We start from the raw sequence: 72,089 nt of genomic DNA, 5'->3' as shown, positions 1-72,089 counted from the left end.
TCTATTATTATTATTGTATAGTTGTCTTTGCTGTTTATCAATGAGTACTACTACTAATGATAATATTTATTCAATGCTTCCAGTGTCCTATAAATGTACAAATGCCTTACATCTATTATGTTGTTTAATGTTCCCAACAAATCTATGAGGTACTGAGTATTGTTAGCCACAGTTTACAGATAAGGAAACTACAACGTAAAGAAACGATATGACTTGTTCATGGCCACATAATTCAGATGTGGTACAGCCTCTGATTCACGGACTCCATGTTCTGTTCACTTGCCCCTTTTGTGCTGCCACAATGAATACAAAAATAAATGAAATATATATGCTGACCTCAAGAAAAGAAAATTCCAATTGTAGAGAGAAAACTACACATGCATAAAATACTGAATTGTGATATGAGAAAATATAAGAGCTGCCATTAAGCCACTGCCAGGTGAATAGAGCAGAGTCAATAAAAATTCAAAGGTGGGCACGATTCCACAAACTGGAGAGGCCCAAGAATCTTGATGGCTTTGGAGATTTTGAATTGGTTATACATGGGTATAAAAGGGTGGAGAATCCTGCAGGCCCTGGGAGGAAGAGGGCATGGCATGGGAATGTCTATGAAGAGCATTAAGAGAGTGAGTCAGCCAGTTTGGCTGGTGAAAGTGGGAAAGGATTGAGGGACACAGGTCAGTTTGCAAAAGGTGTCTCATGTCAGGGCATTTGCCTTCAGCCAATGGGAAAACCAAATGGACACAAAAGGAGGCTTTCTGATGTCACTGAATGGGCAAGGGTTTCGGAGCCAAAAAGGCATAGACCCAATCCCATACTCTAGGTGTGACCTCAGGCAAATGACTTACTCTCATGACAATTTTGTTTCTATAAAATAGAAATTAAAATTAAAATATTTACCTTGCAGGGTATTTTGTGGATTAGAGATCATTTGCATGCAGTACATAACACTATGCTCGGCACATAGTAATTTGTCATTAAACAGCAGCTCTCTCACTCATTTTATTAACACAGTTGTCACATTGATTTCATTGTTTAAAATACTTTTGACCTTCTCACTGATAATTTCCCTCAGGCAGAGACTATGTATTCATTGCAAAAGAAAATCTGATTTGTTATTTTTTTAAATGTGAATTTACTTTTTCCTACTATAAATGTACCAAAAAATCATTCATAATCCAAGCACCCTAACATTAGCATTTGATAGGTTTTCTTTCATTTGCTTTGCAGTGGGTATTACACATTGTTTTATTAGCCATGATCATAGTATTTCAATCATCAGTACTCATCAATACATACTTCATATATATCATACATACAAATCAATGCATATTTCTTGTCATTAATTTTTATAGATCTATTTATTTTGTTAGATATTACAAAGACTGATAATGTATTTTACCAGATTCAATTCCAATGGGTTTTAATTATTAAAAAATCAAATTTAACTCAGGAGTTAGAGATTTTTCATATGAATGCAAAATAACCCACACATTTAAAAAAATTCCTATAAAGCACAAGTCACTGTTCTCTTCCTCAAAGGGAGTTTCTAGACTAATAAGCCTGCCTTCACTCTCACAGAGGTTCCTACAGAAGATAAAATAAAGTTACAAATAAGGTTAAAAATAGTATAAAATGATGTCCTAAGGGACCTGAATACAATTTCAACATGTTTCCAAAGCTGTTATTGCACCATTTTGCACATTATTGAATATCTTGTAGAGCATCCCAAAGTTATCTTAACTGAGGGGGTCATGCTCAATTGAGTGTATAAATCCAAGCAGATATGCTAGAAACCTGTTACTTTATTTTATAGTCATTCTCCCTCCATCTGGAGTGAGAAAATATATGCACTTTCCCTCACATCCACTTTGCCTGTCATTTCTGGCCACTCCGTGAACATTTTGTAACCTGTGAGAGAAAGAAGGCTTTGAAAAACAGGACCAAGTTCTTTTTTTTAGGGATATACAATGTTGACAGAAATATACTCCAGAGGAATTTAATGCAGCTTTTTTTGGTTCTGGGCACAGCTCCTTTAGTGCATCAGTAAATGAAAAATGAGCACGGGAAGCTCCTGACAGTAGGAGAGGACCGCAGAGAGCCCTCGCCTCCAAACCAATGACTGGATTCTACTGTACAAACAGAGAAATGTCTGTGAACTCCTCACCTTTGAAAGGTAAACACTGAGAAGGAAATACTCCTCCCACGTGCTTTGAAGCATTCACCTTGCAAAAGGAAAAAGGACTTCTTTAAAGAGTTCTTCATGCAGAGAAAAGAGGAAGTTCTTTGAAGTCCGGGCTAATTTTGGGTCACCATGAAACCAGCCATCCTTCTATCTACAAGTTCCCCTGACCCTTTGGACCGAAACAATAGAAACACAACCAGGTTATTTCATCAGTGTGAACCAAAACTAAAAATAAAAATCTCCAGGAAACATACAAAAACCATAATCCCCAAGAGGCAGCTCTCTTTCACCCTTCTCTCTTCACTTCTCATTCCTTAGCTAAAAGGTAAGCCATCCATTGGGAACAGAGCAATAAATAGATTTGTATGATAGGAAAGGTATACCTATGCCATGTACAGTGGCTCACCCCTGTAATCCCAGCACTTTGGGAGGCCAAGATGGAGGGTCACTTGAGCCCAGGAGTTTGAGATCAATCTGGGCAATATAACGAGAACCTGTCTCTGGAAAAACTAGAAAAGACAAAAATAGGCCAGGTGCGGTGGCTCACGCCTGTAATCCCAGCACTTTGGGAGGCTGAGGCAGACGAATCACGAAGTCAGGAGTTTGAGACCAGCCTGACCAACATGGTGAAACCCTATCGCTACTAAAAATACGAAAATTAGCTGGGTGTGGTGACACGTGCCTGTAATCCCAGCTACTTGGGAGGCTGAGGCGGGAGAATCACTTAAACCCAGGAGGTGGAGGTTGCGGTGAGCTGAGATCGTGCCACTGCACTCCAGCCTGGGCAACAGAGCGAGACTCCATCTCAAAAAAAAAAAGAAAAAAGATATATCTTCATCAATGCAAGAGATCCAGATAATGTAACATCTCTTTGTTTTTGATTAATTTAGTACTCACAGCCAGGATCCAAGCGTTAAGTAGCCCTCTGATTTAACTTCAAATAATAAATTAAATAGCTATATTGAAGGCTCTTTGGAAAGAGCTCCAGGGAGACAACTGTGAATTTCTCAGAAGAATGGGCCACTTGGAATGTCCTGTTGATTCCTCGATTTCTCTGATTGGTGCACCAGACCCCAGCCCAATGGCTTCTGAGCTAATTCAATCCCTGCTGTTATATCTCCTGCAGAGATGTTGAGCTACAATACTGTTACAGTTTTTCTGCGCAGTTGCAGCAAGGAGGAAAGGACCTTAGGCCATCTCTATGACCAATGAATAGGTGTTGAATAGGTGTAGATTATTTGCACCAGGAACTTTGAAATCGAAGTTTTGGAGGAATATAAAAGCTAAACATTTTTATTTTGTGACATCTAGTTATGCAATTGCCGCGCTTGCTAGAAAGGATACGTTTATTGTGACAAATAGGGTATTGGTGTGGCTCCCTCCCCTGCTTTTCTACGTCTATGGCAAAACCAGTTGGTCAGGCTGGCATGGAGCTACTGAGGACAAGGTCATGGAACTGTTTGCCATGTGGGCCCCCAGCTGTGACTCCCGCGGAATGACTGGCAATACCCAACATACCCCGTAAGTCATGGCTAGGAAGCTCTCAATGCACATAAATCTGGGCAAATATAATTGAAAACTGGCATGATTTTTTATCAGTTTGTAGAGACTTAGGCTATAAAGTCCATGATAAGTGAATATCTCTGTCTAAAAAAAATACCAAATACTATATATAAATAATTAATTAGATACATCATAGGTTGCCTCATGCTTGAGAACTTGAGAGAAAAATTCTCAAAACTTTCTTCAATGTTTAGCATGGTTTCAAATTATGTGGTTCATCTTCCCTATATTCTAAATCTAGGAAAAACACTCTGAATATACACAATATAGTTATAGGACAAATAAAAGTACACACTTTAGGTAGCAGATAGGGAGAGTGTATACAGATCATTCCATCTCAAGATGCGGTTCAGATTGTAGAAGGATTCAAGTAGAGTTAAACAAATTCAACAAACATTTTGTTCTTGACTAAATGCCAGACATTTATCTCTGCCTTTGTGGAAATTACAGGGGAGGAGTTCAGATGAAAATATACATATCAAGTCACAAAGGCTGCCAAAAGGTAAGTACGGAGTATTCCGTGGGTGTTTTCTGAGCCTTTAAGGATAACAGAAAGGGATTTGATTATAAGGCAATTGCTCAGAACACTTCCCCTTTGAGGAATGCCAGCTAACCACAGCAATGACTTAGTCCTGTATGACATTCTCATTTGTCTGTCTTAATCTCTTACATCTAATTTTATTTTTGCTGTTGTGAATTTGGAATCTTGATTTCATATATTTATTTAACATTTTATATCATTTTCACTCCATAACATCTATTGGGGATAGGTATTTTTACCCAGATTTTACAACTTAGGAATCTGGTTTCATAATTTTCTCTCAGTAAAGTAACTAACAATGAGTAGAACCAAAACTTGAGCCTGGTTAGTCAGAATCTAAGTCCCGTCAATTCTCCTGTATATCATACCAGTCACTGTATAGGCATTCCCAAAATGACAAATAGATCATATTCACATATTTTGTTTTGAAATCTGAATTTAATCCCTACAGAAGTCACTTTTAAATGACGGTTGAGTTCCTGAATAGTTTAGGAAGGGTGATTTAACCCATAATGTAAAGGAATTACTGTAGACTTTTTAGACAGAACTCTGGAATAGAGGAACAAGAGATTTGTGATGACAGCCCTTCAAACAACCAGAGGCATTTGCCTTTTTACAAAAGGTGATTAGCGTGCAGAATGAAGCTCTAATTGTTGAAATTGCACACTGTATTTCAGAAGGAAGTAGAAAGAAACAGCCAGTGTAGGGAGAAGATCCTTTAGGGTGAGAAGTCAGGCTTACCTAGAAATCTACCACTGAGGTCACTTCCACCTGAGACACTTTTGATTTTCATAGCTTCTTTTCTCCCTCCACCTAAAAAAAAAAAAGTGAAAAATAATGGATGTATAATAAAGTATACAACATATCAATATAGAATTCAGTGAATTACTATAAACTGAAAACCCGTGTAAACACCTCAGTGTTCAAGAAATAAAACAGTGGTGGCGATCTACAGTACTCCCTTTCTGCTGCATCTCACTCAAAATTCCTGCTGACCTGTACTGGAAAAAATACTATGCCTATTTTTGTAGTATTCACTCCCTTGCTCTTCTTTATAGCTTTACTACCTATGCATATATCCCTAAATTATTTAATAAAGTTTTGCCTATTTGTTAAATTTTCTATAAATAGGATCACACAATAAGCATTTTTAAAAGTCTAGCTTCTTTCACTCAACATTGTTTGTGACATTCAACTATGTTGTTGAGCAGAGCATTGATTCATTTATTTTCGTAACAATATAAATGTCACTGGACAAACACATCTACTATCATGTTGATGGTTTGGGGGTCATTTTCAGTTTTGGACAAGGAAAAATAATCCTGAAGTGATCATTCTTGTTTATGACAGTCACACATTTTCCTTGAGTATACACCAATAAATGGAATTGCAGATCACAATGCTTGATTTAAATGCTTAATTTAAATTACTATAATATAACGAATTTACATTGATTAGTGTAAATGTTTAATTTAAATAGATGAGGCCAAAATGCTTTTCAGTGTGGTTGTACCAATTTTTACTCCCACAAGCAATGTGTGAGAGAGTTAATTCCAGTGTTTCTATCACTGGCAACACTTGGTACCTGCTGTTTCCACTATAGCTATTCTGGTGAAAGAGTAGTGTTATATCATTGTGGTTTTAAACAGGATTTCCCCGGTTCCTGATAATATTATAAAATGGGTAAGTTTACTGCCCAGTTGGGTAGCCTCATTATAAAAGTGTCAATTAAAGCTTTTTAGCTATTGGATCCTATGTCTTCTACATTCTTGATTTTTTGGAGCTCATTATATTTTGGATATTTGTCAGTTCCATGTGCTGCAAAATCTTTCTGCTCTGTGGCTTGCATGTTTACTTTCTTGTGCCTTTCAATGGGCAGAAGTTTTTACATTTAATGTAATCCAAATTCTCAATCTTTTCCTTTATTGATAATAATTTTCATATAGTTTAAGAAATCTTTATATAACATAAAAATATTTTTTATATATGATCTTCCAGAATTTATAGCTTATTACAATCCACCTGCAATCAATATTTGCATATGGTGAAAGATCAGGGTCAATTATGATTTTTTTTATTGACACAGTATCATTTATCAAAAAGACCGCCACTGCTCTACTACTCAACATTGTCAAGAACAAGTGTCCAAATACTCATACATTTATTTCTGACCTCTCTATTCTGTTCCAATGGTATAGCCTTTATATGGTTTGGCTGTGTCCCCAGCCAAATCTCATCTTGGATTGTAGCTCCCATAATTCCCACGTATTGTGGGAGGGACCCAGTGGGTGTTAATTGAATCATGGGGGCAGGTCTTTCCCATGCTGTTCTCGCAATAGTGAATAAGTCTCATGAGATCTGATGGTTTTAAAAATGGAAATTTTCCTGCACAAGCTCTGTCTCTTTGCCTGTTGCCATCCATATGAGATGTGACTTGCTCCTCCTTGCCTTCCACCATGACTGGGAGGCCTCCCCAGCTATGTGGAACTATAAGTCCATTAAACCTCTTTCTTTTGTAAATTGCCCAGTCTCAGGTATTTCTTTATTAGCAGCATGAAAACAAACTAATACAAGCCTTGTGACAATACTTGACTGTCTTAGCTACTGTGTCTTTATAAATATGTCTTGACATTTACTAGAGCAAATCCTCCCATCTGGCACTTCTTCAGATAGTTCAATTTTTGATCTTTCTTTTATTTTTATAATTCATTTAGAATCTCTCTCTCTTTCTCTCATGCACACACAAACTCACACACACACACACTCATAAACACAGAGTTTGTGGTTTGATTAAAATTGGAGACAGTTGACATTTTTGACATCTTTTGATGATATGTCCCAGTATGTATTAGATCTTGAATTTTTCTCAATAGATTTTTTAAAGTTTCCAGCGAGAACTTTCACATATTTGGTCAAACTTACTTTGATATATTTCATGTTATTTAATGCTATTGTAAACTTTATATTTTTAAAATTTTATATTCTATTTCTCATATATTGACTTTTAACAGCTTTATTAAAGTGTATTTTACATACAGTAAAGTACACATATTTAAAATGTACAATTTGATAAGTATTGACATACATATACACCCAAGAGACCATCACAGAATCAAGATAGTGAACACATCCATCACACCCAAAAGTTTCCTTGTGACCTTTTGTAACCCTCCAACCTTTCCCCATGATCCCACCCTCTGCCCCCAGTCAAGTACTGAACTGCTTTTTGAAGTACAGATTAGTTTTCATTTTCTAGAATTCTATTATTAATGGAGTCATACAGTATGTACATTTTTGTCTGACTTCTTTCACTCACCATATTTATTTCGAGATTCTTCCATGCTGTTGCATGTGTTAAAGATTATTCATTTTGTCATTAAGGGGTATTCTATTGTCTGGATATATCACAATTTCACTATCCATTATCTGTTGATATGCATTTGAGTTGTTTCCAGTCTGAGAGTATTACAGATAAAGCTGCTATGAACATTTGTGGACAGTCTTTGTTTGGACATATGATTTAATTTGTTCATGTATAAACACCTATAAGTGGAATGGCTAGAGTGCATGGTAGGTATATGTTTAACTTTTTAAAAAATCATCAAATTGTTTTTGCATATTAGTATCATTTTGTATTTCCACAAGCAGTGCACAAGAGTTTTCATTGATTCAAGTTCATGCCCTGTCTTTTCTTTTACTTATTTATTTTTGAGACAGGGTGTCTCTCTGCCATCCAGGCTGGAGTACAGTGGTATAATTACAGCTCACTGCAGCCTCAACCTCCCAGGCCCAAGTGATCCTCCTACTTCAGTCTCCTGAGTAGTTGGGACCACAGGCGTGCACCACCACACCTAACTAGGAATCTCTATATCTAAGGATGGTCCTCAAGCTCCTGGGCTCAAGCAATTCTCCTGCTTCAGCTTTGAGTTTGCTGGGATTACAGGCATGAGCTACTGTACCTAGCCAATTTTAGATACCATAATAGGTCTAATCAGTGGAATTGTATCTATTAATAATTGAGGCTTTAATTTGCAATTCTCTAATAATTAATAATGTGGAGCATCCTTTCCTTTTTCTTATTTCCCATCTGTATATCTTCTTTGGTGAAATAGCTGTTCAAGTCATTTGCCTGTTTTGTTTTATTGGATGTTTTAGTTTCTTATTGTTGAATTTTGATAGTTTTTTATATATTCTAAATATAAGTCCTTTATCAGAAATATGATTTGAAAAATCCCTTTTTCCAACTGTGGCTTTTTTAAAAAAATTTTTTTTAAATTATACTTTAAGTTCTGGAATACATGTGCAGAATGTGCAGGTTTGTTGCATAGGTATACACGTGCCACAGTGGTTTGCTTCACCCATCAACCCATCGTCCACGTTAGGTATTTCTCCTAATTCTATCCCTCCCCCACCCTCCATCCCCTGACAGGCCCTGGTGTGTGATGTTCCCCTCCCTGTGTCCATGTGTTCCCATTGTTCAACTCCCACTTATGAGTGAGAATATGTGGTGTTGGTTTTCTGCTTTTGTGTTAGTTTGCTGAGAATGATGGTTTCCAGCTTCATCCATTGTCCATGCAAAGGATATGAACTCATCCTTTTTTATGGCTGCATAGTATTCCATGGTGTATATGTGCCACATTTTCTTTATCCAGTCTATCATTGATAGGCATCTGGGTTGGTTCCAAGTCTTTGCTATTGTGAACAGTGCCTCAATAAACATAAGTGTGCATGTGTCTTTATAGTAGAATGATTTATAATCCTTTGGGTATATACCCAGTAATGGGATTGCTGGGTCAAATGGTATTTCTGGTTCTACATCCTTGATAGTTTATGGTTTATTATTTTTTTAATATATCATGCTCTTGGCATTGTAGCTAACCCTAGGTGCTATGGACTGAATTGTGTCTCTCCCCAAACCCCACCAAATTTATGTGCTGAAACTCTAACTCCAAATATGACTATATTTGCAGGTAATTAAGGTTAAATGAGGTCATACAGGTGGCATCCTGAACCAATAAAAGTAGTGCCCTTATAAGACCAGTCACCGGACTTCTCTCTGTTTGTCTCTCTACCAAAGGAATGCCTTTCCCTTTTCTTGCCTATTGCATTGACTAGAACCTCCATTACGATGTTGAATCAAAATGTTAAGAATGGAAGTCTTTGCCTTGCTTAATCTTTGGGGGAAACAAAATCAATGTTTTACCATTAAGCATGATGTTGTCCATAAGATTTTTAAAGATGAAGATTTTTTAACCACAAATTCAATTTATTTAACCAATAAAGGCATATAGAGATTATATATCTCTTTATTAGTGAGCTTTGGTAGCTTATGTCTTGTAAGGATTTGTTTCTTTCATCAAAGAGGTCAAAATTAATGACTTAAGATGTTTCATAAGGTTTTCTTATTTTTCTTTTAATATATGTAGAACCTAAAGAGATGTCATTTTTCTTATTCATTATATTGATATTTTGTGTCTTCTCTTTTTATTTCCTAATCAGTACAAGTAGAGGTTTATATAAGTGTTATTAATCTTCTCAAAGGACCAGCATTTGGTTTTATTTATTTTTCTCTGTTGCTTTTTTTCCTATTTTTTTTTTGTTTCATTGATTTATTTCTGATTTTGAGCTTACTTTAAGTTTTATTTCCTTTTCCTTTTCTAGTTTCTTAATTTAGAAGCTAAGGTCACTGATCTGTGATCTTTCCTCTTTTCTAATGTGTTGCTCAATGCTATAAATTTCCCTCTAAATTATGCTTTGGCGGCATCCCACAAATTTTTATATCTTTTGTTGTCATTTTAATTAAAGTAAAGGTTTCTTCTATTTCTTTTTTGATTTTCTATTTGACCCAAGAGTAATTTAGGAGTGTATTCTTTGGTTTCTTAATACTTGAGAATTTTCCAAAGATCTTTCTGTTCATTTTTAGTTTCAATGCTGTCAGAAAATATACTTTGTATGACTGCAATCCTTGTACACTTTTAAAAGTGTGTTTATTCCCAGCATATGATCTCTTCAGTAAATATGTTCTAGGCCCCTTGAAAAAACAATGTGTATTCTCTTGTTATTTGGTGGAGTTTTCTGAAACTGTCACTAGGTTGATTGGTTGACTGTAGAAATATAGTTGACTTTCTATAAAGTAGATTGGTTGACTGTGAAAGTGGATTGTTAGTACTGTTAAAGTCCTCAATTTTACTCATTTTTTCCACTTATTCTATCAATAATTGATATATCTGACTAAAATTTATGAACTTATCTATTTATTTTTGCAGGTTTATTTATTTGTACTTTATATAGTTTGAAGTGGTTTCAATAGGTTCAAAAAATGTTTATAATGTTATATCTTCATAAATTGATCCTTATGTCATTATAAAACTATTCTTTAAATCTTTAGTCTTTATTCTGGATTTTGTTCTGATATTAATACAATCATTTTCATTTTCTTCTGACTAATGTTAATGTTGAATTTTTTTTCCATTATTTTACTTTTAGCTTATTTGTGTTTTTATATTAAAAGTTGGCTTCACATAGGCAGAATACAGTTGAGTCTCGCTTTTTAAAATCTTACTTAATAGTCACTGCCTTTTAATTGGGATATTTATAACATTTACATTTCATGTGGTTATTGCTATGGGAGGATTAAGTCTCCTGTTTTTTAATTTGTTTTCTACTTGTATCATCTATTCTTTGTTCTCTTTATTCTTTCTTTTTCTTTTGCCTTTTTTTGTTTTTTGGTTTTTGTTTTTCAGACGGAGTCTTGCTTTGTCACCCAGGCTGGAGTGCAATGACGTGAACTTGGCTCACTGCAACCTCCACCTCCCAGGTTCAAGTGATTCTCCTGACTCAGCCTCCCAAGTAGCTGGGATTACAGGCATGCACCACCATGCCCGGCTAATTTTCTTTTTTTTTTTTTTTTTCTGGAGATGGAGTCATCCAGGCTGGAGTGCAGTGACTTGATCACAGCTCACCTCAAATTCTCGGGTTTAAGTGATCCTCCCACCTCAGCCTCCCAAGTAGTTTGAATTATGAGCACATGCCACCAACTCAGCTAATTTTTTATTTTTTTGTTGAGATGGAGTCTTGCTATGTAGCCCAGGCTAGTCTTGAACTCCTGACCTCAAATGGTCCTCCTGCCTCAGCTTCCCAAAGTTCTGGGATTACAGGTGTGAGTCACTATGCTCAGCCTGCCTTCTTTTAAATTGAATACTTTTAATTATTCAATTTTATTATCTTTGTTGACTAATTAGCTAAAACTCTTTGATGTTTTATTTTTGTGATTGCCCTACAGTGTATAGCATGGCTCTGTAGCTTATCACAGTCTAAATTCAAGTAATACTATACTACTGCCTTTAAAATACAAGAACATTACAAGTGTCCTCTTACTTGTTTCTCTGTACCCTTTTTACTGTTGTTTTACTTCTACATATGCTATCAATCATACAACACATTTTTATTTCTTCCTTGATCAATTATATCTTAAAGACATTAAAATAATAGCAAAATATTTTTAAATTTATCCTCAGAGTTAACATTTCTGGTGCTATGTGTGTGTGTGTGTGTGTGTGTGTGTGTGTGTGTGTGTATGTGTGTGTGTGTGTGAGATACAGATCCAGATTTTTGACTGGTACCATTTTCCTTTTGCTTGAAGGATTACTTAGCATTCACCATAGTACAGATCTGATAGTAATAAAGTCTTACAGATTTTCTAAGTCTGGAAGAAAACTTAATTTTGTCTTTGTTTTTGAAGTATAATTTTGCTGAATGTGGAATTCTAAAGTGGCAGATTTTTATTAATTTGAAGTTGTTGCTCCACTGTCTTCTCACTTGGATTGTTTCTAAGCAGAAATTTGTCATCATTCTTATCACAGATTCTCTGTAATTATATTTTTTTCCTCTGGTTGCTTTTAAGATTTTGTCTTTACCAGTGGTTTCCAGCAACTTGAATGTGATGCTATTAGGGGTTGTTTTCTTAATGTTTCTCATAATTAGGATTTCTTACACTTCTTGAGTTTCTGGGTTTATAGTTTTTATCAAATTAGAAAAATTTTCTACTTTTATATTTCAAATAGTTTTCCCCCACTCTCTTCCTCTACATAAGAGACTCTGATTGCATGCATATTAGCATATTTTAACTGTCCCACTGACTATTGATCCTTTAGGCTTTCTTTTTCAGCTTTGTCTCTGTGTTTTATTTTTGATCATTTCCATTGCTGTGTTTTCAAGTTCACCAAGACATACTCTCTTTTACACATCTTCTGTTGGTTACATTAAACATTCTACTATACATGGTTGACTTATCAAAGTCTAACATAATTGATATTTTTACAATTCTTTCTAGACAATGCAATGACCTGAAAACCTTTTAACTTTATCACCTCCCCAACTTATATGACATTGTTGTCATATATTTGATTTCTACATACATTTTAATACTCATGAGACATAACTATCATTTCAATCAGCCAATGTTGAATATATACTCCCATTGACTCCCTTGTTTTCTCTCTGTTTCTTTCTTAATTTCTGACCTCACTGTAGAGTCAATTTCCATCTAATTAGAGAAAAATGTTTAGTATTTTCATTACTGCTGGTCAACAAATAATGAATTATTATCATTTTTGTCTTAAAATATATTTCATTCCTAAAGGATACTTTCACTAGGTATAAAAGTCTGGATTGTCAGGGTTTTTTGCAGTCATTTAAACATATTATTCTATTGTCTTCTGACAATATTCTCTATTGAGAATTCAGTCATTAGCCCATTATCACTCCTTTAAAAGCAGTATGCCTAAAACCCCTTCTGGCTTCTGGTGGTAAGATTTTTTGTAATATACTTAAGTGTGGTTTTCTTTTTAGTTATACTGCTTGGAGTTCATAGGGCTTCTTGATTCATAATCTTTTTAATCTTTTTTTTAGCTGCATCTTATCTTCTATTTCACCTGAATCTAATTTGCTATTAAAACCATGTGTACACATTTTCAATTACTTTATTTCAATTCTAGAATTTTCATGTGAGTTCTTGTTAGACTTTCTAGTTCTCTAATAAAGTTATTAATTATCGTTTATCTTCCTGAATATAGAACATAGGGGAGCTCCTTTGTTGTTTATGTTTGAATGTTCCAGTATCTGGGGATCCTACGGGTCTTTTTCTGTTATTGGATCTTTCTGCAGGTTTTCCTTCATATTGTCTTGCTTCCTCATATTATGATTATTCTAGACAAAATTTAAGACCAAGATCTATTTTATCTTCCTTCAGAAAGGTTCTATATTTCTTGAGTGTGCAAGATACCTGGAAGCACTAATACTGCAGGAAACCCTTACTCTAATATTAAGGGTTGCAATGGTACAAAGCTGAGCTTCTCTAGTTGTAAGGCCTACTGTTTGTTTATTCATATTCTTAGGACACAACCCTCAGAGTCTCAACTAAAGTAAGAGTGGTTCACTCGTACCTATAGCTTGAGCGAGTCCTGGTAATCAATACCTGTTGCCTTAGCCCTAAAAGATTGTCAAAAGTGCCACTCAATCTCTCCATACTTGGAAGGGAAGAGAAGAAAACATCAGTGTTAAAGGAAAGCCCCCAAATATTCTAGTTATTGCCCTAAACATCCATCCTCCTCAAGATCCTGGTCTAGTAATTTATCTCTAATTTGTCATCTCTTCAATATATTCAAATAGACTTTTTAGAATATTTTTCCAGCTAGTCTAATTTTTCTCAGCCAGGGGGTTGGTTTGAGCTATTTAATGTGTCATTTTCAAAAAAAAAGGAAGTAACATTTTTTTCACTTGCCTTCATTTTTTAAAATCGTTGCTACGGCAATGAGGACTAACAATATTGGCAAACAAAGTTTGTGGCTGGTAGTGAACAATCGTTGGAATATGGGGTCATTTATAGTTTGAGTGTATGTTGTTTTGATTCTACCCAAGTGATTAAACCCAGAGATGTTTCTTACTTCATTGTTAATTTAATTAGCATAGATAAACCCAACCTCAAAGATTGGTCTCTCTGAACTCCCAGAAATTCTTCTCTGAAAGACTTATTTGGCCTTTAGCCAAAATACTTATATTGCAATTCAATTGTTTTATGTCTGTAAGTTCTCACTCCTTGAGTAGTTTGCAAGGCACTTTGGGGTTAAGAATATATCCTAAATTTCTTTATATCTTCTGATCCTTAAGGTGATCTATCTCATTAAAATGATAGGTACTAAACAAAAAATTCACTGAATTAGGTTTGAATACCTCCAATGCATTCAAGAAGAAGCCCAAACTTATTTTGTTGGCATTGAAGATCTTCATGAGCAGCCGCCATATTCTCCAGCTCTATTACAGGCCTGCCTACCCAGTGTCTGACATAAGAAGTCTCTCTCTAGTCCTGCTGAACTGCCATGCTATCCCCTAACCCATGTCACTCTCATAGCTATACCTTTATTGGTGCTGTTCTCTCTGCTTGAAATGCCTTACTTTCTGTCCTGCGCTCTCTCTCCATAACTTTCCATATCTGGCTTCTGCTAACTTGTACTTAGCCATGAAAACCCAGTTTAGACATCACCTCCTCTAGGAAGCCTTCCCTGATGTACTCAAGATTGGGGTAAATACCTGTTTACCCCATTACAGTCCTTTCAACACTGTATCATAGTCATCTCTTTAATTTGTATGTCTCCCACACTTAACAGTTTCACAAGAGACTTACTAATTCATTGTTTATCTGATCATTGTTTTCCCAGCTCCTAGGTCCTCAATAAATGTTGACTAAGTGACTAAATAGAGGAGTAGAGGAAATGAATGAAAACAGGCTAAAATAAGTCAATTTTTGAAAATAAATCAAATAACAGATTATAAAAATATGCAAATGAATTTTTTGGAACATAGCATCAGACCTCAAACAATTATAATAAAGAAATAAAAAAGTCATGCACATCAGGGAAAATCCTTAAAGAAGAGGAAAAAAAGTAAATACAATGTCAATCTTTAAAAGAAAGGAAAAGAAATATTGGTCAGCCTAAAACACAGTGCCAGGGAAGTTACGAAGATAAATCATCAAAATGATCAATTTGCAATCACCCAGAAGAACATAACAGACTGGGTAGCAACCAACATGGCTTTTAGAGGAACAAATCATGCCAGACCAATTTAATTTCCTTCTATGATAGAGTGACAGGCCTTGTAGATAAAAAGGATGCAATAGATGTAATCTCTCTAGACTTCTGTAAGCCTTTGATTCTGTCCTACCTGACATTCTCATCAACAAACTGGGGAGATCTAATCTAAACCACACAACTATTCAGGGGATGCACAGCCCACCAGACAGAGGCACCCAGAGAGCACTTGTCAATGGCTCAGCATTTACCCAGGAGAACATTACTAGAAATAGTCTTGTCGTGGTGCCTAGGATAATTTGACTCTTTTACAGCCAAATAAAAGGTTAAAGTATAAATAGAGGTGTGTATATAATAAAGGATATGTTTACACAGCAACATCTGCAAATGTATTTGAAGTTCGAGGAGTGTTTCTGCATAGAACTACTTGGCATACAACAAATGGATCAGTAAACAAATATGTGCTTTGAGAGTGACTTATGTTCATACTGAAGAGATTGTTTTACCTAAAAATTGCAGCCCTAAGTCCGTAATAGTACCCTGGGAAGCACTGTAACACCACCACCAGCAGCTCTGCCTATACTGTTTTCTTGAGTGAAGTCTCTGATATCTCCTTCTATCATGTTTGTTCTGCATCATGTGGATTGCTGTTCCATCTTCTGCCGTCCTCTTCCCAGCATCCTCCACTGTCCAAATGATCATTTCAGCCTGACCTTCCCCCTTCCCATTCTATCTCACAGTATCTACCTTCGCCCATAACATCTGACCATCCATTCTTACCCATGTTTTCTTCCCCTGCTCAATATCCTGTAGGTACAGGTAGATGAGATAGAATGAATGGAAACTCAAGCTAATAAAAAAGTTAATAAAATTTAGAGATGAGATAGACCAAAGACCATCAGGGTTACACAGGATTTTGTTTGTTTGTTTGTTTGTTTTTGAGACAGAGTCTCACTCTGTTGCCCAGCCTGGAGTGCAGTGGTGCAATCCTGGTTCACTGCAGCCTCTACCTCCCAGGTTCAAACGATTCTTGTCACTCAGCCTCCTGAGTAGCTGGGATTACCGGCAGGCACCACCACGCCCAGCTAATTTTTGTATTTTTAGTAGAGATGGGGTTTCACCATGTTGGCCAGGCTGGTCTCAAACTCCTGACTTCAGGTGATCCACCTGCCTCGTCCTCCCAAAGTGCTGGGATTACAGGTGTGGGCAACTGCGCCAGGCTGGGGTTATTACATTTTTGTAATTAAAAAGTAAACTTTAATGTCGAAAATGCAAACTTGAGGAGGGCAGAAAGATCACACACAAGGCTATCGCTTCACACTTGGAGGGTTGCACAGCCATTACTCTCAATGGCAAAAACTGCAATTACTTTTGCACCAACCTAATACAAGAAGCATGATGCCAGCATCTGATTGGCTTTTGGAAGGGCCTCAGACGGCTTTTGGGAGGGCCTCACACTGCTTCTGCTCAGGGCAGAAAGTAGAAGAGGAGTGGGTATGAACAGAGATGACATCTCAAGAGAGAGAAACTGAGGAAGCCAGACTCTTTAACAACATGCTCTCAAAAACTAATCCATTCTCAAAGAAGGGAGAACTCACCCCAAAGGAGAGCACTAATTTATTCACGAGGGTCCTGTCCCCATGACCTCCCTCTAGGCCCCAGCTCCTAACACTGCCACATTGGGAAACAAATTTCAATATCAGTTTTGGCAGAGACACCACATCCAAGCCATAGTGCACAGTGAAATAAAGCAGTATTCGGCTGTTAGATGATACTGTTATTATCACTATTGTATAGAGATGACTTCCCTTTAGAGGTCATAAAGGGCCTCAGAGCAGCTATACTTCTGCAATTTTATGATTTTGTGCAACTTGTGGACTAAAGATAAAGCAAGGGCTGCTCTGCCCTCTGGGGAAAGAATCTTAACTCTGAAAGGGCCAATTAGATTAAACATCCTTTCTTGAAAGAATAAACTAACAACTAAATGGAATTTGTATTTTGTAAAAAAAAAAAGCAAGTTAGATTTTGCTTAAGATGAACTTAGAATCAATTTCCAGGTCTTTTTCTTCATAGAAACCATTAAGCTAGACTCCAGAAGTAAATATAACAGGTGGTAATCGTGTATATGAGGTAAAATAGAGAATTGTGGTTTTATCGAGAAAATACAAGCCAGAAATAGTTCTAAAGCACTTCTTCATTCTAGACATCTAATCAATATTTCAGATGGCAGAATGACAGAAAGAAATCCTTTCATATCTTTAATTTGTTTTGTATATGTAGATTATAACAGGTAATCATAATAATACCTATCATAGGCTTACTGATTTCTAAGTTGCAAAGTTTCATCCACATACTTTATCTCCTTGGATTCACACTATTTCTGAAAAGTAAATAGAAAACATTATTCTCATTTCGCAGGTGAGGATAGTGGGATAATAGATACAAAGTCACATAATTGAATACTGGTTGAACTTGTACCTAAACCAAGACCTTTGATTTCTAGGAGATGATTATTTATTATAATTTTTATACAGCTGTTGGTATATTTTGAATATATACTCTCTGTCAAGGTTGTGAGTATCATTCTCATGAGGCTGTTTGCAAATTCTAAAAGTTCATTTGTAATGAATTGGATATTTATTTGTACTTAATAAAATAAATTTCAGGGTGTGGAAACAGTGGTTTTCTGCCATTCAATTAGATGACTCAACCAGCCCGTTGTTAGTGAAGTCTGAGCAAATGAGGTACTGAGATGACAAAAGAATGAGTCAAAGATGGAGGCTGAAAAGGTGTCTGCAAAGTCCAGGACCTGGAATTATCAGCTATGAATTAACGTACTTTGGAGGAAGAGTTATAGTTCATGTTGTAAATATGATGATGCTTTTATTCTAAGTATATTTTATGCAGTTCACTTGAATTCAATCAGGAAGCCAAGGCACAGAGAGTGATATGGTTTGGCTGTGTCCCTACCTAAATCTCATCTTGAATTATAACTCCCATAATTCCCACATGTCATGGGAGGGACCTGGTGGGAGGTAATCGAATCACGGGGACGGGTCTTTCCTGTGCTGTTCTCGTGATAGTGAATAAGTCTTGTGAGATCTGATGGTTTTATAAAGCACAGTTCTCCTGCACGTGCCCTCTAGCCTGTGTCATGTAAGATGTCCCTTTTCTCTTCCTTTGTCTTCCACCATGATGGTGAGGTATCCCCAGCCTCACAGTGGAACTGTGAGTTCATTTAACCTCTTTCCTTTGTAAATTACCCAGTCTTGGGTATGTCTTTATTAGCAGCATGAGAACAGACTAATACAAGGGGTTAAGTTGCTCACAGCCTCCCAGCTAGTAAATGGATGAACCAGGATTCCAACCCTGGCTGAAGAACCCAGGCCCTTAAAATAGTTTTAACAATAATACCAACCTCACAAAGTTCCTATGAACATCAAAATGAGTTGATAGATGTAAAATGCCCAGCACTGTACCTGGCACATAGTAAGCATTTAATAAATATTTAAGAAATATTTTATTACTAATAATATTATAGTCTGCTATCTCTCAAAATGTAAAATATGAAGCCAGTGACAAATAAAATCAGAACGATCCATGTTCCAGAAAAATTTCATTAAAAGAAAATGAGGAGGCCGGGCGCGGTGGCTCACGCTTGTAATCCCAGCACTTTGGGAGGCCGAGGCGGGCGGATCACGAGGTCAGGAGATCGAGACCACAGTGAAACCCCGTCTCTACTAAAAATACAAAAAAAATTAGCCGGGCGTGGTGGCGGGCGCCTGTAGTCCCAGCTACTCGGAGAGGCTGAGGCAGGAGAATGGTGTGAACCCGGGAAGCGGAGCTTGCAGTGAGCCGAGATCGCGCCACTGCACTCCAGCCTGGGCGACAGAGTGAGACTCTGTCTCAAAAAAAAAAAAAAAAAAAAAAAAGAAAATGAGGAACATTTACTAAAATGGGGGATTTTCAAGGATAAATCAACTCAGAATTAAGCACCAAAGAGTTTTAATGCTCGGAAGAAATGCATACAAGATACTGGGGCATAAAGTGAAAAAGAATGATTGACCAGAAGAAAACTAAACTGACTACTGACTAGCACAGTAGGAAAACCAACATATCCAAGTTGGTGTGTGTGGTTGCGTGCGGAAAGCAAAGCAATGCAGAACGTTCATGGTCCTTCTCTCCCCATCTCTCCCCAGTATCCTCCTCTTGTCTTCTGAGTTCCCAGGTATGCAGACAACCAGAAGGCCTTTGTTCTTTTTTGACCCTATTTTTATTTTTATTTACTCATTTGTTTTCTGAGACAAGCTGTTGCTGGGGGACCCAGGCTGGGGTGAAGTGGCACAATCTTGGCTCACTGCAGCCTCTACCTCCCGAGCTCAAGTGATTCTCCCACCTCAGCCTCCCAAGAAGCTGGGACTACAGGCAAGTACCACCACGCCCAGCTAATTTTTGTATTTTTTGTAGAGACGGGGTCTCCCCATGTTGCCCGGGCTGGTCTCGAACTCCTGGGCTCAAGCAATCTGCCTGCCTCGGCCTCCTAAAATGCTGGGATTACAGGTGTGAGCCACCGCATATAGCCTTGACCTTATTATTATTATTATTATTATTATTATTATTATTATTAAGAAAGAGTTTTGCTCTTGTTGCCCAGGCTGGAGTACAATGGCACAATCTCAGCTCACTGCAATCTCTATTTCCTGGGTTCAAGCGATCCTCCTGACTCAGCCTCCCGAGTAGCTGGGATTACAGGTGCCGGCTACCATGCCTGGCTAATTTTTTTGTATTTTTAGTAGAGACGGGGTTTCACCATGTTGACCAGGCTGGTCTTGAACTCCTGACCTCAGATGATCTGCCTGCCTCGGCCTCGCAAAGTGCGGGAATTACAGGCGTGAGCCACAGTGCCTGACTGGCCTTGACCCTATTATTAACAAAGAGGAAAAATCAAGCCATCCAGTGCGGAAAACCTACAGGATGAGCAGGAAGGTCAAATCAGCTGGGCCCCTGCTCAACTTCCTGCTGGCATATGTGAGCGTCGATGTAGCCTTCCTGATGAATATCAGTTTTATATTCCTGGTTTGGATTTCCAGCAAGATGAAGGGTAGGCAGTCTGTCAGCCCGAGCATCACAGAGCAGAGAACTCCTGTTTGATCTTTTGACCTTACTTCATTGTCAGAGATGGAATTGTGTTGACAGCAAGGCTGGATGTGTGAGCTTGCGACCTATGCAGAACCAGCAGACCCTCAGGCTTAGAGGATCTTGCACTTGATTTAGTGCTCTGCTATCACTGTCTTGAAACTCTTAATAATTTTATCTTTTTCTAATGTTTTATAAGTCACATCCAATGAGACAATGGGGAATAGGTATGAGCAGCAAAAATACTCACAACATGTGCTTCCTCTGTTCCTTGTCGCCTTATTCATGTTGAACATTTGTGATGCCCCGTGACCCATGGTGTGTAGGAATTCGGAGAGACTCAATGAGAGCACAAGATCAGTGTGTTGTGTTATTAGAAGGGGCATGTATCAAGAAGTGAAACTGTAATCCCAGCACTTTGGGAGGCCAAGGTGGGTGGATCATGAAGTCAGGAGATCGAGACCATCCTGGCCAACATAGTGAAACCCCGTCTCTACTAAAAATACAAAAATTAGCCAGGTGTTGTGGTGCGTGCCTGTAGTCCCAGCTTCTCGGGAGGCTGAGACAGGAGAATCACTTGAACCCGGGAGGCGGAAGTTGCAGTGAGCCGAGATGCGCCACTGCACTCCAGCCTGGGTGACAGAGTGAGACTCCGTCTCAAAAAAATAAATAAATAAATAAATAAATATAAGTTAGTTCTGTGCAGTGCTTCCTCTGTTCTGGTAACTATAACTGCATATGCATACATGAGCTACAAAACATGCATTGTGTAATTTCAGTCATTTTGCATACTAGTTAAATGCTCTTATCTCAAAAAAATATATGAGTTCTGTGCAGTGCTTTCTCTGTTCTGGTAACAATAACTGCATATGCATACATGAGCTACAAAACATGCATTGTGTAATTTCAGTTATTTTGCTTACTGGTTAAATGCTCTTATAATTTCATGCAAAACTAGCATCGTACAATATTAAAATGAGTGGTGAAATCCCTACTAATAATTGACATTTTTAAATTTTCTTTACCAAGAATGGTATTAAACAGCAAATAGGAAACACCATGACTCTCGAGAGAGGGTGAGTTCATGGAGGGAAAGAAAAAGCTTTGTCTTATAATGCCTTTCACAGAACTTTTCTCCTGCTTTTTTGAACAAGAGGCCTTGCATTTTTATTTTGCTCTGGGTCTGCCAATCATGTGGCCATCCCTGGTTGGCACATTCTATGTGCCTATGAGCAATGTGTTTCTGAGGTACCCCTTTCTTGTTGGAGTTTATTCCTGCGTGTCGTGAGTCACTGCTTGGCACAGGGGACTTATGTGTTTGGGAAGCCAGGCCACTTAGATTCCCACTGCCCTAGAGCCTCGGATCTATCATACCTGTTACCTCATTCCCTAGATATCCCTCACCTTGGCTGGGCTAAGTCCGCTTCCTTTGTGTTCGCCACGATCTCGGTGAGCTTCACTAAGAAGCACTCTTTATTCCATTTGGCTTTGTTCCTACATTTTCTCTTCCTCACTGGACTATTAAGTAGCTCTTGGATGATGAAGACAAGGAACTGCATCCTTCATCTTATGTCCAGACCCTGAACACAGGCCCCTGCAGATGACAGTCACTCACAGACTAAATGACATCTCATCCTCCCAGTGCCCACCTCCTCCCACCCTTCATACACCTCCTCACACGTGTGCAATAAATAAAACCCTTTTCCCCCTAGTGTCTAATTGTAGAAGATAGAACTGTTTTGTTGTCTCTTAATTATCCCACTGGACTAAATACAAGGGCAAATAATCTAATTCTACCTGACATGCCCTGGCAACCGACAAGCCTCTTCTTCCTTCTCATAGTGCATTTCTCAAAGGGAAATGCAGCATATAAATGATAGCGTCAAGTTTTACAGACCTGAATCTGAGTCCCAGTTTGGCTTCTAACAAATGCCTCCAGCCAAACCATTCAAGTTATCTGAGCTTTAATTCCTTCATTTTATTAAACTGTGTAATAATAGTACCCCTGATGTGAAATATGCATATCATTTCTGTAACATCTTCCATACAGTTTGTTGATTCATAATACATAACTGACTTTATCATTGTTATCCCTGCCTTCAGGGAGGTTAATATATTTTAGGTTCTACATTGGTGTTATATCCTCTGAATGAGTAGATTAGAAGCAACAAAGACCAGAGAAGTTTGTCAAGCACCAGCTCCTGAACCTGAGCCAAGAAAATCAGTGGGTCAAAGCACTATTACGATGCACTCTGCTTCTCGGATTGAGAAGAGTCCATGGATGAGCTGGATCCTGAAATAAATAAATACTGCTGGTCTTTTATGAGAAGTAAGGGGTAGGCATTCCAGGCTACAAGGAAAGCATAAGCAAGAGTGTGCACATGACTGTGTTCATCCATCCCTATGACAGTCTATGCACAAGGGCAGGCAGTAAGCATAGGGGGCAAAGGGATAGGTGACCCAGGAACTTGTATTATGTGCCAGCTTCGAGAGCACATGGTTCCTATACTTTTGGAGTTGAACAAAACAGTCACTACTAACGCTTGGCCAGTGAATCCTGCTAACTGTGCATTTGTATCAGTAGAGAATGTCCAGTATATTTGCTTAGCCTCTGTGGTCTGAATCTGAGCACAGGTCACTTACAGGTAGAGACTTCACCTCCTTTAGGCCAGGTTTCCTTTTATAGATCAGGCCAAAAGCTACTTGCTTAATTGCATCAAAGACTAATAAACGTCAGTGTCCAGTGAGACCCTGATCTCCAGGCACTCTGCTTCTCTTAGTTGAAAATAATAGTTCTTAGAGAAGGGCATTTTTAGGAGGGATCTTTTCTTCTTCAATATTTAGTGGACAGCAACTTTGAGGGCAGAAGGATAAGCAAGGCATTGTCCCTGCCCATAAGAAGACTCAACTCACAGTCTTTCATGTAATATCAGAACAAGACACCAATTTTATTCACCAGCTAGAGAGTGGACTTCTTAAACTGAACACTGGGACTTATGTTGCCAAAGTAAGGGCCGTGTGTGTGTGTGCACGTGTGTGTATGCATGCATGTGCAGATGAGAGCAGATGAGGGAAGAATGATCAGAGTTTGGGCAGAGATGAAGTAACAATGACAGCTAATGAATCGACCAGTGGCTGGTGGTGGCAATAGCTTCAAGGACTGAACACAGAAGCAGAAACTATTTTAGGTCATACCTTTTATTGCTGATGCTTTGCAAAAGAGCATAGATTTCCTTCATACATCACTGGCCTTTTTCTCTGGCTTTTCTCTTCCTTATCTGTAAGTAACCTTTGGAACAACGAATATTTAAGACCCATCTCAAAGTTTTTCCAAGATTGAGCTTTGATGTGATTGGCTGCTACTTAACAAACACAAGGAAGCTCCTTATTTTATCAGCCATTTATTTGATCTTCTTTCTTAGCCCTCTCCAGGACAGCACTCATAAGGAGACAGTATTCCTGAAGGCCCTTTATGGCCATGTGAAGAGAAACTTCTCTGCAGACTTGGTTCTGCGTACACACATCGTTCCTAAAATGGAATGCCAGCAATGTTGCCTAAAGCAACCCGACACACACAACAATATGTGTATTCATTGGAACATTAAACAGTAAGACAATCCTACAGCACAGGTTTTCAATCTGTAGATTACCAGCCCTTAGAGCCTAGCTTCAGCCCGCTCCGTGCATCACCCTCTGCCCCCAGAAAATGCATTTTACTGCACATTTTGTGGCAAAGCTTATGACAATTATCACCCAAATCCATAATTAGCAAGTGGTAACATATAGGCAGATAGATCCACTTAAGGTGACATCTCTGACAGATTGACATCCCCCCCACCCACTCACCTTCAAAAACCCCTGCAAGGCTCTTCATTTTAAATGTGACCACACTCAAACACAATGCTGGCAAGCCTAGTCTTGTGTTCGTGGAGGGGGGAGGGGGTTATAAAAGCGACATGTTCACACAAGCATGGCAGAGCCCATGCATAAACCATTTGGTTTTGCAATTAAAAACAGGTTTGACTTCCTTCTGCAACAGTAAGACAACGTCAAAGCAACAATCATCCCGAAAATTTTCCCTTGTGAATTCAAATGAACTGTGAGTCCTGGGGTTCCCTTTGTTTGCATGTGCATGCCTTGAGAATGAGTTTCTGGAAGGGTTCAACGTGTTTCTTTTTGGGGTAGTGCCGTTGAGGTGTGTGTTGAATCACTGCTACCAGATGGTTCTCGGTTACACTCACCATTTCGGGTTCCTTAGGTACAGGGTTAGCGCGTTTTGGATTTGTCCCATCAGGCTTATTGCCGCAGGTAAACTAACTCTCCAAGACCCATCCCTTTGCCCTAGAAAATAATCACTCGTCTTGAAGATCTGCCTGCAATCCATCCTTATAGACTGGACCTGAGTTTCAAAGGGACTAAAAACACAAATGTGCTTCCTACTAGGAAGTGTAGTAAATTTGACTACAGTGACGGCTAATTATATCTTTATTGTTGTCATTCTTGAATGATGGATTGAACGATTAGATCCTATGATATTGGGAGAAATCTCTACCTTAAAGCTAAAATCCTACACTGTACAAGGAAGGGCTGAGGAGGATGCTATAAAAGCCGATCCTAGTTCCAGGGAACTTACCCATTTTCTGTAAGGTCGAAGATTACTTCCATTTTCCTTTCTCTCATTCTTTCTCCATTCAATGCAATGTAAAGATATATTGCCCATTATTTCAGTGTTTATTGTTAAAATGTGAGTTCGAATTTTCTGCCATATTAAAAAAAAATGCAAAGTAACCGGTCCTTATCCATGCCTCAAAACTGTCAGAGCCTCGGTGACTCTGCGTTTGAAGAGATCGGAGGAACAGAATTGGTTGACAGCACCCTCAGCCCATCCTTTGATGTACAAGGAAAGTTCTGTGAAAAGACAATATATTAGAAATGTCAAATTTTGAATGATGATGATGATAATATTAATTAAAAGAGAGACAGACAAAAAAGAACAATTAATCTCAGTGCAGTATACTTGATCTGAAAGTTATCGTGGAATAAATTTGCCTCTATTTACTTTATTAAAGCCTCACCAACTTCCTCTTAAGAAAGTTTAGTTTATTGGCGTTTCTCTGGAATTATCTTATCTTACAATGTCACCATCAAAAGTTATTCAGTAAAATAATTTCTAAAATGTAGGTCAACTTTTATTGCATCATTCTGAAATTCATAATTTGAGATAAATATAAAACCTTCACAATGTGTGAAGTAAAAATACTATTGACACAAAGTAAGTAAGATACACTAATACATATGAATAATATGTGTAGTTGCATTTAAAAATTCAAAAATTCCTTTAACCTATTTTGTCCTATATTTTACCTTTATATAAAAGCATAATTCATACACATAATTGTATATTTCCCCAAAATACATGTTTTGCTTGCTTTTGGTCTATGGACTAGATGAATAGGAAAAGAGAAATGAAATTTTTCTAAATATGAATTTTTATTTTTGTTCTGATAAAGAAAATTGATTTTCTCAATTAACAAATTATTAACAATAAATAAAAATATTTTCAATATTTATTAATTCTACATATTGGAAATTTTTTATTGATGTTGGACTCTCATTTGCTGGACTGTTTGTTTTCTAACTTTATACATAAAACACAAAGCATAAAAAGCAGTTTTAAATTTAGTTTAAGGCAAAAATAAATTCAACTTTTAACATAACAAAAATAACATAATTTTGTAACAAAGTCAGACACCTAAAAATAAATACATATGATAATGAAAATAATTTTATAAAGCTTTATGTAATTTGAATTTTCCCCTCCATTTATCAAAACATTGCTTCTTATTGAAAACATTTTTTAATGAGCAAAAAACTACTATCACTTAATTCAAATATTGATTAGAGAAAACAGACTATCTGTGCTTTCTACAAGCTTCTAAATTTTACTAGAGGACCTACTTATTTAGGTTTCTTTTTTTAACTAATTTAGAGTTAATAGCTCCGTTCCCTAACAGCTATGTATCTGAGGTGTTGTAAAAGAAAGTAGGGAATTAAGGGGTTATTAGGTCTTTAAACTCAAGTTTTCAAATGTCCAATAAAAGATGCAATTGTGACTAAAGAAAGTTTTAAGTTGGAGATGGTTAAATAAAGAAATATTCAGAACTCACATAGAATTGTGATAAATAGTTTTTGTGACAGCTTAAATAGGCCAAACGTAAAGGATTGCTTCTAGGAAGGGGGCTGAAGAATCAGAAAGTTATTAACAAAAATTCTTAGATCTTAATCACGAGCTTGTATTTCAGTAAATTAAACACCTTTCATGTAAAGGATAGATGTACATAAGTCATTATATCATATGCTAATTTGTCACCTATCTGCACTGAAAAATCATATTGTGGGATTTATTCCCAACAATCAGAATTACGTGGTAGTTTTTTAAAGTTTGGAGTTGTTTAGGTTTTAAGCAACACATTCATCCTATGAGTTGGAGAATCGACTTTCCCGAACTTATCATAAATTGCATTTCTTGAGGAGGTTTTTTAATAGAAACAGAATGAAATGAAAGCACCTGCTCATTGAAACGACATCACTGAAGCTGCTCATAGCACATCAAACGTGAAGAAGCAGGCAGGTCCTCCCTTTTCTCCCTGTGGGTTAAAGTAAGGCACTGAGTTTAAAAATGGGATTCTGTCTCTCCTCTTTGTGTTTCTGCTCATACACGTCCCATAAAAACATGACTGAGAGCACAGACCCACTCCACAGGTGTGCCGTGGAAGCCGCTAGTAAAAAGTGATTTTAAAACATTTGGAAACTGCCAAGCTCTTGAGAAAATGCTTATTAAAGACCAATAAAATTGTGAAAATTGAGAAGAAAACATACAGTAAACTTTTTTGGTATGCTTTAAAGAAGGCAATTTCATCTCCAGTCACGTGGGCTTGGCTGTGGTAAACCCAGGCAAGAAAAACAAGCTTGTCCATGATTTCCTAATGAAGGGCTAAGGAGAGTTGAGAACAACAGTTCCGTATTCGCTAAGTCACCCATGTAGATATAAGCCATTTTCACCCGTAGCCACCATAACCCAGAATTTTGCAAGTGATTGAAAATTCTGCAAACACTCCCAGACAGAGTCCATATTATCAATAATAAATGAAGTGTGAGTACTGTCAACTGAAATTCAAAATGGTTATTGGGTCTATTTCTGCCAGACACCTGGACCATGATGCAAGTGAAAGAGAGAATTTGGTCATTTTAACAACCAGTCTGGGATTGTTTCATCAATAGCAACTGTAAGGAGAATCCACGTTGCATGGTCTCATAGTTCCTAATACTGCAGATTGATGATATGCTCCTAAAAAGCTACAGTTCTGCAAGGACCAAAAGGAAAGATGAATTTTCTTCCAATTTTATAGCATTTGTGTAGAATGTTTCATTCTTTATTTTAAAAATTATTTTTCCCAACTCAATTGATTAGTACATTCTTGGAAATGAGATCGTGATGCAGAATTAGCTGATTCTGGGCTTTCCTCAATGACACTATTTTCAAATCTGCTTGATCCTAAGAATCTCCTGTGTACTGCCTAGACCTAAAGAACAAACTCTCAAATGAAAACTCTGAACATAGGCATTTTTTAAGCACTCTATTTTTTAAAGACACCCCAGGTGAGGATCAAACAAGTTTGGAAAATCCAGCTTAAGTTTAATTGGAACAAATTTAATGCTGACAACACAAAATACCCAAGAAGAAGAGAAAGGAGTCTTCATTGCATTGCTCCAAGAAGCATGGTGATCTTTCTCCTTAGAGACTTTCTGAGTTCTGTTATGTAGATATAGATCAGCACAATAACCAGTAGTTGGTGTCCCATTTAAACACTCAAGTACTATAAAAAACTGTTTTGTTTTTTTTTTGAGATGGAGTCTTGCTCTGTCACCAAGGCTGGAATGTAATGGCGTGATCTCGGCTCACTGCAACCTCCACCTCCTGGGTTCAAGTGATTCCCCTGCCTCAGTCTCCCGAGTCGCAGGGACTACAGGTGTGTGCCACCATGCCTGGCTAATTTTTGTATTTTTAGTAGAGACAAGATTTCACCATGTTGGCCAGGCTGCCCTCAAACTCCTGATCTCAAATGATCCACCTGCCTTGGCCTCCCAAAGTGCTGGGACTACAGGCATGAGCCACTGTACCTGGTTCACAAACATTTTTAAAAGCCATCTCAAAAGCTTTAGAGGAGTATCCAGGTTAAAAATTGTAACTCAAGAACTTCAAACATAGCAGTCAAAAAATTGTTAAATAATGTTAAGCTAAAGGAAAAAAATTATCTTCTGATGATATGTAATTATCCAATAGCTATTGGACTTTTTTAGTATCAGTCCCAACATAATGAATTGAATATGTCATATGGATTTGAGTCTAAGCACAGTGTGTATTCTTATAGAATAGCCTTGCAAGAATGCAACTTCTAAAGATAAGAGCTTGTAACATAGATTGCTTTGAGGGAGACGAAATAGCACAGTCACAAAAATATAGTGCTTTGTTTTTGAATTATTTTTATATTGAAAATAATATTCATTATAGAGCCAAAAATGCCTACAAAAATAGCATATAAAAATTATTTTGTTTCACCCTTTGAGAAAACTGCAACCAACTACACCACACACCATGGTGATTAATAACTCTGATTTACTGTAGAGAACATGAAATCATCCAGGCCTTCTATCCACTAGTTTGCATAATAAACAAGTTTAAAAAACAGCATCAGTACAAGTAGGAGGTCAGTTCATAAAAATTTCATGTAATACAAGTTTCTCTAAACTAATAGGTCTCATAAGTGAAATGCAGCTTCTCATTCCCCATCTCTACCAAATATGCATAAAGTGGAAGTAGTGGGGTGTAGATGAACAGATTTTTCTCTCAATATGGAATTAATATTCTAGATATTTTGCCCAGAGAAGTCTTCTGAATAAATTGTTACTAGCACTCCTCATAGTAATTCTCTGTTTTTATGAATCAAAAAGATAGTAATATTTAATAAATCAATAGTTTCACATCACCTTCTTCCAAATGGAGAAACTGAGGCCCAGGGAGCTGACTATAGTCACAGGAGCTGTCAGGTATTTTCAGATGAGTGAAGCTGATCAATATCTCAGAAAGACCTAGTAACGATTATGCAGAGAATAGAAATTACTAGAGTTTTATCTGCATATCCGAATAAATAGTTGCCATTTTCATAAAACTTCACAAGGGAAAAGCCATTATGAATGATTTAATACAAAAGAAATGAAATAAAAGTTTCATCTCCAGAAATTTTAGTGACTTTGACTGCAGTGGTAGCTTGTGCAGTAGATCGTTTCTTGTCATTTTACTTAGCTTAAATGCCCCAAAGGAGATCCTAAGAGCTATACGATATTTCACTTTGGAATCAGATCTATTTGCTTTGGAATCAGATACTTGGAACTGTTAGCAGGTGACCTGAAAAGTCGGTGATAAATTCAACCTTGGCCATTTGCTTATATGTCACCTGTATGTCATCATTGAACATTTCCAAACACTGGCTTTAAAACTAAGAGTCTGGAAAAATGTACACATGATATTCATGGGTTGAAGTCAATTGCATTGATTTAACTCTGTTTCCAAATGGGGAATAAAAGAAGACATAGCTGTCTCTCCAATTTTTTCCCCTCTCTCTAGACAGAGGGGTACATTTTTAGACCTCCCAAGAGCTTCATTCATTGTGAACATAAATTTTCACCCTCGAGCTATGCCTGCCTCTTTCTCCTTTGCCGGGATTTGGCTATGGGAGAGAGGGAAGAGAGATCAGACCACAATCCAAGAATCTTCTTCTTCTTCTCTTCTCATCTTTCTAGCCTCAGCCCTACCATGCCTTAGTGTGAACAAGGTCATGTGTAACTCTGGTGATAATTTACAGACAAGAGTGTCATTTCTCCTGGGTTCACAAGAAAAACAAACCTAGGATTGCTCCTCATGTGAATCTGCGAATAGCCCAGTTTATGACACATCAATTATTAGCAAAAGAGGAGGGCTGAATCCAAAACGGAGCCCATCATCGCCCCCTCCTTTTCTTGACAGAAAAAAAGTTTAGTTACTGGCAACCACCCAGCCCCTGCCAATGAGAAGCTGTCCTGCTGTTGCTGGGTACAAACTCACGTGAGAAAGATGTCTAGGTATACACCACCCATCAGGCTGCAGAGACCTATTGAGAAGCCTATTATTATATGTAGGAGACTGCTGCAAGGAGAAACATCAGCATAAGTTACAGTCCAGACTTCTCATCTCGTGAGTAAATGACATTTACACATGAGAAAATCTTTGCCCCAAAAGAAAAAAACCTGACGTGCGAGGGTTATATGTCTTAAGTAATAACTAAAGCAATAAATACATCCTATGTGATTGCTCAGAAAAGTAAGATCACAAGTTCCTAAGATGACTGGGATAGAAATAAATCAGATTTTGAGCAGTTCAACATCTGAGAGAGTTCGGAGGTGGGTAAATAATTACTTCTGATGTAAGAATTTGCTCTGACATCTCGTTTGTGACTCTCCTTAATTCATTTAAAATACTTTCTAACCAAGGAAAAACTGAGAGGTGAGATCATCATAGAGGAAAAGGCAATAGAAACAAACATTAGAAGATACTTTCTTGTGTTAGGTTTTTAAATTTTGTTTGGTTTGACTTATTTCTTCCCTGTCAGAATGTTCGGTGTTGAATTTGCTGACTTCTATAGAAAAAAATGAAACAGGATGTCTCAGAAGTCTCTGAGTGCACTGAATAATTACACTCTGTTTTTCTTACTCTACCATTCCAATATTACAGCAATGGTAATTCTAACAAGTCGGTACAGATTCATCAAAACAAAGTTAATGAAGAAGTGGAGACTACATTCAACTTGTCATTTTTTTAATGTTTCTTTGTTATGTGTAGCCATTTTAGGCCAAACTTTCTCCACTATTCTCTGCATGTTACTTACATTGATTTAATGCATTTAGACAATTTATGTATCATACATTTTCACAATTCAGGGCTGACAGGAATTGTCAGGTTAAAGCTGACAATTGCAAAGTTAAAGCTCTTTAACCTTTGTGGCAGATGAAAACCTACACTTTTGTCACTGCCTATTATGCATGTGTTGCCAAAGTCGTTTTGTTGGCTATTTATTTGAAGAAAATAGAAGAGCTGATTACCCAAAATTCAAAAGAGGAGTGGAGGAAATGAAGAAGTGAAGAAGGAAGGATTGGGAAAAAGGGGGAGGGAAGAAGGGAGATAAGAGGGAGAAATGGAAAGAGAGAGTGATGAATAAAGAGAGGAAAGAAGGAAGAAGAGAGAAAAAGAGAAAGAAGGAGAAAAAGAGACAGGAAAGAAAGAAGGAAAGAAAAAGAAGAAAAAAGAAGGGGAAAGAAAGAGAGAGAGAGAAAGAAGGAAGAGGGGGAGAGGGAGAGGGAAGGAAGGATGGAATGAAGGAAGGAAGGAAGGAAGGAAGGAAGGAAGGAAGGAAGGAGGAAGGAAGGAGGGAGGGAGGGAGGGAGGAAGGAGGGAGGGAGGGAGGAAGGAAGGAAGAAAGAAAGGAGAAAGACTGAAAGAGAAAGAATGAACGAACAGAACAGTAAGCATCTATTGTTGCAGAGCTCTGTCTTGGCTTGTCATGGAGATATTTCACTTGACTGAAATAAGAGTGCAATAAAGTTACAACATCAGTTACCTCAACAACAAGCCTGCCACCCACACAACCTTGCCATTCAAATGTCTTGCTCATTTTTCTCGCTACATTATTATGATCAGCCTCTTAGTCAAGTCTCAATTTGGCTAACCTATTGCCACGGGCTACTAGTTGGTCAATTTTCATCATATTTAACAAAAGCAATGAAATGGCCCTGGACACTCCGGTTGTTTCCACTCCTCTCACAACCTTGACAAGATAATCCAGCTTATCAGCTATGGCTGAGATTGAGGGGCCCTTTAGGACCACCGGCTCTTTTTCTTTAGTACTTCCTTTTATAACGAAGGGATATGTTCTCAATGGCAACTGAACATTCAAAATGCAACAACGCATGTATTAAAGAACGTGTTTTTCCTTGTTCACATTTACATTTGGAAGAGGGACATTCCAGTAGCTTGGAAGGAACTGCGAATTAAAGCAAAAATAACCTACCTAACATGTTGCTTACCATATACCAAATGCAGTTCTGAGAACGTGGCTCACGTGGACTCGTTTCACCTTCATCACAGTTCAGAGAGGAGGGTGCTAGCCATAATTACCCATTTTACAGACCAGAACATGAAAGCACAGAGAAACTAGTTGCTGTGCCCAAGGTCACAGAGCAGGGAAGTGGCATGGTCAGAGTTGAAAGCCAGGAAGTTTCATTCTAGATCCACACTCTTAACCCCATGCTCCACTGAAAACAATAAAGGTACATTGTTTAGTAAAATTGTAAGATCGGATCCAATAGAAACTTTAAATACAAAAGAGTTGTAGGAAAAAACAGAGTCGAGGAATGATTTCCCAAAATCAACATTAAACTCTGAGAATCTCAATCGATGTATCAAATTTTCTATATCTGAAGCCTCCTTTGAAAAAAATATGGGCCAGGTGCGGTGGCTCACGCCTGTAATCCCAGCACATTGGGAGGCCAAGGCGGGTGGATCATCTGAGGTCAGGAGTTTGAGACCAGCCTGGCCAACATGGTGAAACCCCATCTGTACTGAAAATACAAAAATTAGCCGGGTGTGGTGGAGCTCACCTGTAATCCCAGCTACTCAGGAGGCTGAGTGGGGAGAATAGCTTGAACCTGGGAGGCAGAGGTTGCAGTGAGCTGAGATCGCACCACTGCACTCCAGCCTGGGCAACAGAGTGAGACACTGTCTCAAAAATAAAGGAAAGAAAACAGAAAATATGTTTCACAGCCAAGAAGGATTGAGTCCCGGTTTCCTCATCCATATAGGGGAAACAACACAGTCCTCCTTATACAGTCTTTGGGATGATTATGATAATGTATGCAAAGCCCACGGCATGGAGTTTGATGTATGTTAGATGATCGATAAATAGCAGCTACTATTTATAACTGTTATTGGATCTTTTCCCCCTGTGTTCCCCTGATACATCCTATCAGATGTATCTTGCATTTAGGTGCCTCCTTTCACTTCACAAAGCAAATAAATGTTCCCACTTTCCCATCAAAACAAACCGCAATGCTGTGAAATGATATCTTGAACAGAACTCCAATTGGGAAATAGCAAATACATCAGCTAGTACTCCGTGGACTTAATAAACAGGTTTCAAAGTGAGCACTTGTATATGATGGTGAAAGTTATTTTAGAAAGATCTGTTAGAGCAGATACAGAGATGGAAACTTGGATAGGCACACTGGCTGAAAGAAGACAGTTACAGCCATGTAGTTATAATTAGATAAGGCGCCTCCAAATACATGCATGAATCAGCCACTGAACTCCTTAAGGTTGGGAACCATTGAAGCATGTGTCTACAGAAGATTCCTCTCCTGCAGACTGACTCTCTCTCTCTCTTTCTCCTTCCTTCAGAGAAGGAGAGCAGATAGACAAAGCACGTGAAGGAATGCGGTTCTGAGATTTGCACAGGAAGTGGCCTGAACTGGTCTAAGTGCTTCTGTACCCAAGTATTTGTCCCATTGCCCTGGCCAGGACTTCCTGTTCCACTTTGTTAACAGATTTGGAGTCCCACTGTCAGGAGTCACAGAGCAGAAGCCCTAGATTTCAAGGAACAACCAGACAGGGTGTTTTACATACTGTTGATGCATGGAATATAAAATTAATTACAGTGCAAATGGCAAATGGTTACACATAACCTAATTCACACATCCTGATTTCTGTTTACTACTACCATTTACAACTGAGACAGAGAAAAGTTTTATGTAAATAGTCAGTGATCAACAGAGATCTAATACAGTGGGCACACATGTATGTATGTGTTTGTAAAGACATGTACAAATTCAGACACATGCATTCATACATGTGGGCACACACATATATGTATGTATGCATATGTGATCAAATAAGTGCTCTACTGGAAATCTTTGCAAAATTATAACACTAGTAAATGAAGTGTAAAGAAATATGCGTTACTGATGCAAAATGTTGATTTGCCAAAATGAAACCTTGCAGAGTTGCAAACTTAAATGAAATTTTTATCAACAGCAATAATTATCCTGTGCAGTAGAGATCTTCTGAGCTATTCATAAAAGCTTCTGAGGAAATTTTTTTTGGAAATAGACCTTACTCAGAGCAGTTTTGGGGTCACAGCAAAATTGAACAGAGGGCACAGAGATTTCCCATATGCTCCCTGCCCCCCTACACCCACAGCCTCTCCAATTAACAGTATCTCCCACTAGAGTGGTCCATTTGGTACATGGATGAACCGACATTGACATACCATCATCATCCAGAGTCCAGAACATGAGGGCTCACTCTTCGTGTTATACATTCTGTAGGTTTGGGCAAATGTACGATGACATGTGTCCATCACTGTAGTATCATACAGAGTAGTTTCACTACCTTAAAGTCCCCTGTGCTCCACCTGTTTCTCCCTTCCTCCCCCAACCCCTGGCAACCACTTATCTTTTTACTGTTTCCATAGTTTTGCCTTTCCCGAAATGTCATATAGAATGCAACCTTTTCAGATGGATTTCTTTCACTTAGTAATATGCACTTAAGGTTTTTCAGTGTCTTTTGGTGGCTTGATAGCTTATTTCTTCTTAGCACTTAATAACATCCTATTGTATGGATGGATCACTGTTTATTTATCCACTCATCTACTGAAGGGTATCATGATTGCTTCCAAATTTTGGCAATTATGAAGAAAACTTCTGTAAACATCTATGTGCAGTCATTTGTGGTCATAATTTTTCAACTCCTTTGGACAAATACCAAGGTGCATGAGTCCTGGATCCACGGTAAGAATATCCCTATAATCCCAGCACTTTGGGAGGTTGAGGTGGGAGGGTTGCTTGAGCCCAGGAGTTTGAGACCAGCCTGGGCAACAAAGTGAAACATCATCTCAAAAAAATTTTCTTAATTGGCTGGGTGCAGAAATGCATACCTGTAGTTCCAACTATTCAGGAGGCTGAACCAGGAGGATTGGTTCACCAGGAGGTCAAGGCTGCAATGAGTCATGACTACACCACTGCACTCCAGCCTAGGCAACAGAGCACGGCCCTGTCTGTAAAAAAACAAAATAAGATAAATAAATAAATAAATAGAGGGCTGGGCACAGTGGCTCATGACTGCAATCTCAGCACTTTGGATCGCTTGAGCCCAGGAGTTCAAGACCAGCCTGGGCAACAAAGCAAGACCCCATCTCTAAAAAAAAAAAATTAAGAATATGTGTAGTTTTGTAAGAAACCACCAAACTGTCTTCCAAAGTGGCTGCAAATGGACCATTTTACATTTCCATCCACAGTGAACGAGGGTTCAGTGTTCTGGATTTTAGCATCTCTAATAGGTGTGTAGTGGTTTATCATGGTTGTTTTAATTTGCATTTCCCTGATGACAGATGATATGGACCATCTTTTATATGCTTATTTGCCATCTGTAGATCTTTGGTGAGGTGTCTGTTCAGAACTTCAGCCCATATCATTTACTTTATCTCTGACAAATTTAAGTGTATAGAGTTGACACAATAAACCAGCAGACACTTAAGACAACCCTGCTGAGACAACCTCAGAAGAGGGAGAAGTCCTGATACAAATCCTGCCTTTACTTTTTGAAATTTGATTAAAAAAAATAAGGTAATAATTTGAGGGATCTCCAATCACAAGGCTTTGGAAAAGACTGGAAAGTCTTAATTGGCTGCTGATAAGTGTTTGATTAGAAATATCCTCTTAAAAATGTTTAAATTTACTCACCTGATGAAAACTTTCACACACTGATTTTGGCTTCTCATTACGAAGCTAATACTCAGGATGGTTTCTCCTGGTATTTTATTTCTCAAATTTTCACTGTTCGTTTTTCTTAGGACAATTTGCAAAGAGCGGAATTCTAAACAGCCAAAATCCCATCTAATCCTTTACTCACTTGTAGTAAAAAGTACTATAATGTGGTATAAAGAGAGAGTGGGTTGGTGGGGGAATTAGGTGATTTGAAAGATAACTTTGGAAAGTTTGTAAACCAGCATGATTGTGTGGTGTGTGTGTGTGTGTCTGTGCGCGCGTGTGTGTGTAGTTAACACCGGATTTAGACATCAAGGCACAGTTTACAACTCCTAGGCTGATAATCTCATCTGGCCTGAATTCTCATCTTTACACTTCACTGATTTCTGATTTCCTGATTGGCCTCAGGCAAGTTACTTCCAGTTGCCCACAGTGGTTACAATGGCCCTGCTCAACCAGTCTGTGTGGATTTGAGCTCTCTCTCAACTACTTATGAACCGTGTAACTTTGGGCAAGTTTCTTACTTCTTGTGCCTCTGTTTTCTCATCTGTGAAATAAGCATAACAGTCTCTAGTCCACAGAGCTGTAACAGGGGGCAGGGGGGAGCGAATGAGATCATGTGTGTACAGTATTGCTTGGACTATCATAAGTACTCAATAAATATTGGCCATTGTTATTAGCTGAGTCATAGTTTCCTCATATACTTCATGAGAGGGTCGGACCAAGTGACCTCATGAATTCTTTCAATCAGTCTTAAGGAAAACCCTATCATATAGTATGTAACTAATTACCCAACCTCCCAAAATCTCTGCAGCCACAGAGCCCTCATCAGCACACTGCTGGTTGTGCAGGCTTCATTGATTCCTATTTTACATGCAATTCTAACAACTGCATTTATTCGATTTCTCAGACTACAGCAAATCAGATGCCCGAATTAGGAAGGAGAAAGAATGCTGAAAGAAAAATGCCTTGGGAGCCAGAGTGATTGCAAATTGTCTGGCATTAGGGAAAGACAGACTAAACAATTGCTATCACAGAATAATGTGCCTATGCACAACCATGATGCCAACGTGACTAAAAACTTTTGAATTACATTTAGTATATTGCTTACAGCAGTGATCAATTTTAAAACTATTTATATCAAAAATTATTAGCATGTTATAGGTTTGGGGATTATCAGTTTCTGGTTGTTTTTCTTATGGGAAAAATGTCCCTGGTTGTTGTTTAGGGCTCTCCCAGACTGGCTGGCCCTCTCTGATCCCTCCTGGTGGGGCCTCCCTGCACCACACCGACTGGGGTAGGGCTGTGCACAACAGTTCTCTCCCAATAGGAAGGTTGACATGGGATTAGAGAATAACAACCCATGTAGCCAGCACTGATACAGCAGTGCTGTTCTGTGTATGTTTGACTTCAAACTCCAGCCACATTCATGCTTACACCTCAGTAGTAAGGGTGAGTTTACCATTAGAATTTACTATCTATTAGTGCCATTAGCGAGTAACAACTACTTACTATCTATTGGTGTTATCAGAGAGTAACAACCCAGGTAGCCAGCACTGATTACAGCAGGGCTGTCCTGTGTACATTTGACTTCAAACCCCAGCCACACTCACGCTTACACCTCAATAATAGTGATCTCTTTCCTTGGCCCTCACATCACCTGCTTCTTTTCCAACCTAGGAGGTAATGGGTTCAATTAAGACTTTGGTAGACCTAGATAAAGGTCTGAATCCTGTCTCAATCACTTGCCTGCTATGCAACTTTGGGCAAGACATTTGAACTTTGCACATCATTTTCTCATCTATAAGATGTGGATAGTAATGCCATACCTCCCAAGGCTCTCAAGGGGAGTCAATGAGACTGTGGAGGTCAAGCACAGAGCTGGGAGAGAGGAGGTGTTCAAGGGGGAGCAGCAATTCCTAGTGCCCATTTTAACTGCATCTAGGATTTTGACAGGCCTTCCCAACCACAGCTCATCACACTACATAGGACGCATAGTGGGTGAAGCATAGGTTTGGAGTCAGATAGACCCAGATTGGAATGCCCATTATATTGGTTGCCATCTGGGTGGCCATGGGCAAAGTGTTTAGGCTTTTTGAGGCTCAGTTTCTCCCACTTGTATACTGAGGATACCACCACTCTCCTGCAAGATTTGTTGTAATGATTTCATCAGAAACATATTTAAGAGGAGTCTCATAGGAGTGGGTGATTAACATTTAAAATATCTATACTGAGGCTGGGCGTGGTGGCTCATGCCTGTAATCCCAGCACTTTGGGAGGTTGAGGCGGGTGGATCACAAGGTCAGGAGATCGAGACCATCCTGGCTAACACAGTGAAACCCTGTCTCTACTAAAAAAATACAAAAAAATTAGTTGGGCGTGGTGGTGGACGCCTGTAGTACCGGCTACTCGGGAAGCTGAGGCAGGAAAATGGCATGAACCCAGGAGTCAGAGCTTGCAGTGAGCCGAGATCATGCCACTGTGCTCCAGCCTGGGCAACAGAGCGAGACTCCATCTCAAAATATATATATATGTAAATATATATATTGTATACATTTTATACATATAAGAGATATATATATACATATATATATATAGAGAGAGAGAGAGAGCCTGTACTCTTCAAAGCAGTTTCACTGACATTATCCTATTTTATTCTTACAGAAACCCTGTAAGGTAGTTGGGGCAGGTATTTTCTATCCATTTAAAGAGAAAGAAAGAAACTAAGTGATGCTAAGTGTTTAATCCAACATTACATAGCCCATAAATATGCCAGGGCCCAAACTAGAGTCCAGGCTTCTGCCTCCCGCACTAATGCTTTTCTGCAGAGTTAAGATCATTTCTGCACTGCAGATTTCCATTGTAAACATAGAGGAGAAGGCAAAACAAGTGAACACATCTTTCCTCACACTCTTCTAGCAGCTTTAGAATGTCTGCGATGACCTTTTCAGCAGCAGGTGATAGAAAGCCCCATCACCAACTAGCTTAAATAACAAGGAAATGTACTATTTCACATAACTGCAGATTCAGAGCGTGAAAGGAGGGCTCCAGGCTCAGTGTGATCATCAGCACAATCATGTCAACAAAGATTGTGTTTCTTTCTGTCTTACCTCCCTACAGGCATCAATTTCACCTTAAGGTTGGTCACCCTCATGGTCATCAGGTGGCTGCCCATGGCAATTAGAACTACAAAGCTCTCTTGTTCATGTCTGGCAGGACCAAGAGAGAAAGCTCTCCCTCAAGCACTGGGTGTAAGTGCTCCCATCAGTCTGTTCGGTCTACTACTATAGACCTACCCCTGGGCCAGTAAGAGAAAACAGAGAAATGCCTGCACTTACTGTCCCAGATTAAGCATGATCTGCTCCTACAGTGGAGAACGAGGTCATCTGCTCCTTAGTCATCAGAGGGAGGGGTGAATGTATAAGTAATTAGGTTCTTAATTAATGAGTACAGGAGCACAGGTGTTGGGTGGATAACCAACAATATCCACAATGTGGGGCAATAATAAAATTCACTACCGAATTATTGCAACACATTTCCATTTTTAGTCCACCTGCATTCTTCTTCACCGAAACATTGATTTCACGTGATTATTGAAATAAAAATTGTGAAGACAGCAGGCAAAGATATTTGCTCACAAATTATTTTTATGTCTTTTGTGACTTTGTTATCTTAACTTAAAATCAAACACGAAGCCCTTTCAACATTTTATATGAAATAGAAGAAAGGCGATGAGCATTTTTATAAACCCAAGTTTTATTGAGAGAAATCAACCTGGAACAAAGACAGATTTGATATTTCTAAAAATAAAATTTAATGGTACAGAGCCATTTGATTGAGAAGAAATACATAAAATAAAATTGGGAGCATGATATGATGGGGAAAATTTAAGGCTAAAAATTAGGGGAACCTCTGTTTTTAATCCACCTCTGTCACCAACAAATTATATGTCCATGAGTAACTCACTAAGAATAGAACTAAATCAGTGGTTGCAAACTGGCAGCCCACAGGTCAAATCTGCTCCAAGACGTGATTTTTCTTTCTTTTTTTTTTTTTTTTTTTTTTTGGCTAGCACTTAAGATTCAGTTGTATCTCAGATAACCCTATTGTTAGTAGCATAAGAAAATTTCTGAAAGTAAACACAGCCACCAAAACTCTAGAGACCAGATACCAAAGGTTCAAAGTCACTTACAATGAAAATATACATACAAGTTATCCCAGAGCCAATAAAAATGCATCATATTATCAAGATATCAAGAAATAAATATCTTCACTCAGAATTACTGTTGGTCCATTGTGGTTGAAAGATCGTTTATGTAGTTCAAGTCGAAATCTTTATATTACCTGTATTATAGGACCCAGATCTGTTAGAAGAAGAAGAAGAAAATACAGTGTTTTAAAGAGACAGTTCCCCAAATTGGTTACTCTGGAGGATTTAATTTAACTTTATGCTGGAGTAGAATGAAGTCGATCCTGCTGAAGAGTTGATGTGTTCTGAATGTGGAAATTAGCTCTTCCGTGGAATCAGAAGGATTCGCAGTTTGTATAAATGAATGTTTATTTTCCTCAGTTTACTTGCAAAACAGTGCCTGACTCAGTTTCACCAAGTAATAGTGAAACCTTTGTCGAGTTGTAAAGTACTCGCCTTTCAAAGAACCACAGAGCTCTTTTGAGACCATGAAATGTGTTTCCTGATGAGCGTCTCAGAATCTATGCCAACATAGGTAATGCATTTTTCTTTTCACCGCTCAGAACTCATTTATCCTGATTAGAAGTTTTTGGCACACCTTGAATATTACATAATCAGACATCAGTACAGAAGCTTTTAGCCTCTCGTCACTGTTCAGGCTAAGCCATCGCCAATGTTGTAACATCATTGATATCTCCAGAAGATAACCCAAAGTTGTCTACTGGCTATATAATTTGTCAGACATTAATAGTGACTAGAGCTATCAGTAAACATACAGTATTTTTTGTCATCTTTTCCTGATAGTGGTTTTGATAAGATTTAAAGTAGACTCAGCTTTAGCTTCCTTAAGTACTAGGATGTGTGTGTGTTTTAAACAGGTGGCCTAAAATGTCAGATGCCATCATCGTCTCTAACTGTAAGCCAAAGAATTGCCACATTTTCTGACTTCTTTTGTCAGTTTTTGACATTTGCTTTCCCTGGTTGGAAAAAGTTGTCTTTTTCAATGTGTTAGTGCTTGATCCATTGAATGTAATGAAAGCTAACCTCAAGGAAATTCTCTGGAAAGTCCCCAAAGAAGGGAGGTTCTCCATTAGCAGGTAAAACATTCTCCAAAGATCCTCAGCAGGTTGCTTTTTGAAAACCTCAGCAATTTAGTAGAAAATAGCACATAAATTATATGTTAAACTTTTATTACTTAAATGCAGTTGATTTCTAATGGAGGAGGAGGGAAGATTTTCCCTAACTGTGGTTAGGAAGCTGAACAACGAAATGAGATTAATTCTTAACAAACAAATCAATCAGTACAGTGAAATTTCAGAAATCTTCCACTGAATTAACTCGTGATTTTTTAAAAACTAATCTTGGCCAAGCGTGGTGGCTTATGCCTGTAACCCCAGCACTTTGGGAGGCCAAGGCGGGCAGATCACTTGAGGTCAGGATTTCAAGACCAGCCTGGCCAATATGATGAAACTTCATCTCTACTGAAAAATAAAAAAAAATTAGCCGAGTGTGGTGGTGCCCACTTGTAATCCAGGCTGAGGCATGAGCGCTTGAGCCTGGGAGGCAGAGGTTGCAGTGAGCTGAGATCATGCCACTGCACTTCAGCCTGGGCAACCGAGCAAGACTCTGTCTCAAAAAATAAATACATAAAAAATAAACAAAAACAAACAAACAAATGAATCTGATAAAATAAGACAGGTTAAAAAAAACTTTACTAACCCTCTTAGATTAATATTTCAAAGCTCTTTAACAACTGCCCACTTTACCTCTACAGAGTTTTCAACATAACATCTTTGCATAAAACATCCATTCCAACCAACCGGTTCTACTCCCTGCCAAGCAATCTTGACTATCCCTTCTCATTGCCATTGTGCCCTGTGTGTGTCCTGGCCTTAGCTGCTTTCATTTTTCTCTCTGATTATCTCCTAGGCTAAATTCAAGTCATGCTTCCTCCACGAAGTTTGTGCAAATGACTTTCTCTCTGAATCTCTAGAGCACTGATGGTCCATCCCCAAGGGTTTAAGATCTCTTAGATTATTGCTATCATTTTATGTCTCTATTACTATTTCCAATTGACTAGGCACTTTTATTTTATGTGCTTCAGGTAGATTTTCAGTTCCCAAAGATGTCTTGTACTTGTTATTGTGTCTCTCCAATACCTTACCCAATGGCTTGCACATGGCTGATTGTCTCATACATTCGCTAATCTGAATAGTCCAGCTGATCTAGTTAAATCATTTAACCTGAATCAAAGGACTAAGTGATGGACTGTTATAGAATAGTGGTAAAAATTTTAATCATATTTGCAGTCCAGATGCCTTAAATAGATAGATTTCCAGATCTGCCACTTCCTAGATAGTGACTTATCTTGGACAAGTCATTTCACCTCTTATAGCCCCAGTTTTCCCATCTGTAAAATTGAAAGAATAATAATGACTTTCTTGCCTATTTCACTAGATTACTGAGAGAAGCAAATGATGTAATGTCTTTGAAGGTGTTTATACAAAGTCAAGTACCTTACAAAATGAATGATCCTAGTTGGGCAAATGAAACACTATTTTTAGAAATCCCATATCAAATGCAGTGAGGAACCCCTAAACTGATCAAGACTGGTGATCAAGATCATTTTAAGGTATATTATGATCAATTTTAAACAGTGTTGTGGGTCAGTTTGCTATCCTCACCTTACAGGTGGAAGTTTGATGTTATCTAGAAGCAAATGGTTTAAGTAAAATCACTGACAGCACAACTATGAGATGTCTTTACTGTTCCAGTTTGTAGCTTTCAGTCTATTTAGCACCACTGCTTCCTCCTAAACTTTTCTTTAAGCCTCATTAAAGTTCTGATTCTTAGGGATTATAAGCAGACACTGATAATATCAAGCTCTCCTCTCTATAATTCCAAGAACCCTTGGAATTAGCATGAATTACATTCCTGAATCCATATTTGGTTCCATATCTCTTCGAAGTCTTTTCCGACCCTTCTCATCACCCTCAAATCCATGTTCCTTTCTCATAAGCTCAGTTCTTTGCCATTCCATCACTACTAACTTCCTGTAGGATATCTCCACTTGGATGTCTCACAAGAATCTTGAATTTAAGAAAATCAAGGGGCTAAGGCAAGCAGACTGCTTGAGGTCAGAAGTTCAAGATCAACCTGGCAACATGGTGAAACCCTGACTCTACAAAAAATACAAAATTTAGCCAGTCATGGTGGTAAGCACCTGTAGTCCCAGACACTTGGGAGGCTGAGACAGGAGGATCACTTGAGCTGGGGAGGTCAAGGCTGTAGTGAACGTGTTCAGGCCACTGAACTCAAGCCTGGGTGACAGAGCAAGACTCTGTCTCCAAAAAAAAAAAAAAAAGAAAGAAAGAAAAAAAGAAAAGTACATAAAAGAAAAGAAAAACTAAACAACAAAAGAAAAGCTAAACTTGTTGCCTCTTCCTGTCTCACCCCTCCTGTTCTGAAACCCACAACTCTTTCTGTGTTGTCCAGCTCAGGACACGCAGTGTCATCCATCCCATGGCCAAAACCCGAAACCTGGGAGTTAGTCTTGCCTCACTCTTTTTCAAGCCTTACTCACTGCTGCGATTCTGTCTCCTGTCCATCTCATTAATTCGCACACACTCCTGTATCTCCATTGAGACCTTGGCTTGGCTCATTGATTGCTTAGATTACCGCAACAGTCTTCAAACTATCCTCACCTTCAGTTTGTCTCTCTCCAATCCATTGTCACTTCTGTAACTAGTGTAACCCCTTTAAGATGCAAACTTAATCCTATTAATTCCTGGCTTGGGATCTTTCATTGGGTCCCCATTTCCCTCTGTAAGGGGGATGTAAGATGAAATGTACATCCAAACTTCTCCACGTGACAGCCAGAGCCTCCTGTACCCAGGTCATCTCTCCCCTTCCTTTAAGCCTTAACTTAGTTGCCAATGTCTCCTAGAAGATTTTTCTATAAACTCACATCCAATAATCAACTGGTTAGTGCCCTACAATTGCCCAAATGAACATTCTCCCACTCTTATAATTGACTTCAACTTGCCTAGGCACCCTGTAAGCTTGAAACCTCCTTCATGACAGGACCATTCCTTTCACCAACTTATCTCAGTTACTCTTTATCCCTAAACACCATCTCCAGGTTTAGGTGGATGATATACTCTCAGTAAATGAGAAAGACAATGTATTCTCCCTTCCTCTTGCATATTTCCCTTTATTCCCAAATATTCTACCTCTTCTGCTCTGTTAGATTTCATGAATCACTGCCAGCCTTGGTGGCTCTCTCCTGTAGTCTCAGCACTTTGGGAAGCCGAGGCAGGCAGATCACCTGGGGTCACGAGTTCAAGACCAGCCTGGCCAACATGGTGAAACCCCATCTCTACTAAAAATACAAAAAAAAAAATTAGCCAGGCATGGTGGCAGGTGCCTGTAATCCTAGCTACTTGGGAGGCTGAGGCACGAGAATTGCTGGAACCCAGGAGGCAGAGATTGCAGTGAGCTGAGATCATGCCACTGCACTCCAGCCTGGGCGACAGAGGGGGACTCCACCTCAAAAAAAAAAAAAAAAGATTTTGTGAATCATGTTTATTTCAGGAAATCTTCCTGATGCCGTCTGCTCCAGTCAGCCCTTATTCTGCCTCACCTTTGAATGTATTCATCGAATGCGTCTCCTGTAGCACTTTTTGGAATGCTATAGAAGAAGATTGTGAAGTTCAGGTCTGGGTATGTAGTGTGTCCTGACATCAGTGGTAAGCTGCATGAGTAAGCCATCAGGGGTAATCTTCAGTTACCCCTGATCTGCCACCTTCATAGCAGTCATATAATGCTTATTCAAGGCTATTTAGAATGTGCCATCACCCCTTCCAGTGTTCACATCCCAACCTCCTGTGATTCACGGTTCATTATGCGTCTTTCTCTCTTCACTCTCAGGTAACACCAATGGATGGTTCATTACGTTGCCCCATTGCAGAGATTCAGAGTGCTCATGGACAGGGCCAGAAAGGCTGAGTGGATGTGCCCTACTGAGAGCCAGTCTTGACTTTAAGAAAAAAGATGTGCTTTCTCGGAGATCTAGGGCTCTTGCTTTTATATTCGACAAGTTGTTTTCAACACTTCAGTCTTTTCAACTGTTGGGAGAAGGACTGTAAGCTTCCTGCTAGCTCTACACAAGAAATATAACAAAAGTGCTCATCACCAAAACAAATGACTGATCTGACTGTCGATCTATGAGAGTGAAAATTAACTTACCACAATAGAGAAGAACGTCTTTAATATGTTTAAAACATGTTCTGAAAGGGGACAGAAAGGATGGAGCCAGAGCACCTGATATTGTCGTTTCACTGTCACACAGCCTGTGCCTGCAGCATGAATTTTCCTAGGAAATGTCATTCTGATGCCTTCTATGTAGAAGAAACTTGAATTGACAAATACTCACCAAACTAGCACAGTCTTCCAAAAACCGGGAAGACCTGGAACCAAGCAGAGAACGAATATTCAGCCAAGCATGAAACTTTCAAAGAAAATAAACTGCATCTATCCGTATTAAACTCTTTGTTCATTCTGAATAAAAACAATTTAATTAATTCACTTAGGCAATTCCACACCAAATGTCTAGTAATTGAGGGAAACCTATATATGAGAAAGGAGGGAGTAAACAGATAAGGAGAGTGGCCTGAAAAACCTGTCAAGTTGATTCCATTCCATTTTAATTGTATACAGATAGTCACTGCCTCAGCCACAATATCACATGGTGTGGTCTGTGTTTTAGATATTCTTTTGTTCCAGTACCACTATCTACATAACATCAGAATTGCCATTTGATTGAGTAACTACAACTGCCACAGAGAGATTTCTTTTTATCTTACTTTAGTAACAATACTCTGTGTGTGTGTGTGTGTGTGTGTGTGTGTGTGTGTGTAATTTGGAGTAATGACTCTTCAAGATATATTTTACAAATTTTAAAAATTAATAGAAACTTACCAATCCTAATTTCTTATTTTCATATATTTGCACTCTGCATCAGTCACGTTATTCTCATTTTTAATCTATAAAGTATCCATTTATGCTGCAATATGTGGTTACCTTCCATATTTCCTAATCTGGGAGTGTTTGAATTGCTTAAAAGTTGAGACTTTACAAATAGTTCTGCTATATATATCTTTACTCAGATTTCTCTTTTGCACACCTGCCTAATAATTGAATGAATGGATCTAGGTCTAGAAGAGTGTCTAGCTCCTTTTACATCATTGCAAGTTTGTGTCTAGCAAAATTAAACCAATTTATAAATTTATAAATTCCACCAATGGCAGTCATATATGAATGTATGTCCCCTGGATCCTAGCCTTCAGTGATTTTTTTTAAAAAATTGTCTATTGTTTTGCTAGGTTAATTGGCATACAAAGATACCTAAAATTTGAATAACTTTCATTTATTTTACTATTAATGAGTGTGTATATCGTGTTTGCCACGGTCCCTCACTACTTCATTTCCTAGATGGAAATCTACAGACCACAACTGTGTATGAAGTGCTGTGTCAAGATCCTAAAGATGACCAGGGCATCCATGGTACCCTCAAAAGGCACATAGTGTAAATGAAGGATACAAACATAAAAGGAAAACCACAACAAAAAATAAGTTACACCAAAAACAATGAAATACCATATAGCAGTAAAAAGGAACGAGCTGCTGACACGTGCAACATCAGATAAGAACTTCAGAAGCATGAAGCTAGGTAAAAGAAGGAAGACTCAAAAAGCCATATATAGCACGATGCCACTTATATAACATTCTGGAAAAGTCAAAACTATATTGGCCGGGCGCGGTGGCTCACGCTTGTAATCCCAGCACTTTGGGAGGCCGAGGCGGGCGGATCACGAGGTCAGGAGATCGAGACCATGGTGAAACCCCGTCTCTACTAAAAATACAAAAAATTAGCCGGGCGTGGTGGCGGGCGCCTGTAGTCCCAGCTACTCGGAGAGGCTGAGGCAGGAGAATGGCGTGAACCTGGGAGGCGGAGCTTGCAGTGAGCCGAGATCGCGCCACCGCACTCCAGCCTGGGTGACAGAGCGAGACTCCGTCTCAAAAAAAAAAAAAAAAAAAAAAAAAACTATATTAACAAAAAACACAGAAGCAATTGCCAGGGACTGGGAGAGGAGAAGGGGGCTGACTAGGAGTGGGTGATAGAATATTCTGTATTTTGATTATGGCATGATGTCAAAATACATAGAGCTGTACACCTCAAAAGGAAGGATTTTACTAAATATGATTGATATCTCAACAAACCTGATGTTAAAAAGGGAGAAGTGAAATGGTTGACAGTATCTGCTGAGAATGAAGATTCTCAGATCAGGCTGCTGGAATTTGTATCTCTTTCCTATCCCTTACTGACTATGTGACTCTACACAATTATCTAACCTCTCTGTGCATCAACTTGTTCATCTTTAAAACGGGTATAATGGTGCCTACTTCATGGTATTATTAGGAGAGATAATCAGTGCAACGTATCTGGAATATGATAAGAGCTCAATAGATTTTGTTTCTTTTTTTTTTTTCCCAAGTGCTACAATGGAATTTTTGTTTGTTTTGTTTTGTTTTTTTGTTTTGTTTTGCTTTTTATTGAGGGAGTCTCGCCCTGTCACCCAGGCTGGAGTGCAATGGCACAATCTCGGCTCACTGCAACCTCTGTCTCCTGGGTTCAAGAAATTATCCTGTCTCAGCCTCCCAAGTAGCTGGGACTATAGGTGACCACCACCACAGCTGGCTAATTTTTGTATTTTTAGTAAGACAGGGTTTCACCATATTGGTCAGGTTGGTCTCGAACTCCCGACCTCAGGTGATCCACCCACCTTAGCCTCCCAAAGTGCTGGGATTACAGGCGTGAGCCACTGTGCCCAGCCTACAATAGAGTATTACACAATGAACAATGAAAGGTGGTAACACTGGGGCCGGGTGCAGTGGTTCATGCCTGTAATGCCAGCACATTGGGAGGCCAAGGCAGGAGAATCACTTGAGGACAGGAGTTCAAGACCTGCCTGTGCAACAAACGAAGACCTTGCCCTATAAAAAAATAAAAATAAAAGAATTAGCTGGTGGCGCATGCCTGTAGTCCCAGATACTCAGGAGACTGATGTGGGAGGATTGCTTGAGCCCAGGAGTTCCAGGCTGCAGCGAGCTATGATGGCACCACTGCACTCCAACCTGGGCAACAGAGTGGGACCCCAGCTCTAAAAGAGAAAAGTAAATGGGCAAATGGTCAGAAATGCCAATTCATAGAAGAATGAATACAGATACCCACAAGTAACAGAAAGATAACTTTAGCCTACTACTAATCAGAAAAATCTATATTAAATATAAACAGCAGTTTTGTTTACAAAATAAGCAAAACTTTTCTTTTCCTTTCTTTTTTTTTTTTAAATTGAGAATGAGACCCAGGGTGGAGACAGATCCGACACTGAAACAGATAAACCTTTATAGAAAACAACATGGCATGTGTACCAAGGGCAGGAAAGTATTAAAACTCTTTATTCTTATCATTTAAAAAATTTTTTTTCCTAGAAAAGCATCAGCAAAAATCAGAGGGATCTATGTGTGAGCGCAATTATTGTGTTACATTTATAGGAGAGAAAAAAGTGGCAACTCCCTAAATATTAGGGGAAAGGTTAAATAAATTTTGATATATGCATACTGTATTATAACAAATATATATGTTTTTTGGAAATTACTAAATGGGCACAGGAAGATAGACAACCAAAACACAATCTTTTCGAAGTGGCAGAATCTGCCTCTTGAAGGAAAATGGAAGTTTCCCAGGTGCAGAAAAATGAGGACCTGGATTCCAGGCAGAAGAAGATTCTGTGCAATAGAGGCCAAAAAGCTAAGGACTGTCATGGCCTGGGAAGGTCACCTAATCCAAAGCAGTTAGAGTATAGAGGTCCCAGCAGGAAGCAACAAGATGAAAAGTAAAAAAACTAGGCAGCTCCAGGTAGTAAAAGCCTGTACAGGCTGGGCGCAGTGGCTCACGCCTGTAATCCCAGCACTTTGGGAGGCCAAGGCAGGCGGATCACCTGAGGTCAGGAGTTCAAGACCAGCCTGGCCAACATGGTGAAACTCCTTCTTTACTAAAAATACAAAAATTAGCTGGGCATGGTGGTGCATGCCTGTAATCCCAGCTACTCGGGAGGCTGAGGCAGGAGAATCACTTGAACAATCCGGGAGGTGGAGGTTGCTGTGAGCTGAGATCACAATATAGCACTCCAGCCTGGGCAACAAGAGCTGTCTCAAAAAAAAAAAAAAGCTTGTACATCAAGCTAATATGTCTGAACTCTTTTTGCAATCACAAACCTTTAGAGCTCGTAAGAAAAGGCTTAACACAATTGTTTGACTTTAGAAAGGCACCTTCAGCAGGTAGGAACATCTCATTTTCCTCCTTTGGACATTTAACAAATGGAATTAGATATTTTTAAAAGAAGCTTAAAAATGAATAGCAGGGGTTATCTACCAAGCTCAGTATACCAAGTAGGTGGTTACAAACGCAGCAAGAGGCACAGTGATTTAAAACACCTCCTCGGGAACTCACAAATATTTGTTGAATCCACTGTTTTCAAAGAAAGGCAATTCCATTATTGCCAACACCCATGCTTGTTGTTTGGTTTGGATGATTTTCTAACAAAGACTTGCTTCCCCTACTTTGATCTGTTTTTCTCCCCTTCTTGGCTGTTCTGTCCCACTTTTCGAGCCTAGTTTCGCCTCCGGTATTTCTCAATCATATTTCTTTATTCTCGATAGATTAATCAGCTAACACCTGTGCCGTGTGGTATCCCAAAACAGCAACTCAGTTAAGCTGAGTCTTTCCCCTTTACTTTCCAATCTTTGAATCATCATTTTGCAAAATGGCAGTCACTGCTTCTAAACAGTGATCAAGGCTTGGGGTGGTTACACCCTGGGCGAAATACAAGTCTCCTTGGCCAAACTTTTATCAGAAGGCGTTGCAGAAACTCATTAAGGCACTTGAGTCAAAGATCCAGGTGAATCATTCTAAACCTCCACCCAGTTCAACTTTCCCTCTGGTAACAATTAATTACGTTTTTCCCCTTTCCCACTGCCACCTCCACCAGCACTCAAGCACATGTTCCACCTGGCCACACACTCAGTCTGAGTTGCAAACTCACCTGAGGTTCACTTGCTTGGCACTCACAGGAGAGAGATAAGAAAGAAAATGTCTATGGCTTGTCTACATCATGCCTGGCAGTAGGAAAAAAAGTCTCAAAACCTAGCCCTAAGAGTCATGCAGCTTGATCTTAAATAGCACATGCTATTCAGCTTCACAGTTTAATGCTCTAATAAGGAGAATGTAAGGAAAGTACTTCACCTGAAAATATTCAAGTGATAGTGTGCTACCTTATTAATTATTCAAATACTTGTTCTAACTTGCATTATTAGGCCCAGTCTGAATACAGAATTGATGATCTTAGAAGTGAAAGTATTCACAGAATGTGCATGGGCTCTCCAGTTAATGAGACTGGATTTGAATACCTGCCCTCTCACCGATCAGCTGAGTGACCTTAAGCAAGTCCTTCTACTACATAGAGCCATGATTCCATCTATTGGGATAAAAACCATGTCAGAGGATAGCCATGTGGATTGGTTGTAACAATCTATTCAATGCTAGACAGGACTACCTCTTTCGGAAATAATCATGAAAACAACAAGCAAACAACCTGATAACATTTACCCTTTTGAACATTCTAGCTAAATCAACTAACTCACTTAATTCTGTCAAAAACCTCATGTGGGGGACACTACCAATATGCCTACTTTACAGATGGGGAAACCGAGACACAAAAAGGTGAATTTCTTCATTCAAGATCATGAAGATATGAATTGAATAACCTGGATCTGAACCCAGAATCCATCCACGACAATGCCTCTGAATTTATCCCCATCTCTCCTTCAAGAATAAGAAGGGGTAAACTGACAGTCTCAATAATTCAAAGTCATACTGAAGTTCATTAATTGAATCAGAAGCTAGGACCTATAAGCCTAAGTCTGCCAATCCTATTCTAGTGCAATTTCCCTAAGAAACAAAACACAGATGAACAAGAGACAGAATAAAGCACTGAATAAATGCAGACAGTGGGTTTTGAATAATGAATGAGAACGTTTCACTACTGCTTGGCGACCGTGAGGAGTCTGTTACAGTGACCAGTTAGCTGGTAATTACTTATTTTGAAATAACCATGTCAAGTCCTTACCCTGCTTAAGGATCAAATCTATAATACTCTAGAAAGACCCTATCTCAGGAGCTCTAAAGAAGAAGAAATCGTCTTCCATACTGACACTGTGGCTTATACTTTTTTTTTTGTTTTTGTTTTGAGAAAGGGTCTCTTCTTTCACCCAGACTGGAGTACGGTGGCACGATCATAGCTCACTGTAGCCTCTACCTCCTAGGCTCAAGCAATCCTCTAGCCTCAGCCTCCTGAGTAGCTGGGACTACAGGTGCATGCCATTGTGCCTTTTTAATTTTTTGTGGAGTCGGGGTCTCACAATGTTCCCCAGGCTCATCTCAAACTAATGAGCTCAAGTGATCCTCCTGCCTCAGCCTCCCAAATTGCTGGGATTGCAGGCATGAGCCACTGCACCTGGTCATAGCCCACCCTTTCTTTATGCCATGCTGATGTCATAATTGGAGTTAGTAGGCAAGACTGGATTTCAGTGCCATGTCCCACTCTCCCTCCAAGTGTTCCCCACTCCCAGTCCCATCCCCACCCCTGCCCTCATCATGCTGGTGAAGTAACGAATCCCTGAAGGTAGAATGACAAGTAATGGAGTTGACATGGCATAGTTCCTGACAAAGCCCCGTAGAGTCACCTCTTAGAAACAACTGCCTACCAGGTGGATCAAGAGATCAAGAGACCGAGACTACCCTGACCAACATGCTGAAACCCCATCTCTACTAAAAATACAAAGCCTTTCTCCTTAAGTACTTTATTCTCAACAATCAAAAGCAAAGATTGGTAAGCTTTATCTGTGAACAATCAGACAGTAAATGCATTAGGCTTTGCACACTGTATAGTTCCTCTCACAACCACTCAACTCTTCCATTGTAAATCGAAAGCAGCTATCAACAATACTTAACAGGATTTTCTGTGTTCCAATAAAACTTTATGTTTATACGAGAAAAATGTTTTTACAATTGACTTTCTTCTTTGCATTGTATTTACTTATAAATATGAAAAAATAAAAAACTTTATGTATAAACACTGAAATTTGAATGTCATACCATTTTCACATTTCTTCAAATATTCTTTCATTTTTTTTCAACAATTTAAAAACATACAAACCATTCTTAGTTCACCGTCCCTATGAAAACTGGTGTCAGGCCAGATTAATCCACAAACCATAGTTTGTGACCCTTGATCAAGAGGATTGAAAGACTATAAAAGCAAAGACATTTGGAGGGAAATATTAATCATGTTATCTCTGCCACTTTTACATTGCATTTATTTCAACCTGAAAATGAAGCTGTCCATCCTTCCTTTTGATACCATCTGAACCCACACAGTCCAACTCCAGAACCTGGTTCAAATCTCCCTATTTAGCAAGCTGTGTGGCTTTGGGCAGTTTACTTAACTCTAAGCCACAACTTCCTCCTTACAACACAGTAGTTATCCAACTTAATTGGTTGTTGTAGGTAATATGGTTTGGCTCTGTGTCCCCACCCAAATCTCATCTCAAATTGTAATCTCCACGTGTCAAGGAAGGGAACTGATGGGAGATGACTGGGTCATGGGGGCAGTTTCCCCCATGCTGTTATTGTGACAGTGAGTGAGTTCTCATAAGCTCAGATGGTTTTAAAGTATTTTGTAGTTCCCAAACTTGCTGTCTTTCTCTCTCCTTCCACCTTGTGGAGAAGATGCCTGCTTCCCCTTTGCCTTCTGCTGCGATTGTAAGTTTCCTGAGGCCTCCCTAGCCATGTGGAAATGTGAGTCAATTAAACCTCTTCTGTTTATAAGTTACCCAGTCTCAGGTAGTTCTTTATAGCAATGTAAAAATAGACTAATATAGTAGGCATTAAATTAAATAATAAATGTTAAGCAATTATCACAGCTCCCAAGCAGTGTAAATTCTCGATAAATATTAACTCTTATTACAACTATTATTATTAGCAGTACTAGTATTATAAACGTCATAATCACCCCAGACCTAAAAATCAAAAAGAGTGCATCCCCTGGCATGCACCTCTGCAATTTGCTTTTGACAAATTCTCTCCTCAGAGGGTGAATTTTAAAGGTCCTCTAAATCTCCTTTCCCCGGTCCCAACTATACTGTCACTCTATCACAACCCAAACATAGACCCACAGGAAAAAAAAAAATCCACCTTACTCTATGCTCTCACCGTTCTAGAAAAAAGGTCTCCTATGTATAGCATCTAACAGAGTTCTTGCTACTTTTCTCAAGCTTACTGTCCTACAATAATCAGATTCATTCTAATCTGCAATTCTGACATTTCACTCACCTGTCTTTAGCTTTTTTTGGTGCTTATTTGCAATGCTCATGGATCACAGTAAGAGCAAGAAGATACAAGACCTCTGTAATATACCCTCTCTGAGCAACCACGTTGATATCTCATTTAATCAGGCTATATGTGTGTAGAATGCTACTTCGGGTTGGTAGCAAAGGCAACACATCTCCTGAAGCACGTTGCTTAAACCACTGAGAATAGCTCTCATCATCGCTGTTAGCCTCATTCTCTAATATTTATTGAATGTTTACTGAATCTCTGGCATCATTCCTCTAATCATTTCTGTTATGGCAGCATTTGCTGCTACAGATGAAGTGGACAAATAGGATGTTGATGATGACAAGGAAGTTACTGCTATCAATGTGTGGGCCAAGGAAACCATGACTATGCTAAAAGTCATGAGGCTGCCTCGTTATCTCTGACTCTGGTCCTTTTCTTCTCAAAAGAAACTTGTGGGCAGGGAGCCTCAGTAAAGTTCACCATTTATCGGCTGGCAAATCAGCTGAGCATGACCTGGTTATCTGATCCCCTATTTCAGAGGGCTGATGGGTTATGTTCTCAGAAGAGCATGACAATTCATCAGGGAAAGGAGCGAGCAGCGGTTCCCCGAAAATGCCTTACTCGTCATTTCAAGGTTTCCATTTCACTGAAACCAAATGTTAGCTCTGGTGGTCTGGGACAGCAAGAGGCATCCTGGCCCTTTTTGAGAAAGAAATGGGCTTTTCATAATTTTGAAAGTGTGTTCATATAAAATCAAATAATCATAGCCCAGATGATTGGAATAATTCAGTATCTCAATGGGAAATGTTTAGAGCAAACCCAGATTATTCAGTGTACATTAGCAGACAAATGCCCAGCCTCCTCTCTAGGACTAACCCCGTCATTTCAAACATTTTCTCTACAGTTGTTGTGTTAAGAGCTTTTCCTGCTTCCCAAACCAGTTTGGGTGTATGTGTGTGTGTGTGTGTGTCCATATATATGTATATATGTTATATATGTATGTATATTATATATGTATATAATATACATACATATATAATATACATACATATAATATATATATGTATATTATATATGTATATATAAAATATATGTATATATGTGTGTCTGCACTTATATACATATATGTACATATAATATACATATATACATGTACATATAATATGCATATACATATATATAATATGCATATACATATGTACATATAATATACATAGACGTATGTACATATAATATACGTATACATATGTACATATACGTATGTACATATATACGTATACATATGTACATATACGTATGTACATATAATATACCTATGTACATATAATACACCTATACACATGTACATATACGTATGTACATATAATACACCTATACACATGTACATATACGTATGTACATATAATACACCTATACACATGTACATATACGTATGTACATATAATACACCTATACACATGCACATATACGTATGTACATATACATATACACATGTACATATACACGTACATATACATATACACGTACATATACACACGTACATATACATATACACATGTACATATACATGTGTACATATAATATACATATACACATGTACATATACATATGTACATATAATATACATATACACATGTACATATACATATGTACATATAATATACATATACACATGTACATATACATATGTACATATAATATACACATCTACACATATATACATACTATATATATACATATATATACACACATATACGACAATTCTGTTGATAAAATATTTTATTTGATTTGTTTTCTAGAACCACAAAATTATTCAATGAATTGAAGACTTGGTATTAAACCTAGTGGCCTAGCCAATGTCTTGATTTGATTGTAAAATTGAGCACCCTAAGGAATGAACAGAGAGATGATTTGACAGAGTTTCATCTCTTTTTTCCCCAGGAGATCAATCTCAGGCAAAAATATGTAGAATTTACCTCTCACACATTCCCATCTCTAAGCTTCCAATTGTATTGGTCCCTTCTCTCTCCTTTCCTCATAGTTACTTTCTTTAACAACAATAGTGATGAACACAAAGCAGGAAATATCTAATAATAGCATCTTACACATTTACAGCAATACAGTGGGAATGAAATTTATCAGCAGGACTCTTCCAAGGATCTCTCACCTCTTACCAGTAGGTCATCTCCTGATTTACTTGGTCTATGTGCATGATGCCATTTGGTTCACAATCCATTACACAACTTTGGGGTCATAATAGGAGAGATTAGTAAGCACTGTAAAGAAAGCTCTGAAGTCTTCCAAGGAATTAACAGATAATTGAAATGCAATTTACCATTCCATGTCAGAAGAGATGGGAGATTTGTGGGAAAGTCTTCTCGTTTTCCTTCTCTCTCTCTCTCTCTGTCTCTCTCTCTCTCTCTCTCTCTCACACACACACACACAGAAAGAGAGACTTTATGAAAGAGTAATTGGAGCAGAGAATACTGGTGCATACAGACAGCAAAGTATGTGTCATTATTTGTTCAGAAACATCCTTGTTCCTTACTTCATTATCAAGAATAATGTCTAAGAAATGGTTAGCACATAGTAGCTGCTCAATCAATGTTTGTTAAATGACTGAAAGGTGCTTGCATATACCAAGTACTTGAAAGCAGCCTGAAGGCACACTTCTTTGCCCTGGGTGCCTAGTGAGTTAGGATCTAAGGAAGCTGTCATCCAAAAAGTTTAAGTGTCAGGATACCCAGGATGTCAACAATGATTTCTTCTGTACATTGCTTTCTGTGTCATATTGATTCTTATTTCTCCACCTGAAGATAAGTAAATTTTAAAAATATAAGCCTACCCAAGAGAAATGAAAACTCATGTCCACACAGCATGTCCACCTGTACACAATGCTTATAGTGGCTTCATTTGCATTCACCAAAAACCAGAAAAAAAAATGTTCCTCACATGCAGAATCAATTAACTAACCATGGTACCTCCCAACATTGCAAGTACACTACGAAAATATGCAACAACATGGATGAACTCAAAAGCATTCCACCAAGTAGAAGAAACCAGAGTTCAAAGGCTGCATATTATACGATGACCTTTATAACCCTTTTGCCAAGGCAGAGCTATAGAGACAGAATTGCCTGTGATTGGGGGCAGGAGGAGACATTGACTAAAAGTGACGGGGGGATTTGGAGGGCATCATAGACTTGTTCTATGTCTCAATTATGTGTGATGGTTGCTTAACTGTAAACATTTGTGAAAAGTCATGCCAAAGCATGCACTAAAAAGAATGACTTGTAAATTACACCTTAATTTATTCTAATGAAAGGAAAAGTGTGACACTTCTCTGCAGCTCAGTAAGGTAGATATTTTATAGGTATTCAATTTTAAGATCCACGCTTTTTAAAATTTGGAGCCAGTAAAGGGAGTGTCTCCTTTGAAACAGGAGTACTGTGGAAACCTGGTTACCACTGAAGGGACTTCTGTTTGGAGGCATTATTGAGAAGACCGAGAATCTAAGATTTTAATAACTTCTGGATCCCCGAATATTCTAATCCATGGTGATTATACCTGTTACCTGACAAGAGTGTTATAAGGACAAATTAGTTAATGTATGCCAAGAACTTTGAAGATGAAAAGGCTCAGACGAGTTTTTGAATGCCACTTTTAGCACTAAGACCAGACTTACTGCAAAAGCATTTTTGAAGCAGGTACCTGGGCAGTTTTTCTATCACTTGGCCTCATTGATTTTCAGCTGGCTTCTACAACAGCTTTAGAACTGCAACAGAGACCTCTTGAAAAAGAAAGGGTCTGTGCAAATGCTGTAAAAACCATGGTGAGGTGGTAACTGGGCTAACAGGAAATTTCAAATCAAAGAATAAGAATCTAGAAGTCAATATCTTAGAAGTAAACAGAGCAAACCATATTTCCAATGATGGAAACATGTCACCTCATGGAGTTGATGTGTTTCCAAAATGCACAGCAAAGACTTATTCTACCAAGAGTTTAAGTGGTGAAATAAAGCATCTATCTGTAATCACAACTGAAAGTATGTGATGGTTAAGTTCAGAGTTTATAAATTAAATTATTTTTAAGACGGCCAGGGTCTTCACTGGTGAGGTCTATAGCTATGGATTGATGCATGCAGACGCCAGCATTTGTGTCTCCTTTTGTAGTAACAACAATTGAACACAGCTAACTGCAATCTGCAGATCATCCAAACCCCCATGGCATGCTTATCCTCCCACATGGCTACACTAATTGTTTTGATCTTTATCGCTCTTTATTTCCCCATTCTTCTCTAGTTGAGGTTCAAAGCCAAGGGTTTGAAGGAAAAAGGAAGTGAAAAAAGGGTCATGGCTAAGTATGTGGTAGGATACCCTAGCCTTGAGTCACTGAGACTTTCCACTATAAGAGTGCTGCAGGTGGCCAGGCGCAGTGGCTCAAGCCTGTAATCCCAGCGCTTTGGGAGGCCGAGGTGAGCGTATCATGAGGTCAGGAGATAGAGACTCTCCTGGCTAACATGGTGAAACCCCGTCTCCACTAAAAATACAAAAAAAAAAAATAATAATTAGCCAGGTGTGGTGGCGGGCACTTGTAGTCCCAGCTACTTGGGAGGCTGAGGCAGGAGAATGGCGTGAACCCAGGAAGCAGAGGTTGCAGTGAGCCCAGATCGTGTACTCCAGCCTGGGCGACAGCAAGACTCCATCTCAAAAAAAAAAAAAAAAAAAAAAATGTGCTCCAGATGAACCTCAGGTACGCCATTTAATTGAAAAAGAAGAGCACAAGAATAATCCATTTTTTCCTCTTAAATGATTAACGAAATCATTGAAAGAATGGGTACCTACACACTTCTGATGGGCAATATGATATAGTGCAAAATTATACAGGACCAAGTATTATGAGACCTGAATTCTGGTCCCAATTCTGCCGTGAAAATAACTGTTGAGGACATTCAGTAAGGCATGTGGTCCTGCTGGAACTCACTTTCTTCATCTGTGAAATGAGGATATTGCCTGAGGTAAGCTCTAAGTTTTCTTCCAGTTCAGATTCTATTGTTCTTTTTTTAAGGCTAAAACAGCTATTTTTGAATATAGAAATAACTCCAAGATTTGTCTTTCCATTTTCCAATTTATAGAACAAGATAACAGGAAAGAATACCACTAGTGATAATGCAAATATTAGGTCTGTTCTTCTTATTTAGAAAGGGAATCTCAGACTGAGCTTAAACTAAACCTGTCATTGAAAGACATTCCTGAGTTTCTGAGTACACTTGGAGAAATAATAAAATGGCAAAGAATAAAAAATCTGTTTGCATAATGTCTGAGGAGACTCTTGCAGGATGATTCTTCCTTGGGGAGAATAGAATCATCATGAAAGCACACTTAGCCCAATTACAAGCCTTAGTTTTAGAGGAGCAAGTGATTCTGACACAGCTTGGTGTCTGGTACTTGGATTTCCCTGCCATCTTTGCCCCTGTAAGATCCATAGTCAACCAATGGAATGTAGGATCTCAAGTAGAGAGAGGCATCCCATAGCATTGTGTGTTTTAAGCCCATTGAGAACATAAGTAGATCTGCAGGGGTAGAGAAAGGGCAGGACTTGGTTGAACTGAGTGCCTGGAAGCCATATCCAGGCAGCCAACTGTCACGTTGAAACCCAGACTTGGTACACAACAGTATACACCGACTTATTCTACCAAGAGTTTAATTGGTGAAATAAAGCATCTATAAGTAAGCACAACTGAAAATATGTGATGGTTAAGTTCAGAGTGTATAAATAAAATTTTTAAGAGGCCCAGGGTGTTCACTGGTGAGGTCTGTAGCTGTAGATCGTAACTGTAGCAGTGCCAGAGACCCAGTGAGCAAGATGTGCCCAGCCAAGGGACAGACTGAGGCTGAATTAAAGTAACCAATCTCCTGACTCCAAGGGAAGGGACACAGATGAGTTATGTTGTGTGTGCAGATGCAATGTCCCCAGGAACTTCTCGTTATGGGGGGCAAGTGGGGAAGGGGAGAGGAGGTAATTGGTGCAGGGTTTTTTTAAGGAAATAGGAATACAATCCAACAAAATGCAGGTTGTAGTTGTGATTTTGTTTCAATTCACAATATTGCCATAAGACTATCAGTTTCACAGAAGAAACCATAGAGAAAAAGCTACAGCCCTTAATCAAATCCACTGTGTAGGTATTGGAAAGAGGGAGGCATGCTTCATGTGAGTAAAGACTTGAAAGAAAATTACAGAATGTCTTTTTCTATTTCTCAGATGAGGAAACATTGAACGCTAGCAATTCCCTTGCCTCTGTTTAGAACCTGAGGACACTCTTAACCTTATTCTTTCTCCCCAAATTTTGCCTCTACCCATCTATAGCATCCAATATAATGGCATTTGAATTTTTTTCTCTCGCAAATGGTAAACACAACTGTCTCCCATTCAATTAGTATTTGGGGGATTGAGGATTTCGGATAAACTTAGTCCCTAAATTCAAAACTATTATAAATCGTCTATTTTGAGGGAAAAAAATCAATGACTGCAAAATATAGTTACAGACCTATTTATTATATTTACCGAGTAAAGAATCAGAGAAAACCCACTGTGCTTGCTCAGAAGGAAAATTAAATCATAAAATTAGGTTTGTCGTCCATACAGCTGTTGTGTTGTTTTAGAACTATAGCTTCTGTGTGTGTGTGTGCGTGCGTGTGTATGTGTGTGTGTGTCCGCGTGTGTATGTGTTTCCCTCTTTTGCTCTCTCCACATCCTTCCACCCTCCCATTCTTTTATTCTCCTATATTCTATGTTTCTCTAGGAAAGTCTTTTCCTAATATCACCTGGCCACACTAAAGACGACTTCTCAAAGATTCTGAGGCATCTGCATGGCCCAGGCTACCTCTTTCATCCCTGCACTAAGTCACCTGGTTGCAAGAAACCCTCCGTCCTCAGGACCTGGAGTAAAAGTGCAACCTAAATGTTTCCCCTCCTGCAGGGCCGTCTGAGATTCCCCCAGCCAGATGTCACCAATCCTTTCTCTCATTCATTCCTTTGTATTTTATTCAATATTTTTTCCCAACGAATATTTTCAGTCCAACTGTTTATGAGATGAAATGGAAAGCACTCCGTGGTTTTCTTGTGGCTTTCACCACGGTCTACTCTACTGTCCTGGCTGGCCTTTACTGAGGTGCTACTGTGTGCCAGGAACTGGGCTGGGCACTTCATGTACATTCATTTATTTCATCTTCACAACAAATCTGTGAAGCCTGGGTGTTATTCACTTTAAATAGATAAGCAAACAAGCTCAGAAGGATTAAGCAGCACCATAGTAAATAGAAGAGTTGTGTCTGACTCCAACACCTGTTATTTTTCTAGTACATAAAATAGATAACATCAGAGCTACTCTGATTGAAGCAAGATTGTGGAATCAAGAAACCACACAGATTACCATCCCTTACTCCTGAGGAAACCGTGTCCTTTCTGGATTTCACAATTTGAAACAATTTTACTACTATACTCCTTTAATCCCTGCATAATTCGAATTTCCTCAAAGACAAGAACAATACCTTATTAATTATACTAATTTCAACAGCACTTTGCCCTGTGCCATGGATATGAAGGGTGCTCAGCAGAGACGAGCTGAATTCCTCAGCATTCCATCACATGCAACATTATGCCAGAGAACAGCCAGCATCCTCTATGAATTCCCACAGCCACCAAGTTTTCATCATTGCTGTCTATGAGCACAAGAAAACTCTCCTTCGGGTAAGATGTTAGGACATAACTTTCTTGGAGTAGGGCTTTACATCATTATGTATTGTCAGGGGACAAGTCCCTACAGGAATCTTTGTAATTATTCCAATAAATGGAATGTAGGAAGAGCTCATTTCTACTACTGCTATTTTGTAGTCATCTGGAAGGCCAGTGGGCACATAGTCATGCTCCACTAATACCTATTAGGGAAAGCCAAGCTGGCATAAGAAAAATAGCTATCAGGATAAGAGACAAAGGAAAAATTCTACCTGAATGGTTTTTGGAGTTTGGGAGAGTGTCTGAAGCCAGCTTGTGTAGGGCAGACATCTGGTTTCAGGCATCACATAATCCAGTTGTTGTCACGGGGCAGGGTAGACAACATCAGAGACTCTAATCTCCCTGGGGAACATACCCAGGGATGTGTTCTGAAGATGGTAAGAGGCAGAAGTACAAGAAGCTTCTACGAATGAACAGGTTTGGGAAATGTTGCCTCCTTCATCTTCTCTTTGACATTCTCAATGCATTTTAAAAATTTTAAGTCCAAGAAGTCTCACCCATATTTACCAAATTTCCTTAACCACAGACATATTTTTCGAGGAACACCAATTGCCACCTTGCAGAACACAGGCTTCCATGGGACTCATTTTGACGACTGTTAAGTAGCAAAATGCCACTCTTTAGTTATGGCTACACTTTTGTCATTGGTCTCAGTCTGGGAACATGGAAGCAGGCACAGGTCTAGTTGAGGCTTGGTGTGAGGCCAGAGTAATCTAAGACTGGGATAGGTAAACTGTGGCCCACAGGCCAAATCCAGGCTGCCTCATGGCATTATAAATGAAGTTTCATTGGAAAACACCCATGTCCAAGCATACTGACTACATCTATTTCAGTGCTACATTGGCAGAGTTGAGTAGTTGTGATAGAGATCATAAAGCCTGCAAAGCCCTAAAAGAAGTGAATATCTATCCCTACACAGAAAATGGTTGGCACTCTAGGTATCTAGATGTCAGGTCTAGGATATCTCATTCCTATTTAAATCGCGTTACACAAAAAAATTGAATTTTAAAAACCATGCTATGAACCTATTCTATCTTCTCTTTCTTAACTTCAAGCTCTTGCACATATTTATTTTTTGCCATATTTCCAATGTGAGATCCCACACACAAGTACTATGAAAATACTGGCTCTTACAACTCACAGATTTAGCCTAAATAAATGACCCAATTCATATCATCTTCTTCTCCCTTTTCCTATGTCTACTTTTGTTGAGATCTTATTCTCCTTATTTCTAGTTAATATCCCTTACCCCCTAAGGCTTTTTAGTTCAAAGGAATATTCTAGAGAAACCTAGTGATTTCCACCAGACTTGACACAAATAAGACCCTTTGCAGTGCCCTCCGCCAATATGAAATGTGTGCTCCAAAGCCGCTTTCTTGATATGGGGAGAGAACGGCATGATAACGTCAGCCCAATGTTAGCACTACTTGCCCACTCTCTATTTAAATGTGCTGAGGCAAGACTTTAGCAAAATAAATACAAGTTGAATCCTAATGATGTTTTTTTCAATAGATCTCTTGGGACCATCTTTCCGTAGAAGAGAGTCCCAGGACGAGGCACCTCTCTTTAAGGAAGTACATGTATTGTACTTTCTTTTTCCAATATTCAAAATTAAGCCCCTCCAAATGGCTTACAAACCGAAGTTTATAACCTCAGCCTACACAAGTTCAGTGCAAAAAGATCTACAGCCTGCAGGCAGAGCGAGGAAGCTCTTTAAAGATGAATCATTTTCATAAATGAGTGCAGAGGGAGGTCAGGCCAGGGGACAGGGAAGGTTACGTGTGTGCCTGAGATAAGGCCTCATCCATCCTCCTCTTACAGTCAGGCCTTGATGGGTGAACATTGCCTTGAGCTCCCATAAAACATGTTGTTTGCAGAAAACTTGCAGGTGGTTCATAAAAAAGTCCAAACTGTTACCATGAAATTTATCTCCCACTGTGGGATCTGTTTATAATAGAAATGAAGGATCTCAAATAGAAATTAAGTATCTCAGACTGACTTATATTGGCTGGGAGGATTGAAAAATTCAACCTGCTTCCCAATCATCGCACTAAAAATGTCAAAGTATTTGTATTGATGACATCTTGACAAGATACGAGTATGTTCAAAAGAAAAATAATGTCCATTGTGTGCACAGTCCTTATCCCTGGGGTAAGAATAGGCTAGGTGTGATTTTATGGGGAGAATTTAATCAGACAACTGAACTCTTCATCACATTTTATTTCTGAAGAGTGTCAAGGATCTGTTATTTACAATTTTTCCATCTGTATGGTCAAAGTGAAAAGGGCATCTCAATTTTTTTAAGTTGTTAAAAGATGTTTATTATCTCAAAGCCAAAAAGAGATTGGGGGCAGCGGTAATATTGGCCATAATTTGAGCTATCTCCATACAGAAATTGAAGGGGGGATGCTGGGACAATTCAAGTAGATAATTCAGACCCTAAAGCTTCTAGAACTTGAAATAAAGAGATAAGTGAGGAAGATGCACTAAATTTTGCTTGTCTTTGTTTTCCCAGAATTGTGCTTATAATTGACTCAATTTATCACATCACATACACATGCACCTGTATGGTGGTGTGAAGTTACTGAAAAGATTTGTAGTCATAAATTTTAAATTGATGAACTTTAGCATCTACATGGAAGAATATTATGCAGAAAACAATTTATAGAATCCGAGCATGTTCTAGCTGGAGGGACCTTGGATAGGACATAGCTCAGGATCTCAACCCCCAACCACAGATAAGGAAGACAAAAGTCTGCAAAAATAAGGAGGACTCACAAGTGCTTCTTCTACTGTGACAGTAGTTGTGATCCAGGTCTTCATTCCACCCGAACTCCTCTTCTCCATTCCTTCTCACCAGGGTGGATGTGTAAGGTCAGAGTACAACGTGGGCTGAGAAGCACTGTATCTAATCCAATACCTTCAATTTAAATGAGACCTGGCTTTAAAAAATAGTAGCAAGTCAGAGATGTCCCACTTCAGTACCTTCTTTCTCCTACTTTTTACCTGCCTCCAATTCTGCACCTCGGACACTCGAGCCACTCTTGGAGGAATCATTGTGGCCTTCCCTCATAAAAGGTCCTGTGTACTCTACCCAAAAAGTATTCAACTCCTCCTCATTTAATTTAAAATTAGCACTTTATATCCACACTCTTCCCCTCTCTCACTGTCAAGAAAAGATGTGAAATAGTTTGGCTCAGTGTCCCCACCCACATCTCATCTCTAATTGTAATCCCCAGTGTTGGAGGAGGGACCTGGCGGGAAGTCACTGGGTCATGGGGGCAGTTTCTAATGGTCTAGCACCATCCCCCTAGTGCTGTCTGGTGACGGAGTTCTCACGAAATCTGGTTGTTTAAAAGGTGTAGCATTACCCAACAATGGGCACACACAAAAAAAGGTGTGGAGCACCTCTCTTCATTCCTCTCTTCCTCCTGCTCTGGCATGTGAAGTGCCAACTTCCCCTTCGCCTTCTGCCATGACTGAAGCTGGGCAGATGCTACCATGCCTCTTGTACAGCCTGCAGAACGATGAGCCAATTAAACCCTTTTTCTTCGTAAATTACCCAGTCTCAGTTATTTCTTTATAGCAGTGTGAGAACAGACTAAGACAAGACGTCTAAGGACTGAATAGTTCTAAGACTTAATGTTGCCCTGTTTGTGATAATAGCAAGTCAAAGTGGGTAGATAATTCCAGTCAAGTATGTTGTTCAAAAAAAATGGATTTTTAACAGTGGAGTTTTAGGCATCATGACAAGCAGAAGAAGAGTATATTTGGAAATAAGGTGGTGTTATGGACTGAATGTATGTGACGCCCTCCAAAATTCATATGTTGAACCCCTAGCCTCCATAATGGGAGGGTATTAGGAGGTGGGACCTTTGGAAGGTAATTAGGTCATGAGAGTGGAGGCCTCATGATGGGATTAGTATAAAATGAGATACCAGAGAGCTTGGCCCTTCTCTCTGCTCTCCACCATATGAGGATACAGCAAGAAGGCAGCCATCTGCAAACCAGGAAGAGGGCCCTTGCTAGATGCAGGATCTGCCAGCACTTTGATTATGGATTTCCAGGCTCCACAACTGTAAGAAATAAACATTTGTTGTTTAGCCCCCCAAGTTTAGGGTAATCTAGTATAGCAGCACTAACTGACTTAGACAGGGAGCTTCTCAGCACTTTAGGGACCCATTTACATATATAGCTTTCCACATATTTTTGTCAGTTCTTGTTTTATATTTCAGGTGTTGAAGTTAAGTAGTAGCTTACAATTTAAAATATTGGGTTGGAGGAATTTAGCAAATGTCATGCCCCTAAGGTTATTTAATTAATATTCTCTGAAGTAGACAGCTTGAATATAAATAATATGGTAAGAGGCATTGTCTATACTATTGGACCATTGTTATTTGCAGTTTTAAATCAAGAAATAGAAATGACTTCATCTGCCCTTAAGTCTTCTCTACTGTTCTAGCAGGATTCTATGATGACTCAGACAAGTAAACTACTATCCTAATCGCAAAGAAAGACTTCAATGAAAAGATTCACCCCTGTCTTTTCCTCTCATTTCAATATTTAATATCACTTGCCATCATGGAATGCTTTCCAGTCTAAACCCTTCCCATGACAAGGTTTTAATAGTTACTAAGCACCACAGAAGGCCTTGATGTACTCATTTAATAAACAAAAATCACTTGAGAAATTTCAACATCTAAACGGTATATTAAACAGTAGAGATAAGGTGTCTCATGCATGTAGCCTACAACCAAACAAAGAAATGAAAAGGCAAATGTAACTACTCTTGTAAGTCATGGTATATATAATAGTTAAAACTTATACAATGCTGATTATCATAACAAAAACTACTATGCGAAGAAGTTTACTAAAAATAACTAATTTACTCCTACAACACTATAGAGTGTTATTATCCTATTTTATAGATGAGAAAACTAAGACTTAGGTTAAGTTACTTACTCAAGGACACAGAAAGTGGAAGAGCTCAGAGTTTATCAATTAAGTGAAATTTTAAGTTTTCTAAAATATTTTCAGTATTTCTCACTTCTGTGACCTCATGGAACCAATAACCCTTATTTAAAAGAAAAGAAATCTATTCTACATGTAAATGTGCCAAGCAAGTGTCTCCATTTGTTATCAAACTATCTTGGTCTTAGTTCAACTTCCAGAATGACAGTTTTAGAAAAATAAAGTTAAGAAGATCACTAAACTGGATTATAGTACCACTATACCAAGCACCTTGGTGTTTTGCCAGTCAAGCTTTAGTGTTGAATTGTTAATATACTAATCTTCTTTGACCTAAAAGAAAACCATCAAAAAAAAAAAAAAGAATCTCAAAGAGATACTCTTTCCTGCTCAACCCAATGCGCCATGAGTTATATTTCCTCCCATGGTCACCAGTAGGCACCAGACCTAACATTCCTGAAATTTTTTGCTCATTTAGAATTATGTGGATAAAATTGGTTTAAGTGACTCTTTGTGCCCCTTTACTTACCATTCTTCAGGCTTTTGCTGAAACCCAGTTATTCAGTGCAAAGTAGAGTAGAAAATAGAGGAATAAGCCTTATGCCTACCTTGCCCTCAAACTGTTGTATAGTCAATAAAGGAGATAAGATAGATACATAAATAAAAAAGGATAAAGTAAAAAGTGGGAGTAGCCGTAAGAGAATAAAACTTCCAATCTGGAGAGGATCAAATGAGGCTGCGTGTGAAAGAGGCTTTTGAGTTAGACCTTGGAAGTGAAAAAAAAAAAGAATGCACATTCTATTAAAGTTTAAGAAAGCAAAGATAATATTTGATGTACAGAGAGAACAAAAAGCCATTTGATTTAACCAAAAAGGTACGTTGTATAAGATCTTATGACTGTCACACAAAGGCATTTGAATTTCGTTTTCTTAGAGGATGGAATTCATGAAGGGATTTTTAACAGGAGGGGCAAACATTAAAGTTTTGGTTTAGTATGATTGGTTCATCCCGAGCCAGCTCTCAACACTTCTTGGAACAAGAACATATTCAATTCATATTTGAAGACTTGTTTAGTGTATACATGTTGTTGAGAGGAGAGACTGTTAGGGCAATTCAAGTGACATTTTATAAGAGCCTAAACTAGGAAGCAGAAGTGCAGAGGAGTAACAGATGAGAATAATTTTGTAAAGACACAGTTGATATAATTTGACATCAGATATCAAGATGATGGAGAAGAATGGGAAAGAATCAAATATAAATTCACCACTATCATGAGGATAGTAGTAACATTATTCAAAGTACGAAATAATAGATATATTATTTCTAATTACTCGATAAATTTGTAAATATTGTTCTTAACCTTCTTGATCACAATTTGCACATACATTCCACCTGTAATAAAACATCGTATGATACAATGAGCTGAAATAGAGGCAAAGATGGCAGGACGTGTTTTGCCAAGGACATTTTTACAGATCAGTATTAAAATTCGCCAGTGGTTAAGGATAATGATTTGTGGAATGAGGTAGAGAAAAAGCTTACAGAACTATCCGCTTATTATTCAGAAAAATCACTTTGCTTTAGCAAGTTGCAATCATGCTATTGAGAAAAAATAAACGAAAAAAAGTAAAAAAGATTGTTAAAACAATATAAGAAGATTGGGTAATTAGACTTAATTCTAGCCTAAGAATCATATATTCTAGAAGAATGTGGGAAATATAATTTCAAACAAAGATAACCTAGTCAAGATGGAATAAAGGCATTCAAATTTCCTTCTCACCTAAAACAATAAAAAACTTGACAAAATATATGAAATAATGGTCTATGAGCCGTTGGATATAGGAAAATAAAGGGCAATTATTATTAAAATATGGGGAACAAATAAAACGAGCCTTAAGATTGTCCAAGCTTACTTCCTCGAGAGAGTTTGCAGTCCATAGTGGAGCGAAGGGTAACTCAGATCAAATTTGGTATATTCCACGAGTTGTGAAGATGGAATTGAGGGGAGTCAAGGCAGCTAGTATTTGAAGGATAAAGCATCAAATAGGAGACAGCTACACACAGAGCGAATGCCAGGATCTACAGTGTTCCCCTCTGACATTCAACTTAGTTCTGATCAGCTTATGCATGTGAAGTCCAGGAAAATAACCACCTGAAAGGATCAGGAGGTCACAGTGCCTGGCACTCACCCAAGGCTGGGAATAGTATCTATTTCCAAGAGCGAGATTGTAAATCCTCGAGATTCACAGGGCCCTCAGTAGAGTACACAAATCGATCTTTCCTCAGTAGTGGAGCAGAATTAGTCCTAGAGTAAGCACTGCTCCAGTTCACCTACCAAATCTGAAAAACAAGACCCAAAAAGTATCGAACTGTTTCTAAGTAACTTGTCTACATCCCAGAACAAAGCTTAAGAATATCCCTAGAAAAGAAAAATATCCAACATCTAATAAGGTGAGATTCACAATGTCTGGCATTCAATCAAAAAGTTTCAGGCATGCAAAGAACACAGGAAAAAGCCATCAATCAGACCCATAACAGACACAGATATTAAAACTAGTAGCCGACAAGGACATTAAAACCATTGTTACAAATCAATTTCATTCATTCCAAAAGTTAAATAGAAAGGTGAATGGTATAGAAAAGACTCAAGGCCAGCTACTAGAAATGAAAAATCAATGTGTGTGAAAAGGAAATCTCACTAGATGAGATTAATGGCAGATTAGATATTATGGAAGAAAAAAGTAATAAACTCTATAACATAACAATAGAAACTGTCCAAAATAAAGCATATACAGAAAAAAAATTTTAAAAAAAGATGTATCACTAAGCTATGAGAAGATTTCAAGCAATCAAATATATATATATATATATATATATATATATATATATCCTATATGTAATTGGAGTCTCCAAGAGAGAAGAAGGGGAAGAAAATTAATTGAAGAAATAATGGCCAAAATTTTTGCACATTTAATGAAAACTATAAACCCATAGATTGAAGAAGGTTAACAAATCCCAGATATTAGGAACATGTAGAAAACCACACCAAGGCACATGTGTCAAATTGTTCAAAACCAGTGCTAAAGAGAAAACCATTAAAACAGCCAGAGGAAAAAAGACACATTACATACAAAAAAAAAAAAAAAAAAAAAAAAAAAAAAAAAAAAAACAAAGATACAGGTGGCAGCAGATTTCTTCTCAGAAACAATCCAGGTAAGAAGACACACTTTGAAATATTGAAAGAAAACCAAAATTGTCAAAGTAGAATTATTCACCAAACAAAAAAAATACCTCTCAAAAGCAAAGATAAAATGAATTCGTCTGCAGCAGACCCACATTACATGAAATGTTGTCCTTCAGACAGAAGGAAAATAAAACCAGATGGAAATACAAATATATACAAGAGAATCTAGAGTACTGGAAAGATTAACACTAGGGCAGGTATATACGATTTTTTTCTTATTATTTAAATTTCTATCAAAGATAATCAACTAATTAAGCAAAAATAATATAAATGTAGCATAATAAACATAAAATACTATACAATTATAGCATAACGATGAAGGAGGGAGAAACAGAAGTCTGCTATTGTAGCATTCTTATACTTATGTATGTGGAGTGGTACATGATTACTTAAAGATAGACTTCAATAAGTTAAAGATGCATACAATAAATCCTAAAGCAACTACTGAACAAGCACAAATAAAGATATATGGTCATATGTCCACAAGGGAGATAAAATAGAATCATAAAAAATATTTAATTAACCCAAAAGAAGGCAGAACAGGTGAAGAGAGAGAGAGAGAGGGAGAACAGATGGGACACATAGAAAATAAATTGCAAGGTAATGTATTTCAACCTAATCATATCAATAATAACATTAAATGCAAGTCGTGTAAATGTCCAATCTAAAGGCAGATATTATAAGGTTAAATAAAAAACAAGACCTAACTGGTGCTGCTTACTTTAAATATAGATAAGAAGTAAAAGGGTTGAAAAAGATATTTTATTCCAACAGTAATAAAATGAAATCTGGCTATATTAATATCAGACAAAGTGGATTTCAGAGAAAAGAATATTACTGGGGATAAAGAAGGTAATTTCATAATGATAAAGGGATCAATTACTAAGAGGTCATAAAAATCCTAAATATTTGGCCGGGCGCGGTGGCTCAAGCCTGTAATCCCAGCACTTTGGGAGGCCGAGGCGGGCGGATCACGAGGTCAGGAGATCGAGACCATCCTGGCTAACACAGTGAAACCCCATCTCTACTAAAAATACAAAAAGTTAGCCGGACGTGTTGGCGGGCGCCTGTAGTCCCAGCTACTCGGGAGGCTGAGGCAGGAGAATGGCATGAACCCGGGAGGCGGAGCTTGCAGTGAGCCGAGATCGCGCCATTGCACTCCCGCCTGGGAGACAGAGCAAGACTCCGTCTCAAAAAAAAAAAAAAAAAAAAAATCCTAAATATTCATGCAGCTGAAAACAAGCAAAAATGGATAGAATTGCAAGGAGAAATAGACAAATCCATAAGTAAGAGAGTGACTAATTGTTAACAGCATTCATTCAATAAAAATATATTAAAATCCTCCAAACACAAGACATTGTGCCAGATGCGAAGGAGACTACAAATGACTTTAGACTCCTCAGTTACATAACAAAAAATTTGTGTAATAATCTCTACTCACTCTTCCAATTCTTCTATGATTTTATTGTTTACAAGTTCACAAATCCTTATCAAAATAATAATAATAATTAATACCTCTCAAATTTGGCATGATCTAGGTGCCCAGGTGTGATACTCAGTTTTATGTATCAGCTTTCCTGGGCTACAGGATGCCCAGATAGCTGGTTAAACATTATTTCTGGATGTGTCTACAAAGGTGTTTCCAGAAGAGATTACCATTTGAATTGGTGGACTCAGTACAGCAGATCACCCTCACCAATGTGGGTAGGCATCATCCAAGGGATTTAGCTCTTGAATAAGACAAAAAAAAAAATAGAGAAAGGGAAGATATTCTCTCTCTCTCTCTCTCTCTCTCCCCCTCCCTTTGGACTGCTTGAGCTGCGGGATCAATCTCCTGCCCTCATGTTTCTTAGGCCTTCAGACCCAGACTGGAGTCTATACTATAGTCTCCAGCTCTCAGGCCTTCAAACTACATCACCAGATTTCCTGGGTCTCCAACTTGCAGATGGCAGAT

General features: G+C 38.5%; 2 long non-coding RNA genes across 2 annotated transcripts; one reads left to right on the top strand and one right to left on the bottom strand.

Annotated features, from left to right (window-relative positions):
* The first annotated feature begins 24,567 nt into the window (after positions 1-24,567).
* On the top strand, positions 24,568-46,193 carry LOC129491687 (uncharacterized). The gene is made up of 2 exons (XR_008660589.1): positions 24,568-24,611; positions 45,540-46,193. It is a non-coding gene; the product is annotated as an uncharacterized lncRNA (long non-coding RNA).
* On the bottom strand, positions 45,865-64,747 carry LOC134731616 (uncharacterized). The gene is made up of 2 exons (XR_010114034.1): positions 64,702-64,747; positions 45,865-46,078 (listed from the first exon to the last, which is right to left on the bottom strand). It is a non-coding gene; the product is annotated as an uncharacterized lncRNA (long non-coding RNA).
* Positions 64,748-72,089: the final 7,342 nt, after the last annotated feature.

The sequence above is a fragment of the Symphalangus syndactylus genome, chromosome 10, assembly GCF_028878055.3.
Source record: "Symphalangus syndactylus isolate Jambi chromosome 10, NHGRI_mSymSyn1-v2.1_pri, whole genome shotgun sequence".
NCBI classification, from domain to species: Eukaryota; Metazoa; Chordata; class Mammalia; order Primates; family Hylobatidae; genus Symphalangus; species Symphalangus syndactylus.
This window is presented reverse-complemented; position numbering and strand designations above follow the sequence as displayed.